The following is a 70,259-nucleotide window of genomic DNA, read 5'->3' as shown; positions in this document are numbered from 1 at the left end:
CCCCAGTGCTGGGTTTAAAGGTGTGTGCCACCACTTCCTGGCTGTGATTTAAGCTGTTTTTGCTTGTTTAGTTTGTGTTTGACTTTTAGCCAATGGGAAACAGAATTATATTTCAAGGGGAGGAGCTTCTTTTTCTTCTCATGTCCCCTCTTAATTTATCCTGCCTTTCAACCCTGTCTCCAATCATATCCAATTTTACTTATTATTCAATTAGATTTTTTTTTCAAGACAGGGTTTTTCTGTAGCTTTGGTGCCTGTCCTGGAACTAGTTCTTGTAGACCAGGCTGGTCTCGAACTCACAGAGATCCGCCTGCCTCTCTCAATTAGATTTTAGAACAGTGGTTCTCCAAGTATGGTCTTGGAGCAATAGCATTATAGGGGCCATGCCAGGAGGGATCTGGAACTAGCTCATGAGTAGCAGGTACTACAGAAAAACCTTCCTTTCTAAAGGTTCAGACAGCTCTGAGTTCTGACTTTCATGTACTTCCAATGGAGTCCATCAGACTCCTAGCAGGAAGACTTGAGAGATGGACAAAACCTTAGGCTTCCAGCCCAGTCCTCCAACCCCATGAATCCGTTTGTTTCAGGTGTCTGTGGGCTCTGGACCCTGGATGGGGTTTACTGGGAGGTGCAGGCTCCCAGCTCTGCTTGGTCATTGGGTCGTTGGCTGAGCAGGACCAGTTTAGAAGATGTAGTTAGCCCTTTGCTGTTGTAGCAGGCAGTGACTTATTAACTAGGGGGTTTATTCTCTGGACACATGCTGAGACAGTCTCTGTGGCTTGGATTGGGTCTCTCTGGCCACTGGCTGGCTGAGGTCCCGTGGGTGGGATGGAAGTGCTAAGACTTGAATTGGCCCAGCCCTGGCCTATTGAGAACTCTTTAACCACAGGGGGAAGGATAGGAGAGTAAATGAGGCATTCAGTAACCATGTGACCACAATAACGCTGCCTGCTATTGGCTCAGCCTCCTGCGTTTACAGCAATGACTAGACTCTCACCTTCCCACGCAGCTGCCATCCCTTAAGCGTCCTCCATTCCCCAGCTCTTAGCCCTGTAGCCAAGTGTATTCATCAGATTTTGGGTGTGACTCTTGTGTGTTTGATACAAAAATAGCCCATTCTTTGAGTAACTAAGAAAAAGAAAAAAGTCCAAGCATTTTTCCACCGTGAGTTTTCTTGGAATGCCCTTCTTTGGTCGGTCAGCTGATTATTATTCTCCGAGGACACTAATAACAACCCAGAAGCAGTGTCTGCAGAACCCACATTAAGGCAGCTTGCGTGGCAAACCTGCTCTTCCGGTGATGAGTGCAGTCTGCTGGAAAAACAAGCTGGGTCTTGCTAGGGGCTGCCGCCACCTGGATGTTTGGGAAGGGTGTGAGGTGTGGGGCCAGCCGTGGCAGCTGACGTGGAGAGCTGGGTGCACAGGTCACAGTCACAGGTCACAGGTGGCCTTCTGCAGCTTTTGTTGAGTGTGGGAGAAAAATTCAAGAGGGCAGAAAGAGCTTTATTGAACAGACACGCTTGCTGTGTCTCTCCCAGCTTGAATCATTTCCTTACCACGATATCGGTAAGGGTAGTGATTATTAGGATCACATTATGACGGTAGGTGACAGGAATCAGGGACCCATTGGTATATTTTAATTTCCTTCTCTGAATTTCAAGATCTTCTTTATTTTGTCTTCCTAGTAGTGCCTGGGTCTGTAGGAGGCATGAGGTAGGTGTGCAGGCTCTTTGTTACAACTGTACCTGTTCCCATGTAAACCGTGTGTGTGTGTGTGTGTGTGTGTGTGTGTGTGGTGTATATGCACCCGTGTATATATCTGTGTGGAAGCCACAGGCCAACCTTGTGTGTCATTTCTCATGCAAAACACGTTTTGTGGGGCTGGAGAGATGGCTCAGTGGTTAAGAGCATTGCCTGCTCTCCCAAAGGTCCTGAGTTCAATTCCCAGCAACCACATGGTGGCTCACAACCATCTGTAATGGGGTCTGGTGCCCTCTTCTGGCCTGCAAACATACACACAGACAGAATATTGTATACATAATAAATAAATTAAAAAAAAACACCTTGTGTGTGTGTGTGTGTGTGTGTGTGTTCAGGTGTGTGGGCACACACATGTATGAGAGTGCACGTGGAAGCCAGAGACCAATGCCCAGTGTCTCTCTCAGCTGCCCTCCACATTATATACTTAAGCAGGGTGTCCCACAAAACCCGGAGCTTGCTGACTCGGGCCAGCTTGTCCCTGAGGTCTCCTGTCTCGGGCTTGTGAGCTCTGAGGTTACAGACAGGTTACGTTGTCTGCTATTTGTTTTTCTTATGTGAGTGCTGCCAGTACACACTCAGGTTTTCACACTTGCTTGGCGAGTTTGAAGAGCCATCTCTTCAGTACTCACCTTGTTTGGTTTGAGGCAGCGTCTCTCCCTGGAACCTGGGACTCACCACCTAGCCCCAGAGATCTTGTCTCTGCCTCCCCAGCACTGTGGTTACAAGCATGATGTTTTACCCAGGAGAATTTTGTAGGGTCTGAAGATTGAGCTCTGGTCTTTAGGATTGCGTGGTAAACCTACCTGTTTACCCCATCGCCAATCTAAAGCGCCTGGAAACAGAGAAAACGGTACCAGCGACAGCTGGGAATGCAGCCAGGCAATCAGACTTCACTTAAAGTGGATTAGGACACCGTTTCATAGTTTTTTTTTTTTTTTTTTTTTTTTTTTTTTTTTTTTTTTTTTTTTTTGTTGAGACAGGGTTTCTCTGTAGCTTTTTTAGAGCCTGTCCTGGAACTAGCTCTGGGATTAAAGGCGTGCGCCACCACCGCCCGGCCTAGTTTTTTGTTTTTTTTTTTTTTTTTAATTTGGTTTTAGGGCTGGAGAGCTGGCTCAGTGGTTAAGAGCACTGGCTGCTTTTTCCGAGGAGCTGGGTTTGATTCCCAGCGCCCACACGGTGGCTCATAATTCCAGTTCTAAGGGATCCGACTCCTTCTTCTGGCTTCTATGGGTACCAGTCATACACATGGTGCACAGACATGCATGCGGACAAAACACCCCCACACATAGTAAAATAATAAAAAGAAACAATAAAAATTAATTTTCAATATTAATTATTAACATTATCTTGTGTATGAAGTATATATGATGTGTGCATATGAGTGTGTATGATGTGTGTGTGAGCATGAGTACATGTCTGTCATGTGAATGTATGGATGAGAACTCTTTTGGAGTGTCTTCTTTCTTTCTTCCATGGGTTCTGGGGTCAAATTCAGGCCATCAGGCTTGCTTGTCAAATGCTTATACTGAATAAACCAACCAGTTTTTTAAGAGTCCTGCTCTCCCCTCCCCCGCCGGAACTTCAGCCAGTTTGGCTATCTGGATAAAGATAGAATTCTGAAAAGAATTCAGGGGGATTCGTGTGAGCAAACAGCCTCCTGGATGTACCCTTTTTAGTGCTCACTGTGTTGGCTGACCCAATAAATGGACAGCCTTGCTCCCCACTAGAGTTAGACTGTGGTGTGGCGTGCATCACACCCCAAGAATGACTGGGACAAGCCAGACCTGTCTTCTGCTCTCTGTGAGACCCTAAGAAACACCCTCTGTCAAGGCCTGCCTTAACCAGGGCTCTAGAAAGTTTAGTTTGGCTTGAGCAAGACTGTGTTAAGGAGATTCTAATGATGCCATCAATCCTGCGGTGCGTCCACCCAGCTCAGTCTAAACTGCAGCTTTTGAAACTGGCTCATAGATGTGGCATTCAGTGGTGGAGACCCGTCAAATGACTGACAGATGGAAATCGTCCATACCCATCACCTTGCTACTCAAAATGTGGTTCCTGGGTCATCCCCCTTAGCATCATCTGGGGCTCTGTTAGAAATGCAGAATCTCATGCCCCACCCAGAGCTAATAGGTCACAATCTGCATTGTAAGAAGCTCTCTGGGTTATAGGTATGTGCATTAGGACTTGAGAAGCACCTGGTTCCCAGGGCTGGTGGCTGGGGGGTGACTTGAAACCAGTGCTCTTTAGCTGCTGGAGACAATAGATGGAACTCTTTGTGATAGGACTCCGAGTAAGATACTTCTGCCCAATGGCTGTTGAAAATGTCTGGTGCAGCCGTGGTCTGCCACGACTGCTTCCTTCTCTTCGTCTTTCTTGGTCCTTGGTGTTCTCTAAGGGTGTGGCAGAGAGGATCCACAGGCTAGGAGTGGTGTGTGGTCTAACCTGGTAGTTTGCCAGCTTTCAGGGAGTAAAATATCTTGTGCAAGTTGATACATTTTTAGGGGCAGTTCCAAGAGAAGAAACCCTGTCTGTAGACAGAGCACTGAATGAATGCTTCAAGTTTTGGGTAATGGGAAGTCCATACAATCCTATCGCTCTCTGGTCCTGATTGTTTGACTCACACATACTGTGCTGGCACCGTGTAAATGAGGTCAGGTCTAATGGTCCCTGAAAAAAAACGTGAGTTTTGCCTTCAAAACTAAAACCTCAGGTTTCTCTCTCCTGGTTTCACACCTTTGACAAAAACATTCAGCACATGTCCATTGCACTGTAACATGCATGTTTAGACTTTCCATAACTCTTTGGCCATTTCTAACTCTTGTGCTTAATGCAGAAACTCATTGGGTACAAATTCTGGAGCCATCATTTTATGACTGTATAGTCACAGGCAAGTCAATGCCCCACTTGAGCCTCAACTTCACAGACTGCAAAATGCAACACAATGAAATCTTGTATGGCTACGGCCAAGTGAAATAAAATCATGGATAAAGGACTCACAGGGTCTTTAAGGGTTGTATATGCACGTGTGTGTGTGTGTGTGTGTGTGTGTGTGTGTACATGTATGGGCACACACCCACATCCATCTGTGTTTGGGCACATGTGCTCACATGTTTATGTATGTACATATGTGTGGATGCCAGGAGACAACAGTGTGTTTTATCCTCTGGACACCATTCATATCCTTTGAGGCAGGGCTTCTCACTGGTCTAGAGCTCACTGGTGAGGCTTAGGTTAGCTAGACACGAAGGCCCTGGGATCCCAGTGTTTCTTCTTCCCTGGTGTTGTGACTAAAGCAGGCGCCACCACACTTGGCATTTTTATATGGGCTCTGAACTCAGGCCCTGTGCTTGCTTGGCAAGCGCTTTACCAAATGAGTCATCCTCCTAGTTTGTAGATAGTAATTTATAAACATTTTTCTAGTATGAATATTTTTATGTCACATGCATGAGTGCTATGTCGTGTACATGCATCTTGAAATCAGCATAGGCATGTAGTCTTCATTAAATGACTCATAATTCCATTGGAGGATTTCTCATTTAAAGTGCTGAGAGAGACTGTGGGGAGCACTGGGCTGATTTGACAGACAGACACACGGACACACAGACACATGCACAGAGATTTTAGAGTGATCTAAGCATAGTTAGCCAGCTTCTTACATCATGTCAGGGGCGTGCTCTTTTCCTTTCTGCGGGATCTCACTGAAAGTCCTGGAAACATTTTCATCCTCCTTAGGAAGATGCGGCGGGTAGTGGTTATCATACATGAGATGGGATGAGTCACACCCAGGGATGAACTCAGACGCACAGTCAAGTCAGAAAACCAACACGGTCAGGAAACATAAGCACTCCAGGGCATATGTTCACATCAAAAATCTTAAAAACATTTACTGATTAAAGACCAGTGGGAGCCACTGATGGTCAAGATCACCTTAGCCTTGGATGGTATTACCCTCCAGGTGAAGGAGGGCCTTGGCGGCCTGTGTTGAAATGGGTCACCCTTACAGCGAAACTCCATCTGGGTGACACTGTGAGCATGAATATTTATAGGGAAATTGTTAATGTACATGGAATGAGGAAGGTAAACACAGCCAAAAGGCATTGAAAGTCAAAGATAAGAATCCACTTGGACATCTCAGCATGCTCCGGGAGGAGCAGGGGTTCTCTCTCCTGCTGAGGCTGGAGTCTACACTGCTGTCCCCTCATGCCACAAGGCAGTGAGGGCATCTGTGAACACACAGAGGAAGTGGCTTTATTCTCTGCAGTCTTTGAGGAAGGCCGATCTTAGCTTCTCTTGGACGCTTGGATGCTTCACCTATGGCTATTGAACCAAGACTTCTGGAAAGGTCCATCCAAGGGTTGAAACAACTAAAGGCTGTTGTCCTCAGTCTGAATGGGATGCAAGTGGCCTTTTTAGCCTTCAATCAGCTATTGTCACGGGGCCAATGATAATTTTGTATTTAAGATACTCTGCTTTGCCCATCCGCTTTGTTATTGCTATAGACGAAACAAATTTTTCTGGCTTGAACCAACTGTTTTATGAGTTCTCAATCTTATTTTGTACTGGGACTGTCTTGCTGTTCTCTGCACCATGATGTCTGGGACCTCAGATGATGACTGAGATCTAGCTGGAATAGGGAGGACCCAGTCATGCCTTGGGAGTTCCCCATGGCTTTTGACTGTTTCCTAAGAGGCCTCTCTGTGAGGCTAGACTTTAGTTTCCTAATCTCTTAAACAGAAAGAAAGTTGTTTTTTTTTTTTTTTGTTTTTTTTTTTTTTTTTTTTTTTAAAAAAACCTGGTCATATGTTTTCCCTTGAGTTTCTAGTTTGCATAGGTTATATTTTACTTAGTTGTGAAAACAAACAAAAAATCAAACAAACAAACATGAACAGAAATGAAAAGGCTGAGGCAACAGCCATGTTTTCTCACAGAAGCTTTTCGCAAGTTCTGCCTACCACCTCGGCCGAATACTTGATCACATAGGTGGGAGTACGTTTGCAGAGTTTGGGAAAACACTTTCTGAAATCGGATGCCATCTCTCTTGCGTGTTTTTCCTCAGCGGTGGCTTCTGGAAGTTCTTCTCCTGAACTTTGTCAATGGAACTCGAACCACAAGCATTTATCTATCTATCTATCTATCTATCTATCTATCTATCTATCTATCTATCTATCTTTCTATCTATTTATTTTTAAATTATTTTTACTGAGTTCTACATTTTTCTCTGCTCCACTCCTTACCACTCCCTTTCCCTTCAACCCTCTCCCAAGGTCCCCATGCTCCCAGTTTACTCAGGAGATCTTGTCTTTTTCTACTTCCCATGTAGATTAGATCTATGTATATATATCTCTCTTAGGGTCCTCATTGTTGTCTAGGTTCTCTGGGATTGTGATTTGTGAGCTGGTTTTCTTTGTTTTATGTTTAAAAACCACTTATAAGTGAGTACATGTGAATATTGTCTTTCTGTGTCTGGGTTATCTGGGTTTTCTAGATCCATCCATTTTTCTGCAAAATTCAAGATGTCATTATTTTTTTTTTATGCTGTGTAGTTCTCCATTGTGTAAATGCACCATAGTTTTCTTATTCCTCTTTGGTCGAAGGGCATTTAGGTTGTTTCTATGTTCTGGCTATGACAAACAATGCTGCTGTGAACATAGTTGAGCACATGCTTTTGTGGCACGATTGAGCATCTTTTGGATATATACCCCAAAGTTGTATTACTGGGTTTGCATTTAAAGGGGATACAGAGGGGGTTTTTACTTTTCTATCATTTGTCGCTAACGTGTGTGGAGCTTATTGAAAATTCATGACATGGGAACCATGCTAGGTCAAACAAAAACACAGTTTCCTGACGTTGCTAAGGCAGCTGGGTTGTGGAAATGTGGACAGGTGCAGAGGCCGGAGTCTACTCATCCCAGATCTTGGCTTAGCTGATGCAGACAGTTCCCCAAGCACTAAGATTTTCAAGTCTCCTCTAGAGAGCGTGAGGAGAGCCACCCCCGAGAGGTCTCAGCAGAAACGAGCTGTCTAGGGATCTTGTATCTAACTCTGGCTTTCATAACCCTACTTCTTTCCCCCTTGACTTTAGGGCAGCTTCCTTCAGAATATGGTTGCTGCTTTCCTGACCAATGAATTTTTATGAAGTACTTTTTAAAGATTTAAAATGGGGTCTTACTATGTAGCCCAGCTGGCCTCACATTTGGGGTCCTCCTGCCTCAGCTTTCTACGTGATGGGATTATGGGCAGTGCCACCACACGCTGCTGATATTTTGTGAAATTTAGATGCCAGTTTTGTACATACTTACTGGTTTGAATAATATCAAATGGATCTGTGTATTCAACCATTTTATGATACTTTAGGTTAACACAAATATTAAATTCCAGAATAATCCTCCCCACATCTCTGGATTAGGCAACGATTGCTTCACTTGGGTTGTGGTAGCAGCGTAATAATCACTATTTATTCCTGGTATTTCTGGAATGAAACAGTGGAATTTATTACCTCCTCCTTCATGTGGGTTGGGTGTGTGTTTGCCCAAACCAAATGTAAATAGAAACCTCTCTAGTTGGCAGCTTACTTCAATACTCAAGAATTAATTGATTTGTAATGGGTGTTTTGCAAGAGCTTTGGGCTGATTTAAATTCGGGATAAAGGTTAGTCTATGTGAGTTAGAGCCCAAACTCATGCAGCTGTGTCTTTATTTAGAAGGTATAATTTTCTTTACTTGCTCTTCGTGAAAGGGTAGCAATCATTCACTGATGCAGTTTGCTTGGAACTGGGAAAACTGGGGTACACGGGCTACTTTAACTGATAGCATTAAAAATGAAGATTTTAGGTCTAAGTATATGAAGATTATTTACAGTTTCCAAATCACCTATAAACTATGATTGTAACTTTAGCGATTGTTTTCTGAGGTTGTTTTTTGTAGGTTTTACTCTGCCTTGGCATGTGCCTTTCTTCCAGGCATTCTTTTTTTCTGTTGGTGCTGGGGATTGAACCCACGGCCTTGTGTGTGGGATGCAGGCACTCTAGCACCGTGTTACACCCTCCACCTCTCTCAGGAACTTTTTGAGGAACATTCAAACTTCATCTTGAGAAGAACGTGTACAGTGGTCCTTTGGCATTTGAAGAGGAGTAGACTGGGGTGATTATTAAAATCTGTGGGTGTTCAAGTTTGTCATACATAATGTCATAGCATTTTAGTATAACCTATACATTACTTACAATACCTATTGCAAAGCAAATTGTTATAAACTACTGTTCAAGGAATTGTGACAAGGAAAAAAGTCTGTACATGCTCAATGCAAATCCAATTAGTTTTCCAAATAATTTTGACATGGGAGTAACTGAATCTGTGGATGCCTGCCCCAGTGGCATGGGTGAGGATGGATAAAAATCTTGTGAACTTTTTTTTTATATTTTAAGGAAGAATGTTGCAGAATGAGTGGGTTTTAAAATAGAAAAGAATATTTTTAGATCTGCTTGGAGATCTGTGCCCTTAACGTTAACATAGATTCTTTGAGTGGAACGAAATGATAAAGTTAACCAATCGTCTCTAATGTGGATTCATTCAAAATCACATCCACTGTGGAATTACCTTTCTGTACACTGTGTGAATATGTGTCCATATGATTGGTTTAATAAACAAGTTGGCCAATAGCTGAACAGGATAAAGTTAGGCGGGAAAGTCAAACTGAGACTGATGGGATGAGGAAGGATGGAGTCAGAGGAATTGCCAACCAGATACAAGACAAGTCGGATACACAAAATGAGATAGAGGTAAAAGACACGAGCCTTGGGTAGCACATAGGTTAATAGAAATGGGTTAAATTGTAAGAGCTAGTTAGTAGCAAGCCTGAGCTGTTGGCTGAGCATTTAAATTTATGTTAAGTCTCCGAGTCATTTTTTTTTTTTTTTTTTTGGAAGCAACTGCTGGTTATTTGGGAGCAGACAGGCCAGGAAACTTCTGTCTACACACATCACTATGGATTAATACAGAACACAGAGGAGTCATTGGAGAGACCTGTGTGTTTGCTATCTTTCAGTCTCTCTGAAACAGTCAAATCATAAAGACAAACTTAAAATTTTGCACCTGGATTCATGGAATTTAATTTAATTTTTTTTTATTCCTAGCGATATGGCTAGCCTATTTTCCTTATTCTGTTTGTTTTCTTTCTAGATCGTTAGATTTTTTTCATTCTTGGGGCATTAAAGGTCAGAAACACTAACTGTTGCATTAAAGGGAAAACAAAATCAGGTTTAATAGATTATCAGTTTAGAAATCATCAACTGAAATCCTTTGAAAGCGACTAGTAAGGGCTTGAGAGATGGCACAGTGGCTAAGATCCCTGGCTGCTTTTTCAGGGAACTGTGTCCATTCCCAGCACCCATATGGTGGCTCACACCTGTCTGTAACTCCAGCTCTTGGAGATCTGATACCCTCTTGTATCCTCAGTCACTGTATGCATGTGATACACAGACATACATGCAGATTTAATAGCCATACACTTTAAAAAAGAGAGTAGGAAAACTAATGAAAGTGAGATGCTGCAAATGGGGCAGAAGATAAAGGCACCCAACCGCATCTACTTTTAGCTTAATGAGTTACTGCTGGAGGGACCACGAGACACAGACCTCTCTCCAGCAGTACTGGCCTAGCGAGCCTTTGGCTAAACACTGTCACCTCTCTGTGCTATTCGTTTGTAAAATGGATGACTTTGCCAATTTTGTGCTTGTCATCTCTTAAGTTGCTGATAGCTCATCGTTCCATGTTTCCACCTTGTGATGATGTCTAAAGCAGACAGGTGAACTTCTAGCTCTTCCCCCCCCCCCCAGCAGAGCCCCTCCAATCCAGACACAGAAGAACGACTTACTCTCCTAGAACCTGAGAATATGGCCTCTTCTCAAGGGGACAAGGGTCATCATACCAGTAGTTTAGCCACCAGGCATAGAGTCCCCAGGAATCTCTGGATCCTGACATTTGCAATTTGGGTCTTAGTGTTCCTGTGTAATGACATTTAGCCCCTCAAATCTCATTTTCTTTCTTAATTTTAGCTTTAATTTTTACACTCAGCTCCTTTCTTACCTGCATTTGGCTACCTCGAGAGATCTTTCAGAGATTCCTTCCTCTAGATCTCCCACCCCCTTTTCTGTTAGCAGCTTCTAGAGGGCCTTAAGAACCACATCTCATCCCTGGGTTGCATAGCTTCAGGGTGACCATCAGACAAGTGCTCAGTTACTGGGGACACGTCTGACATTTGAAGATCTTTCATGGAAGTTCTCCACAAGCATCTCAGTAGAAAGACACTGAGGTCCTGTCTTGTCTGGTGACGTAAGAAGAGACAGGATGCAACCTGTATGGAGGTTTATTGGTTACAAACCGGATGCACATTGATGGGCCCCTGGGAGAGCAGGAGAGTAGAGCCTTAATTTATAAACTTCTTCTTTGACTCAAATATTCCAGCAATATGTTAAGAGCATTATGGGAAGTCAGGTGAGACCATTATGGAGAAAAAAGTTTCTGAATCCGAAAGCTTCAAGGATTCCCAGTGAGACTCACCCATTAGCGTCTAGGCAAGGGTTTTCCATTGGGGAACAAGGCTTTTACAATGGCCAGAGACTTACTGGCCTCACACATGCTTTTGGATCTCATTCACTTGAGAAAGCACTATTCTTCCATTGACACTTTCTTGAGTGATGGCCTTGATCGTTGACATTGCAGATCCTGAGGGAAACAGTACCGAAAAGGTCACTGCCAGGCTCCCCCCACCATGTGAACTGTGTTCATGTTCAATTCCATGCCCCCAGCCCCTGCAGGATTCCTGTGTCTTGCAAAATGCTATATGGTAGACTCTGCTGCAGGGAGAAAGGATCTTAGCATGGAGGAAATCCCCACTTCCTCCAGAAAGCAAAGGCCTCTGAACATTGCCAGTTTCTGGAGATCTGGAGCCTGGTGCAGAAGCTGACCTCCGGCCAGAAGCTCTTGAGAAGTGCTTTCTACTCACGAGGACTCTGCGGCTCTTTACCACAGATAGTCAGTTTACAGAGAACTACATGCCATGCAGGACATCTTGCTTTAAGTTCTAGAAGCATGGCACGGATGGTGAGAAGCCAGAATACTTTACTGTTTCAAAGGCATCATCCCTTATTTGAATAAGCGCTTTGCTGAAACATTAATTAAATAAACTGGTTCTAGGCCATAGGGAAGAATGGAAACTATTAATACAGGTATAAGGGGAAATTAAAAAATCAAATGAAAACTCAAGTCCCTTGCACAGTACACAGTTGATCAAGTACTGGGCTACCCACCCCCAGGTATAGCTAAGGAGAGTTTTGTGACATCTGTCTAATTTTGCAGAAACAAGGCAGTTAGGCCAGCTGCTCTGGAATGGTTAGCTCAACTCAGATTCTCTGAATCTCCAATGCCATAGAATAATTTCATTAAAAACTGAATCAGAAAGTGATGCATAACCTACATGCTAGTGTCCCGAACTTTTCTGTTGTGTATTCATGGTAATCTGAGAAAACATGACTCCTGGGTCAAAAATGTGAGATTATTGAGTTGGGCAAAGTAAAAACTTTGGTTGTTTTTTTCTCTTTCCTGTCCCCTTTCTTCCTTGTGGAAGAGCTTGCTCTGTCTTTAGGACACTGCAAGACAGCACGTCTACTCGAGAGAAGGAAACGTGTGTGTCTCATTTCCCACCTCATCTGGCTTCACACCGCATTGGTCACTCTCTACTCAAATCTCACTGGCAGCCCTGCTTTTTAACAGAGTCAGGTTTGGGAACTGATGCGATGCAATTTCCCAGGAGTCTAATGGACAGACTTCATTATTTAGGAGGGACAGAACGCTCTCAACCATCACTTGAACCTGTATTCTCTTGCAAAGAGCTTGCATATACAAGCTGAGCTTTTCTTATTCAAAATCCCCAAGTCCCAAAATGCTCCAAATTCTCAAGCGTTTGGAGCACTGACATGATGCTATAAGCCTCCTCATATACACTCCATTATACACTCCAAGACTTTACTTCATGCAAAAGTTATTTCATATATTGTTATATATATTATAATGTGGTCTGTATATAGGCTACATATGCATGAAACATAACTGAACTTCATGTTTAGTGTCGGGTTCCATCCTCAAGATATCTCCATGCACATTAAAATATATAGTAAAAAACCCCCATTCAAACCCCTAATTCATTTGTTCCTAAGTTCTTTGAATAAGAGCTACTCAGTTACTGCTCTACTGATAACATAACTGGGGGTCACTTTTCTCTGTGGCACCCAACTTGTTAACTTAGTTGAAGATTTCTTTCTGCTCATCTGGGAGGAAAATAAAACTTGAGCTCAGGACATTTGGGAGCTGAGTAAGGATTCTGGCAAATGTAGGCAATGTTGGACAGTAAAACAGGGGCTCGTTTACCTTTTGTTCCTGACTCCGGTCCATCCATTGTCCTACGGAGGCAAGAGAGAAAGATGGAAAGTCACCTTAGCAACCGTCAGCCCTTCCTTTGCTTGCGTGTTACTTTTCAGCTGGTTAGAGAGGGTAGTTGAGCCTGGTAGATGCAAGATTATGAGTTTGTGGAGGCTAGCCGGGTCCCTCAGAGAAGAGGATCACCTCCTAGACGTTCTGGAGTTAGGGAATTTTCCCAAGTTTTTCTCTCTCTCTTTCCAGGGCCCTGCAGACTTTGCCTCATGGGCCTCAGTCTGGACCCATGAGATACTCAGGCTGCTCATAGTTTCACCCAGTCACATTTTATTTATAAACTTGGACAAAAAAACTTCTGGGCCATTTGTTGGGCCATAGGGCATGTGTGGACCTCTTCATGGCTAGTATTCCCTTGGATGGTCGGAAGCATTAGTTTGAAAATCTTGACCGTCTTAGGATTCTTTCTCTGCTGTTAGTTTAAAATATTTCCTCTGACTTTTGTGTTTTATTTCTGGGCTCAAATTGTATGTCCTCTATTGGAGAAACACAGTAGTCAAATCTTTTTGTCCTTCCGCCATCCCTGCTTGGAGTTAATACTTTATTAACTGTTCTGAGTGCAGGGAGAACCAACCTTTTAGCTCATACTTGATGAGAGACACGATTGAGGAATATTCCAGAAAAAAATTAGCCTTTCTCTTTAGAGCCACTGTGGCCTAGACCCCGGGGAGACATTCATTCCCATGCATAGGAGCGTCATGTCCAGCATGTTCCAGCCACAACTGCCTCACCCTTCAATGTCTCCCTCCAGGAGCTGGCGGTAGGTGGCGATTTCCTTCTCTAGGTGGGTTTTGATGCCCAGCAGCACTTTGTGTTCACTGTTCTGACGCTCCAGGTCTTGGCGTAGCTGCAGCAGCTCCTCCTCATAGTGAGAGATGATCTGCTGCATGTCCTGGAGGCGGCAGGAGTACCGAGTCTGCGTCTCTGTCAGCATGTTTTCTAAAGCAGATTTCTGAAAGAGGCAGGCAGGGCGCATTCACTAGTCCACTGGGGGCCCTGGCAAAACCTGCTTGTTCAGTGTTAACTTCTCCCGACCACTCTGCTAGATGTCTTGAGAAACAAGCTGACTTACAGAGTTGGGACTTAGGGTTGGTGCTGGCTCGTCTGATGCTATGGTTGGGGCATAAAGCCGTTGTGTCAGGGATCTCATGACAATTCCACTGCCTTCTCCTAGCACGGCTGGTTTACTCTACCTACTGGGGATCGAACATAGGTTGCCTGGCTTTGAACCATTCCTAATGTTTCTTTTTTTTATCTCTGGTTGGATGAAAAACTCCAGGAGGGAGAGACTGCATCCTCAGAGAGCAATCTGATACAGGGATGCTATGTGCAGTTGGACTAACGATGAGCAATGATCACTTTTTAGGATAAATATGCCCATACCCATTATCCCCCTATAACACCAAACATTCCTATATACTTAAAAATGACTTAGATGCTGATCTTAAATTCATATGATAACTGAGTGTCCAGTTGTTCGGTGAATCTAGTCTTGGTCTTCAGTGATAATTTCTGAACAGCACTGACAGGCAGCCATTTTTGAGGAAGTTCTGAAACTTCAGAATGAAGCCTCTCAGCTAGGGTTGAGATCAAGTCCTCATGTTGTCTGGATTTACCACCTGCATTTCTGTACCATATTACTTTAAACTGAAGGAGAAAAATCCTAATTGCATTACCTATTTACACTATACTTGCATGATAGATTACACACAACAGGCTCTGGGAGCAGCATTCGTGCACAGCATCTTACCAAACCACGAGGAAGATAGACATGGCTTAGACTCAAGAACAGATGGAGGATAGTGGGTGATCTGTCATTCCAATGAAGTCAGCGAGGGCTAAATTTGCCACCTATCATGCTAGTGCCGGAATGTCTTTCTATTGGAGTTTGGGGAACACACTGGTTGTAAGTGGAGTGAGAACTGGTAGACAATATGGGTGGGGGTGAAGGTGTGCAGCATCCACCATCCCTGAAATCACACAGCTTCACCACCAACTGCTCACTAGTTGTGTGACCTTTGTCAAATTCATTAACTGTCTGGAGCTTTGGTTTCCTTATCTTTAGAATGAAAGGTCTAAGACCTACCCAGAAAGGTCAATATAATGTGATTAACAACATTGGGCATAACGAGCCACTCACCACTCACTCAGAGTCTAGCTGTGTTTTCACACTCTGCACACATTTCTCATCACGAACAACTGGGATGGAAAGCAGTGAATGAGAGAAGTCCCAAGGAGCCTGGGGACCTGGGGCTCAACTCACCCTGCTGTGCTGTGCCCGCAGGTCAATCTCTAGGGCCTGGAATGTTCGCCTCAGCTCATGGATGTCACTTTGGTTGCCCTGTACGGGTGCCAGGCTGGCTGTCTCCTGGGACATGGCTGCTGACTGTGAACCAAGCATAAGCAGATGCATTGGTGTGGTGACATGTGGCAGTGGAAGACTTGGGAGGTCAGGTCACTTTCCTTTACCTGCTCTCTAAACCAGGTGTCCAGCTCTTGGTGTTTCTTCTTTATTATTAGCTCATATTCCTGCCTCATGTCTTCCAAGACCTTGATGAGATCTTCCCCTGGAGTGGTGTCCACCTTCACGTTGACCTTGAAGTCACTTGGCAGATGATTCTCCTCCATTTCCTGTTTAATAACAGAAAGACAGTGAAGTGGCCCATAGCCACCAGAAGGCTGGATGGTTGTGTTGATTGGCACTGGTACATTGTTCTATTTATATGGCGGCCACTCTCACTGGTGTGGCAGCTTCATAGTTATTACGAATTGATTAACCATTGTGGGCAAATTCTCTAAAACTTTATGAAATAAAGACTAATATAACACATGTTCTATGGTTTGGGGATTAAAGTGTCTCCCCTGCAAAGGGCAGTGAGCTGAGGGCTTCATTCTCAGCCAATAGCATTTTCTTGGTTGGCTTGGGAAGCTTCAGGAGGTGGAACTTTGCTGGTGGGTCCCTGTGGGTGAGTCTATGGAGAGAGCTTATCCCTGGCCCCATCCTGTCTGCTATTTCTTGTTAGCTATGAAGTGAAGAACGTCTTTTGTCCCGTGCTCTTGCTGTTGTGTCACACTGCCCAAGTGCGTGGGCCCAGTAGCCATGGATTGAGCCTCTGAAACTGAGCAAAACTCCGTTTCCCAATCCTTAAGGTGTTCCCATAGAGACATAGGGATGAGAAATACCACACTCAGAAAACACCTGGGAACTTGTAGGGGGGCTTCCTCACCTCATGAAGGGCAGAAAGGAGCAAGACAGAGAAGCAGAGAGAGAGGAGAAATAGAGGGATAAGGGGGAGGGGGAGGGAAAAGAGAGAGGAGGAGAGGGAGAGGGGTGGGGAAAGAGAGAGAAAAAAGAGAGGAGAGAGGGAGAGACAGAGAGAGAGACAGACAGACAGAGAGAGAGACAGAGAGAGAGAGAGAGAGGGAGGGAGGGAGGGAGGGAGAGAACAAGAGCGAGCGTGAGAGAGCGTTCACCTGTTGTGCAGGAACAAATACCCACAAGGATCTGCCCCTTGTAATCTACTTCCTCCAGATGTATTCCACCTCCCAAAGTCCCATGAGAGGGAACAGAGCATTCAAAGCCCAAGCCAGCAGAGGACAATTTGTGTTCAAACTATGACAACACATAGGCAGATGGTTTCTTTGACTTAATACCTTGGTTGAGAACATTCCAGAAACAATTACATGTCTGAAGCAAATAGACTCCTTTATAGCAAATATTCTTTGCTAATGTGTCTATGTATTTAAGTGGCCAACATTTTCAGGTCTAGGCCAAAGCTTTGGGGAAGCAGTTAGTTCAGGAACCAAAAGTCAGACGTTAGAGAGGTTTTAAAAATGCCGTGCCTTATGCTTCATGGAAACCAAGTGGCCACAGGAAAGGTGTAGCTAGCGATCACTGTTTAGACAGCTATTCAGAAACCCAGCTCTGATGTTTAGAAGCAACTGGGTTTGCCCAACACGTTTTTTATGCCCTTTTGTTAGTCTCAGGGACTTAATATGAATGACAGGTATTTCTGCAATTCAGTCACATGCTTCTGTAGCTGAGGATTCTTGAGTTTTGCATTTTAGCATCCTCTTTCTACCATTGTTCTTGCTTTCTGCACATTACCAATGAGGGAAGCTTGGTCGCACATTTACTCTCTGTCTTTGCCTCTGTTTCAATGTATGTGTTCATACATGTTTGTAAATACATGTACCCATGTGCAAATGCATTTAGAGGCCAGAGGTTGCCCTCCACCTCATTTTTGGGTCTCTCAATGAACATAAAACTCTACAATCTGGCAATACAGGATGACTAGTCAACTCCAGGCATCCCCCTGTCTCTGTTTTTTTTCTAGTGCTGGGGTGACAGGCACATGCCACCACACCAGGATTTTTTATGTGTGTGCTAGGGGTTTGAATTCACGTCCTTAGCTTCTGCAGCAAGCATTGTACTGACTGAGCTTTCTTCCCAGTCCCACTTGATTATTATAGTTTTGCATCTTAAGTGTATCCTGTGCACACATGTGTGTAAGCATGTTTGCAGGTATATGTGCACATTCATGTTCATATGTATGGTACCTCAATGCTGATGCTATCAGTCTTCCTTCACTGTTGATGTGGGAGACCCCTCTGTGTGCCTTGATTACCATTAATGAATAAAGAAACTGCCTTGGCCTGTTGATAGGGCAGAACTTAGGTAGGCAGGAAAACTGGACTGAATGCTGGGAGGAAGAAGGTGGAGTTGGAGAGATGCCATGGATCCCCGGAGACAGATGCTGGGAATTTTACCCGGTAAGCCACTGCCACTGGCGATACACAGATTAATAGAAATGGGTTAAATTAAGATGTAAGAATTAGCCAGTAAGAAACTAGAGCTAATAGGCCAAGCAGTGATTTAATTAATACAGTTTCTGTGTGGTTATTTCAGGGCTAAGCTAGCCAGTGGTCTGGTAGAACAAGCAGGCCTTCCCCACAACACACTGTTATCCACTTTTTTATTTTATTGAGTCAGGGTCTCTTGCTGAACCCAGTGCTCATTCATTTGGTTAGTGTTACCCAGCCAGGCTTTCCTGTGGATCCAATCTTTGGCCCCCAGTTTTGGGATTACAGGAAGTACCACATCTGCCTAGGGGGCTTTGGGGATCCAAACTGTGATCTTTATGTTTAAACAGCAAACACTATACCCACTGAGACATCTTCCCAGTCCTGATTCTTACAGTATTATACTAATGAGTCAGGGAAGCCAGTGTGTGATAACAAATTGCTACTAATATTGTTGTTGTTGCCAGTTCCTGTTCATTATCACTGTACTAGGTTACATTTAACATCTAAGAAGATAACCGTGAAATTAGAAAAACCTCGATGTTTCTATGGTTCCGTGTGAAGGACACTGGAACTGGCACTCAGGTGGTGGCCTCTTCTGTTACTATGGGGTCACCCTGGGTGGTGAAGTTAGGGGCAGAGCTGGTTCCCAGGATCCCAGGGCAGTCCCACCTGCTCATGGCGCTTCTTCATGAGGATGAGTTCCTTTCTCATTCCCTCCACCTCCTGTTCCAGGTCTGTCGTGACAATGGTCAGATCATCCAAGGTCTTTCGGAGGCTCTCGACTTCAGTTTCCAACTCTTTCTTTAAGGAGTGTTCCTTTTCAAACCTTTGGTGAGAGAGGTGGGGTTAGAACACAGCTGATGTTGGAAGGCCATGGGCTTGGCCGGAGTCCACATGGGGTGAGAAGGGGCTTTCTTACTTTCCAGGTGGAAGTAAGAGGCATGCAGGGCATCATCAGCTTTTGATACATTGAAACAGGACATATACAGGGATACAGAACATTTGTTCCATGCTGTGCTTGTCTGTGTTGGTGACTCAGTGCCTCCTTTTAAATTCAGTATAGAAGAGAATTCACACAGACCTGGACCTGCCACCTAGCTGTGTTACCCACCAGTGTCTCGCGTATTTGCTTCATTTAGATTCATTGCTGAAAATTTTTTTTTTGTGGTAGCTGGTAGTTTATTTTTGAGATAAGGTCTTGCTATGTAGCTCAGGATGCTCTTGAACTCAATATATATCCCAGGTTGCTCTCCAATGCACCACCCTGCTGCCTCTGCCTTCCAAGAGCTGAGATTGCAAGCGTGCACCAATATACGTGACTCATGGCTGAAAATGTTCAAAGCAAATTATGGACATTATGGCATTTGAGCCCTAAGTGCAGCAGCATGCATCTAATAAAAAAAGAGATTTTTTTTTCTGTATAAGTACAACAAAATTACCATCCCTAAAATGAAACATTTTTAATAGAGCCTAATTCTTAATTCATATTTGAATCTTCACATACTTTCATGTGCACTTTATACCTGGCTTATTTAAATTGCACAAGACGCTCGCTGTGCCCTTTTAAGTATAACCCAGGAAGATTTTGGCAGCCGGTTGCAGCAGGTCGAGCTTCCCTTTTGTGGAACTCTGTGAAGAAGGGACTTACTTGGTGTTGAAGTCATCCACTGCCATCTTGGCGTTGTCAATGAGCACAACAATTTGAGCATTGGTCATCTTACTTTCCACTATCTGTAAAATGGGTACAGTACGAGTTAGTCCAGGGGACAGATCCACCCATGACAGCTGCGCGTCTAAGCTTCAGTTTCCTCTGCCAGAAGCTTGCAGCACAGACAACAACCTTTTCCTTCTTGAAAAATTCTATTTATTTATTTATTTAGCAGAATGGTGAGAATCAGGCCACATGTGCCAGGTGAAAAACACAGAAAGAATAGGTCTGCTGTTGGTTTCCATGTCTTTTTAATGTGCTCATCTTTCTCCCTTCTTTTCTCTATTGTTATTGCTATTATTATTTAACCCACTAAGCCCAATGAGTGCTATCCAATCCGGCCCCCAAAGAAAAATAACTCTCTCTCTTCAAGTAGTCTCTGACTGCCGGTAGCTCCTCAGCTAGGGGCGGGGCCTCATGATCCCCTCTTTCACCTGTGCTGGAAGTTTTAACTGGCTTGGTCTCGTGCGGGTCTCGTGAAGGTACCACGGCTGCTGTGAGCTCCTGTGTGCTGAAGCGGTGGCCATGCTTCTCAAATGCAGAGCATTTCCCAACTCTCCTCCCTATCCTCTGCCTTTTGCATTCTCTCTGCCCTCTCTTTCAGTGTTCCCTGTGCCTCGGGGAGCAGGGCAGACAGAAATAGATGCCCTGTCTCTATCTGGGCACCCACAGTTGTTGACAGTTAGGAGTCTCTGCCAGCTGCTATCCATTGCGATAAGAAGCTTCTCTTGCCAAGACTGAGAAGAGCACAAGTTTATGTAGCACTTTGACAGGCTGGGGTTGATGTGACCCCTGGAGGAGTGAAGTGGGGTAAGGTAGGGAACACGACTTAGTGCTTTGTTTACAATCTGAAAATGTTAGAGTTTGGGTGATGAGATTTTTTTTTTTGTTTCAAAATAAAGTGGTGTGTGTGTGTGTGCATGCATGTGTGTGTGCATGCATGTGTGTGAGTGTGTTTGTGTGCGTGTGTGTAGTGTGTATGTGCATGCGTGTGTGTTTGTGTGCGTGTGCATGCGTGTGCGTGTGCATGTGTGTGTGTGCATGCGTGTGGGCATGCATGTGCGTGAGCGTGTGTGTGGTGTGGTGTGTTTGCATGCACATGCCCATGCATGGGCTGCAGAAGGACAGAGGAGGACCTCAAGTGTCCTGCTCTGGCACTTCTTTCCTTATTCCTTTGAGCCAGGGTTTCTTATTGAACCTGGAGTTCGGGTGGTGACCAGCACCCTCAGCAATGTCTCCCACTTCTCCCGACTAGTGCTGGGGCTTCAGGTATGCATAGTTATTCCTGCCTTTGGACATGAAGGTTGAGGATCCAAACCCAGGTCTTCACGCTTGCACAGTAGTTGCCCTCGTCCACTGAGCCATCCCCCAGCTTCTGAGATTTTTTTTCTGGTTGTGACTATAGGGTAAGATTTCCTAAAGTACAGGTGTTAACTTCGATGTGTGTGTTTCTTACACTTGACATAGTCACCCTTCCTCCATGATTGCTAATCTGAAGTATACTTCAGATAGTCGTCATATAAAACAATCGTTATTATTTTGCCCAAAGTGACGAGATCCACATATGTAAACGTCAGGAAGATGTATGTATTTGTAATACATTTGTGACGAGGTTGCCTCCATGGAAGCGGTTACAGCAAGGACTGAGTGAATTATCTACCATCGAATGGTGCTACTTAAGAAGTTACCACAGGCCGGGCGGTGGTGGCGCACGCCTTTAATCCCAGCACTCGGGAGGCAGAGGCAGGCGGATCTCTGTGAGTTCGAGGCCAGCCTGGTCTACAAGAGCTAGGTCCAGGACAGGCTCTAAAAAAAAAAAAAAAAAAAAAAAAAAAAGAAGTTACCACAGTATTAAAACCTCCAGCTGAAACTGGTCACTAGATATTCCCATAAGTTTTATTTACATTAAAATAAAACACCCATTGGAGCTGTTTGTCTGAGAAATTGGGTATACAGGACATTATGAATGGAAAAAGGGCCCACATTTGATGTGGGGAAACAGGGTCCAATTTCTCATTGTCTGAAAGTTTCTATCTTTTTGTACGAAGCATTGTGACAGAGTAGAAACTGTAGCATTTCTTTGGCCTGACTTCCTTCCCCATCAGGCTACATCCTACCCTTGTGCTTCAGTCCCATCATTTGTTCAATAAGGTGCTTGTATCAATTATAAACAGGAGATCCTTGCTTTAAGCTTTTGCAATGTAGCTGGAGTCATAGAACCCTGTGGCATTCCCATTGTATTTGTACAGCTAATTCCTTTATTTAGAGAGAATTTTTCTTAGGGCAAAGCTCTTCCTTAACACAAAGGTGCCTTTTAAAACGCTGCTCCTATTTAAAGCTTCACCAAGGACTTGGAATTTGGTCCTGTGAATGCACAATGCAGCCTTCACAAGTCGGGGGAACGCTGGGCTTGGTGCTCTGAGAGCAGGCCTGGGGTCCTGTCTTACTCATTAGCTGGCTGAGCCCATCAGAGTCTCAGTTTCTGCATCCGTAAAATGGTGAGAACAGTAATAATGGCCGCTCACCCATGCATTGTGAGGGCTAGGAGATGGTAAATGAGATAATATTGCACACATACTTGTTATACTACAGGGATTCTGGAAGGTTCATTGAATTTTGCCCTGAAAGTGAAAACTGCAGGTCCATCCTGGCTTATTGCCCACAGTGCTGCTTTATGGCATTTTTTTTTTTACCAGAATTCTCCCTTCTAGGCTTCTTATTCCTGATATTATTTACTCACACAAAGTAAAAGTAGCTCCATCCCCAAAGCTCAGCACCCTGAGCACCTTCTTCCTCGTGCACTGAGTGACCGTAGTCATCCACACTACTGGGCTTGTTGACACTCCCCTCATTAGCAGCCCCACAGTGCACACATCAAAACCAGAGAAGTTAAAAATACCCTGTGAACTTATTTGACTTTTCCAAGTTAAAGTGATCACTTGTCCATTGAGAAGCCAACATCAGGTATGTAATTCCTCCGCAGCCAGCATTCTTGTGGTCCATGTGAGTGAGGCCTTGGAGTGTACGTGGCATAAAGTACACAGAGGGTAGATGACATAGCTCAGTTTGCAGAGTGCTTGCCTAGCATGGGTTCAATACCCGGAACTGCATAAATATAACATGATGGCACATTCTTGAAATCCCAGTACAGGAGAGGTGAAGGCAGGAGGATCAAGAGTTCAAGATCATCCTCGGTCACATAGTGAGTTCAAGGCCAATCTGGGCTACATGGAACCCTTATCTCTCTCTTATCTATCTATCTATCTATCTATCTATCTATCTATCTATCTATCTATCTATCTATCATCTATTGACATTTGTGTATTTATGTGCATGTGGCTGAGTGTATATATGTGTGCACACAGAAGCCTAAAGAGAACAGAGAGGCTATTGGATGCCCTGGAACTGTGGTTACAGGTGGTTGTGAGCCATCTTGTGAGGTCTGGGAACTAAACTTAGGTCCTCTGCAAGAACTGTAAATCCTCTTAACCACGGAGCCATCTCTCCAGCACCCACATCTCATATTTGAAACTTCTCACTGTTTGGGTTTACTTAATATGGTATTATAATGCAGCCGTTATTTCTGAGACTTCCTTCATAGTCATAAATGGATTGGGATGGATTGAGAAATAGTATATGAGGCATAGATTTTTAAACTGTATGTTGTAATAATTGTCTAGATTCTCCCCAAGGCCCTAAGTTCATTCTTTGAAAAAAATCTAGTTAGTGTGTTAGCATAGTATCATTGCCCCAAGGCATGTAATCTCCTACTCAGTAGAGGCAAGTAGACAATTTGACCAAGCTCCCAAATGTCACACGCTGAGAATCACCAGGGAGTTTTATGAATGATATTCCTATGGCTATGTCCAATTCTGTGTTTTGAAAGGTATGGAATCACTTTTGAACTGCATTTCTCCCAGACTTTTGGAGTAGCACTTAACATTACAAAATGAGGGCAAAATGTTGTATTTACTCAGAATATTTCAGCAGGACCCAGGGAGAGCAAGCCCCAGGGGACTGAGGCACCTTTTAGGACCTCAGTTGCAAATAGGGGAAGTCAGGAATGACAGACAACCTCGACCTTCAAGAGCGACACTCTTCCAAACCAGAGAAAGTGAAACATCCAAAGGACTGTCTAGAAAAACTTGAACCTTGACCTGTTTGGCTTCAGAATCCAGAGTTCTGGCCTGGCAGAGAGTGGGCTGGCTGCCCATCCTCACAGCTGAATCCCCTCATTTCCCCTCTCATTTCTGTTCTAAAGGATTTAGAAAAGCAAGCCGAAAGGAAGTATCCAGTTTCAGTCTCCTGGTGTGAAAGCTGGGGATAAAAATATTTGCTCCGCAGAGTTAGGAGAACTGAATGGTACGTTCTGAACTATGTGTGGCATGAATAGTTCTGCCAACACGCTGCCACATTCTTGAGAACAATACACACATTTCATCTTTGTACCAGGCTGGCGAGTTGGCACCATGCTGAAGTGGAGGCTGGATCATTCAAGAGAGACCCAAGTGAAAGTCCCACCTCTGCCTTTTGCTAGTGCCTTTGGGGGTTATTTCACATTTTTTTTGAACTTGAATTTCCTAATAGTTGGTGTGAGAATTAAGTCAGGTAATATAGATCAGTCCCACCATTGCAGAAAGCCCTTCTCACCAACATGCACATTTGAACCCTCCCTTCCCACTGCTTGGCATACAGGAAGTGCCCAATATTGGTTTCCTTTTCCTTCCTCCCTCTCTCTACTTGTCTCTGCTTTTGGGATCCATGCTGTTGGGTCAGGTGTAGCCTGGTATTTCTTTGGGATCCACGCTCCTGGCTGACCATTGGCAAGCATCATCGTTTCCCTCCGTTCTAATGCCAAAGCACCTTCATTAAACGAAAAGCACTGTGTGGATGTTGAGTCACCTTGTTTTCTTCACGAAGACAGCCGTGCACTCTGTAGTTAACGCAATTACACACTCGGTTATTAGGCTGATTATTCAATAATTAGGGGTCATTACAAGGACAGATTTATGTTATCTTGATTGGTCCTTCCTACATTCAAGCAAAGATGGCTGAGTGTTGTGAAATAATATGGTATTAATATTGGAAGCCTGCGATGGCCTCTCCAGGGTAGGCTACATCAAGAGTCCACAGGGGTTTTCCTGGAACTCCTTCATACAAAGGGGAGGTGCGTAACTGTGAGATGCCTCCCTCTACTTGCGTCCTGACACCCCAGAAGGTGGGACCTTAGCTTTTTAGATGCTTGGTTGGGAAGCATGCTATTTCTTGAGGCATATCTCCGTAGCCTATTCCACGTTTTAAATTGGCTCTCATTTTATCCTACCCCCCCCCTCCGCTGCAGCAATATGCCATTCTCAGAAATGTGAGCAACTTTAACTTCTAGCAACTTCTAGAAAAATAGCCAAGGATGCCACAGTGGCATACCTGCTGGTGGAGTGTGACAGCTTTTTGGGCACTCAGTCTTTCGTGGCTAGAGAGGCACACTGTCGCCAGGACGCTGAGGTGGAGTAGAATGGATGTCGTGAGAAAGTAAATTCTCTCCTGTGCCTTGTGTACCGAGGGTGCACCCTGCATGCCAGCCCTTATCATCTCCCTGACGTTGCTGGATCTAAAGTGATACTGCACGGTGCCTGGCTGCCTGGCATTTCTAAGGCTTAGATACTTTTTTTTTTTATGTTTCAAAGCATGCAGAAAACCAGGCAGTTTTGCTTTTTAAAAGATACTCGATAATAATTCTGAAATGTTTGCTGTCTTTACTTTCCATATTATTTGTAGAGAGGAAAACTAATTTTACAAACAAGTTTCCCCAAGTCCATGGTTAAGATATGACAGTAGGATTTACATGAGCAATACTTGAGACTTGAATTCTTTTGCTCTTTTCCCCTGGAACTGTCACGTGAGCTGTTTTTTCCCCCTCCCCCTATCCTCCATGGTCAGCTTCAGAGTCTCTCAGTGTCTTACCTGCTCCTGAAGGTGGCTGATGTTTTCTTCATATTGGGAATAATCTTTTCTGTTGCCAGGTTCTCTCTCCTGATGCCATTGTAGGATACGACTTTCCAGCTTTGAATTGGCCTCCTCCAGAGCCCGTACCTTCTCCAGGTAGGTGGCCAGGCGATTGTTGAGGTTTTGCATGGTGGCCTTGCCATTTCCACCTAGCAGGGGACTGCCTCGTTCAGACCCCCATGATCCTCCAGGAGGCAGGCAGCCTGGCGTAGTGAAGGAAAGGGAGATGCGGACACCCCCTGCGCCTCCATGGACGCTAGGTGTCCTGTGGAAGCTCCCAGACTGACCCCAGCTGCTTCCACGGCTGTGGACAGAGGCCGAGTAGGTCTGGCTAAAGCCGTGGCTGGAGTTCATGGTTCCATCTGTGTATAGAGCAGGGCTAGACTCTCTGACACCACAGGACTGAGCTGCCCCAGACTGCCTGGGATGGTTTTATGCCCTTTGCTGTGGGAGTTTCCTCCTCTGACAACTGTACTGACAAGATCCTATCATTGTGCAACGTGTGTTTCCTCTTGGTCAATCCCGAGGTGCCCCTGGGCCAACACACTTTGCTGTTGTTGTTTAGAACCACATGAATATGCAGGTTACCTCCTCCCTCCCCGTGGTAACCCGGAGGCGGGGCCCACGACATCAGGTGGGTAGCATGCCATCTCAGGTGTCTTTCTAATCTTGCAGTGGCATTTTTCCAATATACACTCACTTAAAAAAGGTCAGATTAAAGTCCACAGTTAAGACTATCTTGTGTAGTACAGACTTACTTTCCTTTTAAAAACTAAACATTAATCAAGTGTGTGTGTGTGTGTGTGTGTGTGTGTGTGCACGCACGCACGCACGCACACACACACACACACACACACACACACACTCCAGATAAACTCTCTACAGCCAGAGTAAGAAAGACTTATAAGGGCAGAGCCAGAACAAACCAGAATCTCAGGTCCTAGAAGAAGCTGCTCCTGTGCAGGAGGAAATAGAGAGGGCACAGAATATCTGATCCCTTTGTGGCTCTTGCTGTTTGAGGGAAAGTAATTTCAAAGGAATCGCTCTTCAGAACAAACCCTCAATTACAGTCGTAATTAATGAAGGAATGACTGGCCTTCCGCTTCCAGGATGCCTTTCATCCCAGCACACCTCAAACAAAACCAAACAACCCAGCCTGTCCCTAGAATGTCCCTGGGCTCCAAGGAGGAATACAGCTTTGCTTTGCTAATTGCTCAGCAGTCCTCTCTCTCTCTCTCTCTCTCTCTCTCTCTCTCTCTCTCTCTCTCTCTCTCTCTCTCGCGTTGAGTCCGCAGACCATTGGCTTGTATGTGACCTACAGCACAGACTGTGGAAACAGGAAGCCTGCCATGATTGTTGGATATGGTGGTTGCATCTTTCTGCCAAGGTAAAAGTTGGGAATGAAAAGGGGCACAGGCTGTGTGCTGGTTATTGGTGACCTGATTTAAAGAAGACTTAGAAACAAAATGTCAGGGCCTATGGAGATGGTTCGGTGGATAAGGGCCCTTTCTGTGACAGCATGAGGACCAGAGTTCAAATCCCTAGAACCTACGTGAAAAGCCAGGTGGGATATTGTAGTTGTGACCTCACCATTGTTGGAGTGGGAAGAGAGACAGGAAGATCTCTGGGGCTTGGTGGCCACCAGTCCATCTTTAGGCTCAGCAGAGACTGTCTCAGTGGAATAAGGCGGAGTGACAGAGTAAGACACCCAGTGTCCTTGGCTATATTTTGGTGTGCTCAACCTCCCACCACGCACAAAATCATGCACCATATGCCACACATACACACAAAACAAAAAATGAAGTATCAATTATCGGAAGAGAATTTAGTGTTACTATGCAATGCTACTAATTGTACAGATAAGGGAAAAGGAGGCCCAAAGGGAACGTGGGAAGGATGAACTTGGAGTTAGTGAAGCTACAGCAGGATTCTTCCTGCCACAGAGCGCTGTTGTTAGTCACGAACAGGTCCTGTACGGGTCTTCCCCCATAATGGTAGTGGGCCTGCTTAGCCTCACAGACCTTGTTAATACTTATTGTTAGGAATTTTTCCTAACACGAGCTCTCTGCCAACACAAAATCCCAATCAAGCCAAATCAAAACAAGCCAAATTAAAAAATATCCAGGTTTAATGGGATTCCTGCGCTCTTGGGTGGCCCCGAGAGGGAACCGGGAAGTCATGAACGCGACCACCAGGAGGAAGGAAAAGGGACCTCGTGTTCATCTTTTGGGAGTTCACTTAAATACCCTGTGGAAGTGGTCCTGACCCCCCCCCACCCCAGGGAGGGGTCAGGACCTGGCATGCTGGGATTTGGAATCCAGACCAATACAACTCTCAGGCCTGGGGGCTGGGGGCTGGGGGCTGGGGGCTGAAGGCTGGGGGCTATGCTCCCAACTTAACATTTATAACAGCAACTGATTGTTTTCAGGGAATGGTTATAATTTGTTATCATTGTGTGTGTGTGTGTGTGTGTGTGTGTGTGTGTGTGTGTGTGTGTGTAGGGGCTGTGGGTACTGAGTATGGACCCCAGGACCAGTGGTAGACAAATGCTTTACTACTGACCTCTATTCCCAGTCCAATGCCCAGGTCTAACATACTTTGTGGACAAAAGATGTTTGTAGAGGTGAGTGACTCAGAGTTATATGCAGGTACAGAGTAATTGAGTGCATGACTTTGGCTTTTCCTTGGAAAGGTGGGTTCAAGGGTTACTTCCTTTCTTCATCATTTTCTGAATTCCTGAAATGAATTTGAGCTCTGCTCGGAGGGAATGACCTCATCTAGATCCAGGGTCTTCCAGTAGAATGGGCCACTCCGTACCCTGCTCTTCTGCGGATGTAGGAAGCACCCACAGGTGCACCAGCTGTTTCCTGAGGTTAGCGAAGTTCATTCTTAACTCTTTCCATACTTGAAGCAGAGCCTAGTGTAGCTAAAGCTGACCTTAAACTTGCTATGTGGCTGAGGAGGGCCTTGAACCTCTACTTCTGAGTCTCCTGTTACCACCTCGTGAGTGCTGGCATTACAGTCATGTGGGCCCTGCTACTCTCTTTATATGGATGGTGCTGGGAATCACTCTCAGAGCTTCTTAGGCAGTAGACAAACACTGCGCCAGCCACGCCGGTCCCCAGCCCTCTCACTACTGACTTCACTGGCTACAAACTGGCCACATGTCTCTAAGACGGCAGCCTTCTGGAAAGTAGGGTTAGGTCTTCTGCCTTCTAAGTACCACAGCCTGGTCGGAGCACTGAAACACTGAAGGGTTTCGTAAACGGTGCCTTCTCATAAGGTCAGTCCTGAAGCTTTCTAGAGTAAGAATTTTAGCTCAGGCCCTCCCATGCCGTTATCTCCTATCGCTTTGGGGATAAGCCACGTAACCCGTAACCCAAGTACCTGAGTTTCAATTATAAATAAAATCATTGAAAGACATCAGCTCTGCTCCTTCTGCCCCTGCGTCAAAAACAGAGTCAAGAATGTTCGCTGGATTCTCCTTATTTGACCATAGACATACTGGAAAGCTGGAATTGTGACTGAAGAAAGCTCGATGGTCCCTAGAAGGAGAACTTGGGACCACTTAGGTGTCCAATGAGAAGAAAGAACCAAGGCGGTGCTTTTGCTTCCAATGTCCCCTTCAAAACACACACTGGGATTTGATCTGTACTGTGAAGTAGGGGCAGGCGGGACCAGGCGAGCCATCTAAGAGATGGTTAGATAGTGACCATTCTGCCTTCATGGATGGATTAATCTCTGCATATTAATGGGTTGGTTGGTTAGCAGGCTCTCTTAAAAGTGAATCTGTTGTAAAACACAGTCTGCCTCCATCTGTGGTACGGGCTCCCCTCATCACACGAGATAACCCATCCTGCATCAGGACTCTGCAGGCAGGCCCCACAGGCAAAGAGACCCTCACCAAATGTGGACCCTCAAGCTTTGAACTTCAGGCCTTGAGAATTGTAAGAAATGACCCTCGCAGCTATTCTGCTACACCGATAGAACAAAGACTAAGAGAGAGACAGACAGACAATTAAAATAGAGGAAGTGGTTTTGTTTGAACTTGAAAGGTCCCTGAAAGGCTCAAGGTCTGACTATTCCCAACAGGTGGTGCTGCTCTGGACGGCTGGGAGATCTTCAGGAGGAGGGAAAAGCTGATGGAAGGCCGACGCTGTGAGAAAGCATTTGAGAGGTAACCTCGCCCCCAGTTTGGTCGCGCCTTCTCCACTTCTTGATCTACCACGGAGTCTGTGCCGTAAGCTCCTAACGCGACGAACCCTATTACACCTTTCTCACCTTGATGGACTGGACTGTCTGATACCATGAGCCAAAGGAGATCTTTCTTTCCACATGTTGGTTTTGTGACGTCCTCGGTCGTGAACTCCAGAGATTGTGTGCTCTGGTGGATACAGCAAGTTTTTGGTCACTGGCTTTGACTCAGGTTTGTGGTTACATATGAGTTCTGTTGACGTGGAGCCAGCCTCTGGAAGGAGAAAAAAAAAGAACAACCCTGCCTCCTGTGAGTACAAGGTCCAGGCTGCACCCCGAAATTCTTTCACAAGAATCTGCGTGGAATTGATCCCATCCTCAGTAATTCCAGGCGTGTCCGAGAAGCCATGACTTAACCCATATATCTGGCTCCTGTCTCATTTTACATCAGTATGTGTGGGTTTTGATTTATAAGAATTAACCTTGAACAAAACAAAATTTTTTTTTTTTTTTTTTTTTTGTATTGCGTAGCCAGAACAGGGTGGGGAAACATGATGGGGTAATTTGAAAGGCCTGAGGAGAGGCAGGCAGTCTTTTGTCATTTACCATGCAGCAAATTTCCTTATAACTTCCACAGAGACTCTATTGAGTTTGAAAAGAAACGATGGCTTTGGTATTGGGTGTGTAAAAATGTTATGTGCTCATTACAAAAATCTAGTTAGCGTATGAAAGTACAAGACAGACGATTGGAAACACTCTAATTTCACTACACAGAGGCAACCCTTGGTAAATCCCGACCAGCCACTCAGACACCCTCTAGCTGTATCATTTGGGAACCATGGATGACTAGAATAATTTTGGAAAAATGACATATAATGATCCAAAATGAACGTCTTCCTGCCTTTCCAGCAGATGTCCAGTATTTTTGTTCAGGGGACAAACCTGCACCTGCAATATGATTTCAAGGTTTTCTGTGTCGTCCTAGTTGTTCGTGACTTTATCACCTTGGCGTGACTTTGTTTTGTCTGATGGACTAAGACACCGTCATGTAAAGGCACAGAGTGTTTTGCTGGAGAGGCTGGGTGGCGAGGGAATGGGAGGGGGTTGCATGTGGGCATCTCAGAGCCAGCAGGGAGCTGCCCTGACCCAGAGCACAGCTTGTCTGTGCTTCTTAAAGACAATCATTCCATCTACCAAGCATTTCAGGACACTCTTCTCCTTATAGTGGCAGAATGGCCACAGTAATCATCAAACATATTTTTACTGTGCGTGATATTTCAGGACAAATGACAGTAGAACTCCAGACAACACTTCTATGCCATTATCCTCTGCTTGAAAGGGCGACATTAAAGAAAAATAGGTACAGAGTAAGCATAGTAACCATGGTGATGGTGAGAACAGACCAGACATTGCGATTCTTAAACTAGGGCCAAGTGAAACTGATCCCCGTCGACTTCTGTTTGTCTGGTCGAAGGAGACAATAGGCAGAAGTGAAGCATTCAGGATGCCTATGTCAGGCTTGGGCGGACAGCGTTGGCTCAGAGTTGCTTCCGAATTGTTTCGGTGTGTAGTAGTGAGTGGACGAGAGCAAACAAACAAAACAAAAGAAAAAAATCCCCAACCGTGCATGAGCAAAAGGGTTTTAAGATCACAGAAGGAAGTTTTATAAAGTGGCGAGAATGAAATAAGCCTGCTGGGAGCTAGCCTTAATTTGATTTTTATGTATGTACGTGTGTATATATGCGTGTGCATATGAAGACCAGAGGTTGACATCAGATGCCTTTTTTGACCATTTTCCCCCTTATATATTGAGGCAGATTCTTCAATTAATCCCCAGATCTCTGATGTGGCTTCTCTACCTAGCCTAGGCTTTCCCTAGAGAGCTCCTGTCTTTGCCTTTTGAGTGCTGGGATCAGAGACAGGCTTCCCCTCTTGCCATTTACATGGGTGCTGGGGATTAAACTTAGGTCCTCGTGCTTGTGTGGAAAGGGCTTCACCCAATGAACCATCGCCCTAGCCCCTCAATTTTATCTTCAAAAGCAAGAAATAACTTGAAGCTTACTTATAGGATATTGATACTCATAGATTACCGAGTGGGCAGGGCCCTTACAAGTAACCACCAACAAATAGTATCTGGGCTCTTAAGAGGAACGATAAGAATCTGGGAGAGGTAAAGCTACCAGAATCCAGGAAGAGAACGTAAACCTTAATGCAGTGGGGTGGTAGGCGCAGCATCCAGACTAGAAACGGTAAGTCCCGCGCATGTGTTCTAGGCGATTTGGACACAGGAAAACATGACTGAAAGGCATGTCTGCTGCACATGCCGCACGGCAAACCACTGCCTAGTTATCCCACCACTTAGCAAGGCACTGTCTGACTCATCTTTAATTCCCCAATATCTCCAGCCTGTGGCAGGAAGGATTGCTGAGGCTGGCGCTGAGAAGGATCTAGAGGTGCTAGAGAGTGTGGAGAAGTGGAGAAGTCTTTGTGAGAGGAAACGGCAGAAAAGGAGGCCAACTGTGGGCAGGCGCGGTTACAAGGGGACACGCTGCCCTCTGGCTTGCTGACAGTAGGTAGGCCTGATACTGAGATCCGCTCGGGAAGGAGTGGCAAGCTCTGTTTAGCATCTAGAAAGAATAACTGGAAACTCGAATCCTGCGGAATCTCCCCAAATTTTGGATTCATTTAAAAAAGCACGATCACCAGACCCTTGTGATTCTGTAAGCTGGCAAATAGATTGAGTAGTCTTAGTAGATTTAGGTTTGGCTTCTTTTGGCAAGCATACCTCACTGAGAGTGTTGTGCACTTCCTGTTGTTCACAGGGGAACAAAACACCCATGTCACATTCATATGACACATATGAAACTGTACGTAACTTTTTCTTCCCTTGTTCTTATTCTCTTCCCCCACCTCACCTCGGAGGGGCTGGAGTATTCCCTGACAGCTGCCTTTTGTCTTTATTTATTAAACGGGCTCTAACTGCGTAACCCAGGCTGTCCTTGAACCCAGGGGTCCTCCTTCCACAGCCTCCCAGGGGCTGGGATCACAGCATGGTCCACCATGACTTTGACTCCCCAAAAGAAAAGATGCCACGGAGAAGTTAGAATCCGTCGGTGCAAAGCTTTTGGGGTTCTCTCCCCGACATTGTCCTTTAGTTACCAACTGAATACTAAGGAGTTTTAGGAATCTCCTGTTTTATAGGCCTATACCGCTGGATCACATGCTCATGTTTTATGTTCTTCAAATTATGTGATCCAAAGGAACGGTAACGAGAGGAGAGGGAGGACCACTGGTGGGACAGGTTCGTAGCCGGGCAATGGCTCTTGCTTTTAAGTCACAATTGGAGTCGTCATTTCTCCAGCTATCTGACCTGTCATATAAGGTCCTGTACCAGTACCACCTTACCCCTTTACGTGTCTAGTTCAGAATTTGCCAGTTCTCATGGAGACACAGAAACTCATTGTCATCACCCTACATAAAAAGCCACCCTCTTCCTGGCTGCCAAGGCCTTTTTCACCTTGTGGCGACTTTGTCACCATCTTCTGGGCAACATATCTGCCACTCTATACCTGGGTCTATGCCAAGGAGGAGTGGTCTGGCCTATCAGATGTTACTGTGCGTCCTTTGTCCTTTTCACCCCATAAAAGAAGGTCTATACCGTCCTGCTGACACCGGACCTTTCAGAGAAGGCAGCAGAAGTTGCAGCCGTGTAAGTTTTTGGAGAGGAGTGGCCAGACGCCATGCCATAAGCCTGGCTTTAGAAACGCAGAGTCCCTTTGCACCACTTTGACATGGCGCCAGGCCTGCTGAGGTGGTTGTGTTCATTGGAGGTGAAGTAAGACCGGCAGATGCCCACCGGTGGGTGGGGTGTGCCGTTGCAAGATCAGAGTGGTTTCAGTCCTCTCTTTTCCTCCCTCTTTTCTCCTTAATCCAGCAGGCACGGCAGCTAATCACACAAATCTCTTCTACAAAGGCTGCTGTCATGAATAATCCCTGGGCTAGCCAGCACGTTAGCGTCGATGCTCCTTGGGTATTACTTTCCTTTTCTGTTGCCACATCCTCATGTGACGTCCTGAGCATCCCCGGTGTTGGTTGGCTGAGGCATTACCTCATGAAATCTGCCTAAACTCCTATTCGCATAGGTTTTACCTTTAGCCCAGAGGTTCTTGTTGTATCAGGGCCAGTGGGACCTGGGGAAGAGTTCCTGCTTTACTCTTTGTACCAGAATCCATCCCTACTTGATATTTTGGGACCTGAAATGCAGACATTTATCTGGTTGACTCTGTAAAACTTTGCTTCTTAAAAAATGGGCGTGGCTTCATTACTTTGTTTTCCCATTCATTCATTTATTCATTCATTCCACAAATGTCACCCAGACACCTGTGCTGAGTTACTAGAGCAGAGAGAACAGAGAAGAAAGCAGAGCTGGACGAAACCAGGGATGCCTCAAGATGCTGTTTTGGCATACTTCCTCCTGTGGCTCCTGTATTCATAGGAAGTAACAAGAGAACAACAGACACCTATGTGGGGGGCGGTGATTCCAGGCTCTTCCAGCTCTGTGGTGTGTTTTGTTCTTCAGCGTCAGAGTCACGGGAAATCACAGAAAGCTCTCAGGAAGCAGGGCTGAGCCGTGGTCATGGCTAGTTCCTGTGCCATGTGGAAAGTGACCGAGAGCAGGAAGAAGCATATGGGGGCAGTAAGAAGGGCACTTGGTGATTGACTTGTGACCTTTGGCAGCAGAATGACTTAGTGAAATTGGCAGAGATGGTAGACTAGAATCCTTAACCTCAACCACGTTCCTGCTATGACAAGACGTTAAAATAAGTTTCAATTTACCAGAACATTCTGTGTGTTATCTTGTGTTACAACAACTAGGGATTAGGATAGGGTGGTGCATAATAAACCTGTCTTACAGCTTTTCCTTGGAAACTTAGATTTTCCATACATCTTTTGAGCAAGTGACAGCCATTCCGACATGCTTTTGTTAGATCATTGCTCCCCCTCTAGTCTCCCGTCTTTGTCAGCCCTAAATGATCTTGACCTTTTCTTTCCTTTCTCCCCCAGAATTATGAGAGGTCAGGGAAAAAAGCCAAAAATGATCACAAGAGAGACTCAGATCAGCAATTCAGACCTTTGCTTTTGCCCCAAGATTACAAAGTCTATTAGAGAATCAATTATTTTGAAATATATATTGTGACCTAAAAGGAAGAGTGTTTTTGCACAGTGCTTGGAAGTGCAAAGCCTGGAGTCACAGAGTCCTAGGGTTGAATCTTAGCTCTGCCACTGTCCCAATGACTCCGATGAGTTATGAGCCTCTACTGCCTCATGCTCTTTGTCTGTAAAATGAGTAGTTGTTAGAAAAAGCACACAGAGAGCACTTAACCTTTTGACACACCGTAAATGCTCCATAAACGTTAATTGTTATTGTTGTTGCCATAACAAGGTGCCCTCTGAAGGTTATGGAATATGTTTACACCTGCAAACTATTAGTTACGATATATCCTTAAACATGTTTTATCCTTGTATTGGCTGTGTTCCCCGAGGCTTGAAGGACTGCATGGAAACTTGATTGGCCAGAGGATTTAAGCATACATATCTCATCACTGTATATATACTATCCAGTTTAGGTGTTGGTTTTGAGAGATAACAATGGGGTCTCAGTTCCCTTCCCTTCCCTTCCCTTCCCTTCCCTTCCCTTCCCTTCCCTTCCCTTCCCTTCCCTTCCCTTCCCTTCCCTTCCCTTTCCTTCCTTCCTTTTCCTTTCCTTCCCTTCTTTGCACATCCCTTCCCTTTCCTTCCTTCCCTTCCCTTCCTTCCTTTTTCTTTCCTTCCCTTCCCTTCCCTTCCCTTTCCTTCCTTCCTTTTCCTTTCCTTCCCTTCTTTTCCCATCCCTTCCCTTCCTGACCTTCCCCTCTCTGTGCTTCTCCCCTCCTTTTGTCTACTCTCTTCCTCCTCCCCTTCCCCTCATTTGGTTTATGATTAGCAAGTGTAAGTGCAGGAGGCAGACTATGACCATTCACAGATGTCCACATCCTAGCCCAGATCCTGCCAACAGACTGTGTTATGTGGCAAAGGATAATCAGAGTTGTAGATAGAATTCAAGTTCTTAATCAACCGGCCTTAGAGTCAGGAGATTGTCTTCAGTCATCTGGGAGAACCCTGTGTCATCTCTAACGCTGAAGGGAGAAAGAATCGCCACTCGGTGTTGGAGAAGGAGAAGAGAGGAAGGTGGTGTTCAGAGTGATGTACTCTTCCACCTTGACAGCAGAAGATCACAAGCCAAGGATAGTTCCCAGCACCTAGGAGGTGGAAAAGGTAAGGGACCCAATTCTCATTGGGGTCCTTCAAGACGGAACATAGCTCTGCCGACATCTTGGTCTTAGAGCCAGGAGGCCCATGCTGGGCTCAAATCAGACAGCTGTAAGATAAAAAGTCAGTGTGGGTTTGAATCACTAAGTCTGTGGTAACTTGTTTTAGCCTCAGTACAGAATATAAAGTGTGTGTGTGTGCGTGCATGTGTGTACATGCGTATAAAAGGAACTCCAGTGATTATTTTTTCGAGAAGTCAACTAAAGTGATTAGAATTGTCTTTTTTATTAAAATAAAAATTTCAACACATGTGTCTAGTATGAATCTTTATTGATGTAACAGCACAGATGCCCATAGTGGCTTTACTTCCCAAATCCTGAGTTACCCAAACTATAGGCATTTAAAAAACTAGAACATGCACTTCTATAAGACATCACACCGATGTGGAATTTCCATTTCCGTTTAATTCATTCTTATAGGAAAGGTTGGAATTACACAGAGTCGTGGCTGTTTCTGAATATCCCGGACAGCCCAGGCACCGCAATTAGGACTTGAGTGAACATATTATCTTTTCTTTATGACCAAAGCCCATTCCCTCCCAGTCTCGTCCTCGGTTCACAGCACTCAAAATCCTTTACGGACCTTCCTCTCAGACAGGGCCACGTGGGCCCTGCGTTTCTTCATCACTAATTGCTGTTTACTACACAGGCTTAACATTAATATGAAGAGATGGTGCTGTCATTGGAACAGTGGCCATTGTGTCTGTGACCTGGAGCTGCTGCCCTGACTGGGTGAGCCCCAGGTGACTTCTCGGCTTTCCTTACCCAGTGGCCATAGGGCATGCAGTTTTGCCTTTCCTCATTGCTGTCACCTGTCCCTGTCATCCAATTTGTGTCTTTCTTAAGAGATCCTGGGCCTGTCCATCCTATTACTCCGTGTCCTGTTAATTGTGAGATAAGACCGAACCGGCAAGTCCTCTCCAGATCTGAAAAGCCACATCGCTGGTGAAACCACACGTGGTGTGTTGGAAACGTGGGTGTCTGGAAGCTACTCTTTTAATCCTGCACTTGTCATGAAGGAACTTGGAGATGAATCTTCCCTTTTCTTCTTGTTTTTCCAGTGAAGAGCTCTCAGCTTTGTAGCTAGTAGAGGAGAGAGCCAGTATTCAAGCAATAAACTACCTAAGTCCCACAACCCGACTTCTACATTGAGAACGAGGTGGAATGGATTCTGTCTAGTGCAGGCTTCTGGTCTCCCAGGGCATAGCCCATTGTTTGGATTACAGAGCACTCTTTGCATCAGTGTCCAAGAACCAAAGGGATTCCCAGAAGCCGACTCACAAGAATGCCTTTCGAATGCCCCATGAGCTAGAATGCAAGATCAATACCACCCGGAGCCAAAGCATCTGTGCCTATTAATTTTCACCTGAGGTTCGAAGCACCCTTTTCATCACAACTGAGAATAGATTCATTAATTAATTGGCAAAGATGGAGCCATAAGAGAGATCCCAGATCTTAAGGCACGAGGTCTGAGGTGCTGTCCCAACTCTTAAGTTTCAATGTTCTTTGCTCTGCCGTCTTCCTTCCTGGAGTGAACCACATGCTGGCACGTGTGGAGGGCTCACTTTCTTAGATTTTAATGGAAGACATTTCTGGAACCTTCATGCCTTTGATTAATTGACAAATATTGCAGTAGCAAGCTTGAATAATCATGGGAACCATTTGGTGCTGTGGCCTCCACACTGTGGGATTGACCTGATTAGGGCAAGGGGGGAATGAGGAAAGACACACATATGAAAGGCTGGGATCAGGTGGGTTGCTCGTTCTGATGGAGGTACACGCTGCGCACATTTAATATATACAGCTGAACGGGAGGAGAGTCAGCTAATCTCTATAGGGTGGGGGGGTCATCTTTGTAGGGGAGCATCAAGGAGGAGGAAGCTAGTTGATACTTTTTGCACAGACTGTCAGCATTCTTCCCTGAACTAAGTACTTGTCATTCCCATGGGTCTGAGACACCTGGGGTCCTTGACATGGCTGTGCCCCTGTCAATAATAGACATCCACCCAGGACTTCATCTATTTCCCACAACTGGACATATGAAGTATAGAAGATGTGGATTTGTTTAAATCTTGGTTTTACAATGCCCTAGTTACAAGACATTGAGAAGTTGACTTCTCTAAGTCCTGATTCAGCTGTTAGTAGTGCAAATAATGATAGCATTGCACAGTAATCACGAGAATTAAGTGTGAAAACACATCCAAAGTACTTAGAACAATGTCTGAGGTATACATTTCAATCAAGTTATAATTGCCCTGCTCTTTCTATTTTTGGCTTTAAGAGGCACTGTGGCTTTTGCACACAGGTAATGATTTTAGCTATTGGTTGGTTGTCCTTTGTTAACTCTGAAGTTTTCATAGAATTCTTCCTACTGATTTCCCTATAACCATATAACCTGGTTTCAGGGAACACTGAGACCACGACGAACAAGGACACTAGGCACTGTGCTAGGGGAAGGGGTCATATGACAGACTCAGATGAACTGTCCTTCTGCTTCTCACTTCCACAACACTGATCTTGTAAATACAGGGTTGACTTCATGCTTGTCTCCCTCTTTTATTTCTGACCAAGGGGCATCTTCTTACTGTTGATTGACAGGAAATATGAGGGTTAGTTATTATAGAGATAGACCTTTCTAATTTAATTCTGTGCATTCTGAAAGAGTTGGACCTACGCTCCATTTTTACTATGGGCCACTCCATGGTTCCACTTTCTATTGAGAGGAGGTGGTTGGGATGGCTTTGGACAGCTGTTCTATTGTTCATTTGCCTAAGTGAGATAACTTGTTAGTATTAGTGTGGCTGTTTTACCAACTGAATGTAAGTTCCTCAAAACATCATAAGGACAGCTTACCCACAATGTTATGGGGTGTCTAAGAGGCTCCAAGTGTTTTGCATGCACTAATTAATGTCATCATCTCAACGCTATGAAGTCCATGCCATTACTAACCCCATTATACAGCCCAGGAAGTGGCACGAGAGAAGGTAAATAGCTCCTGTGGGATCTCACAGCTGGGTAATCAGATCCAGCTTGTCTAGATTCAAGTATTTGGTCTCTGTTTCCTTGTCATTTGGTGTTTGAGGCAGAGTCTCCCTGTGTAGGCCAGGATGGTCTTGAACTTAGAGATCTGCTGCCTTGGCCTCCTGAGCGGTGGGTTCAAAGGCTTGTGCCACCATGACTGGCTAGTATTTGTTCTTAATCAGCACACGAGTTTGCTTCTTGACCAGACATGCCCAAGTTCTCTACTAGCGTTTGCTAATGCCTCACTTCTGGATTTTTCTAGAGCACTTGTTATGGATCTTTGTCTTAGTCTCCTTTGCTTCTTCAGGTTACAGATTCCTCTAGGATAGGCTATAGTTCTATTTGTCTATAGACTTCCCTCTTCAACCAAGGTCACGCTGGAATGTAGGGCAGGTTTTTCTTGGGTGGTGACAGTAAAGGGGGAGGACATAGTCATGTTGTTTTTAGTGGGTCAGTGGAAACATAGGCCAATTGACAGTCCTCACTGATGGGCAGCTAGGAGTCTTGTATGCTTACCTACTGTTGGGGTAGATAGTTCTCTATGACCAAGGACACACCCTCTGAGAAATGCAGTTTCTTCCCAAATTTCCTGGGTCAGTATGTTAAGTGGCTTCTCCAAAGGCCTTAGATACCAAATGTAGAATAGCATTCTCCAGGGTGACTCCCAAGGCACCTGCTGGTCCCATTAGGCCGCCATACAGAGCTATGATATCAGACTTTTGCTTCTGATTTAGAAGGAAGGTCCTCTTGACTTTTTTTTTTCTTCTGAGAAGGACATAGGGAGAGGAACCCCAGATCTGCTTTCACCCTAGAAATATCAGAACTTGCAACCTTTGAGAGTTTCTTCAGGCAATACCGGCATATCTGCCTCCATTGCTTCATGGTGTCAGACAGAAAAGGAGGAGAAGATTAGGGAGTGGAAAAGATGGAGAGGGAAAAGGAAAGGGAACGGACTCTGAGAAGTGACAATAAGGAAAACTTGTTCAGAAACTTTGCTTCTGTGACATCTTATTGAGATATTTAGAAAATTGGCCTTTTCTATGTTATCCTTATATCCCTGGACATGGTAACCTACAGCTTAAAGGCATTGCCTAAGCAAAACCCTCCAAGCATGATGCTCAACATGAAAGGATCTTTCCAATTAAAACAAGCCTTTCCAATGTTGCCAAACAGGGTTGCTCCCATTTGGCTGGGTGCGTGGGTAGTTCCCATGAAGCTGTGAATCCTGCATGAACACATTGACCAGGTATTTCTAGCCAGCCAAATAGGCGAAGGATTCATTTCCTATAAAAGACACTTGATTACAGTGTTAAAACAACACACACATTCTAGGCTTGCCTGTGATGATGCTAACCCAGGGCTCTGCGTTGTAGATGCTGATTGACTCAGTCTATGAATTCTTCCTAAAATGAGTGTGTGTGTGTGTGTGGTGTGTGTGTGTGTGTGTGTGTGACACACTTTCCTTTGTTTCTGAACTTTGTTCTCCTCATTCCCTCTTAAAGTTTGCTTTTAAAATGCCTTTTCGTTATACAAACTTTGTTTTTAAATAAAATGAGTAGATAAGGATAAACATAGCCAAAAAATGGCTCATTTCTGCCCAGAGTAAGATTCGGTTCTCATTGTTTGCTACACGGGAATCATGGGAGTTCCTAGTAAGATGCTACAGTAGCTAGTTGCTAGAAATCATCTAGTGAGCACTGATATCATTTATATCCTTCAAAAGATACTTGGAGGAGGGGTTTGAGGATGTTATTTCTGGCGTCACATCCTGTTTATAGATAAATGACTAGACACAACAGGGCGAGTCACATTACAGCAACATGTGACTGTGATATTTTGTGAGAGAAACCAAGCAAGGACATTAGATTTGAAGAACCTATGACGAGCACTCAAGAATAAATAGAGAGAAGGCAAATTGCACCTTTGGGGCTGAACCAGAGCTCAGTGTCTTGGAGTAGGTTCATGGTTGGTTCCTTTAGATCTCCTGTTTGGGTTTTACTGCTGTCCGGAGCAGATGCGTTAGGATGTGAAGTAGAAGGAAGAGTTGGTTTTCTCATTGACCAACTGTCTTTTCATCTGGTCCCTAGACTCTCTCTATCTGTGATATGAAAAAGGCAACCAGCTGCTAACAAAATACCTTCCTAATGTTAAAGATCACCCAGCCCAGGAGCTTGGATAAAGAGAATGGTTGGTTCTGATGACACGAGGCTGCTAAATGGTTTCTCATTAGAGGCAGCAAGTATTAGGAACGGAACGCTGAAGAACTGAAGTGGCATCAATGCTATGGTGTATTTCTGCTAGATGAGATTACATAATATATAATTCATTAAGGGAATTTAAAGTACTTCGAACTAAGTCTCATCATTGTGTGGCATTGAGCGCTAACTTCTGTAACCGGTGGTTTCTTCAGGGGTTAAATGAGATTATCATTACTAGCTACTTTGTGGTGGTTGTGTGATCATCACTTGAGTTCAAGCACTTGATAATGTGTTGACTCTTATTGGTTAACCTTGGCTTAGAGTCAAGTAGACAGACATGTGGAGGAGGTCTGCGAATGTGGTCATCTATCAGTCAAATGTCAGAGTCTAAAAGAGAGGGTTAAAAAAAAAGAAGAAGAAAAAAGGGTGGGTGGAGATGCCCAGTGCATACTGTTTGCATATGTGGAGAGATCACATGGAGATGATCGGTGCATGTTTTCTGCGTATGTGGAAGGATCACATGAATATAGATGTTCAGTACATGCTGTCTGTGTATGTGGAGAGATCACATGGACATGTTCAGTACATGCTGTCTGTGTATGTGGAGAGATCAGATGGAGATGATTAGTCTGATTAGATGATGTCTGCGCATATAGAAAGATCACAGTGGATCCTCATTACTGCACAATTATCGTGCTAACTTAAAAAGACGGGGAAAGGCATGCATGTGTGTGTGTGCGTTCTTGCATATGCATGAGTGCATGGGAAGAGCAATGGTTGATGTCAAGTGTCTTCTTTTATCTCTCTCTATTTCAGTTTTTTAGAAGTCTCACTGGACCTGTAGCTCACCGATTGGCTAGGCTGGCTAGCCACAAGCGCCAGCGATCCTCCTGTCTTTGCCTTTCGAGCACTGGAATTACAGGTGCAGATAGCAGCGCCTGGCTTTGTATGTTGGTTCCGTGGATCCCAACTCAGGTTCTCATACTGCTGATCTATTACTGAAGTATGTAAAAAAAAAACCAAACAACAGACACACAAAGAGTTCTTTACTCCCCCACCCCCTTGACTGTATATAGGGTACTTATTTAGTTTTCTCAAAAAAATCTGGACTTTGTACTGCCTTTTTTTGTCATAGGTATACAAAATCCTGAAGATTTTTTTTACATGATTTTATACTAAGGAGGCAACTAAAAATTATAGGCCTTTGAGGTGCCAGATTCTCTATTATGCAGGTTATAATATTTTATTTTTAGCATGGGTGGCATGGACGGTATTTTGGTTGGAGTAGGAGAAAGTTGTTGTCTTTTTTTTTTTTTTGGGCATAAACAGAGAATGTCATTACCTCATCAGCTCAAGGTTAGTGCTTCCTAAGCTCTGGGTTTGAATAGAATCAAATTCCCAGAGTAAGGTGAGTAGCTCTCTCTCACCTCTTGCCAAATGGTTTTCCAGTTAGTGTTGATGGTGTATACCAGACAGGATCTACCTGGCCCAGCACTGAGTTAACCAAAAGGAAAGCACCATGGATGGAAACGACACATGTCTAGGGTCTAACTTAGGGACTGCGAACTCATTTCTGCCTAGCACTACACACCATTACAGAGCCTGGTCACCATCATTAGCCCACTGAATGCTTCCATTATATGCCAGGTAAGGCCAGTGTGGTTAAATCACTTTTACTCAAGGTCGTACACGGACTGGGTGGAGGCTGCTCCTGGTCTCTGAGCTCCAGTTCTTTACTCTTTCCAGATTTCCATCTTGCAGGCTGAGCGACTATGCAGGGAGGTGCTGACAGCAGCTGCTCTGCGTATTTCAATGAGAAAATCACAGCAGAAGAGATCTTCCTGGGACTTCTGCATTCCGCCTGCTTTGTGTAAGCTGTCGCTCGTCTGGAGGAAGCGCATGGCTGAACCATGAGCTCAACAAGGCAAGCGTCTTTGGTGTGAGCATCAACTGGTATCCGATACACACTCTTAAGAATTCAAATGCTTTATTAATATAATTGTGGGAATAATCACAGGAAATGGTCTCTTTTTTTTGTCTTCCCTTCCCCCAACACTGAACATTGTGAAAATGTCCAAATCATGACGGGATAACTAAAGTTACAGAGAAAGAATTTTAAAATGAAACAATTTTAAATTGACAAAAGAAACTCGGGTCTAGGCTGTAGCTAAGGGCGAACACACACAATGAGCATGCACAGAGGGGGTTCCATGTGGTCTTCACAACAGCCCTGTGAAGTAGGCATGGTTCTCATTGAACAAACAAGGGAGTCAATTTGATGAAGGCTGAAGGCTGAATGCTCTGTGCAGGGTCACGATAGGAAATGGGTAGATTTAGGACGTCGGGTCTTTGGACTCAACACTTTGTGTTTGATTTAGATTTTTTTTTTTAACTAATACCTCTGAAAAGCTTCAATAATCTTTTTCAAAGAGTATCTTCCCGACTCTGTGGTCATGTTCTAGAAGTTGTGAGACTGGCTGGTGTAGAATTACTTCCATCTTTCTCTGATAGATAGACAGATTGAAGCAGGGACTTAAGCTACTTTGCCATTGCTACCCATCAGGCCTTATGTCTTGAGACATCCAGCTCTACACCCCTTGTCAAACAAGCGGCTCAAACCTCCCATACCCTATGGGATAGAAAGAGAAATAGCCAACATTTAATGAAAGGACCCAGGCTATTGCTTCAAAATGACTCCATAGAGAGAGCTCTAGATTCATCCCATACAACCAGTCTTGATTCTTAAAGCTATTTAGAGAAAAGCCTTGTGGCTCCCACAGCTTCAGAGACTATAGGTAATTGCCACACGTGAAGGCATAGACCCGTAATTCCAAGTATGCCGGAGGCAGAGGCAGGGAGATGGCACGTTTAAATCCCACCTGGGATAAAACATGAAAGTAAGGGTGGGGGAAGTGTATAGAGCATGCAGGAAAGCCCCCGGTACCCCCAAAGTTACTTTTGGTGAAGGGAATATGCACTAGTATAGATAAACAATGGTTGAGGTAGCAAAGGTCAGCAGGGTCCAGGCTTGGCATTGCATCATTCCCGGAAACAAGACTTCTTGAGTCTTCCTTATTTATTCTGCTCCTGTGTTGGCTTCATGCTATATCCAAAGAAGGAATCTAGAAGGCAAGGCTGTGGCTTTTTACCTTCACGTGCCAATTGCCAAAACCAATCCCAGAACTTGTCTGACTGGCTCTACAGAGGCACAGAGATAAACAAGGCTTGAGTAAACAAAAGAAAAACCTGCCCGTCCATCACCTGGCTAGGCAAGCAAGGTAGGACTTCTTTGTGGGCACTCGCTAAATCAGTTCCTATCCCAGCGATAATGCAAAATATCCTTCCAGAGAAGTGTGCCTTATTATCATGTTGTTAGCAGTGACTCAGGGAAGGAGAAGAATAAAAGATGGGGACCCACTGTAGTAGTAAGAAACTAAGTACCTTAAGGGACTGGGGGTTTCTCAAACCTTTCGGACAGGAGCATACACTGGCCTCTCTTTCATGTATGTGGGTCACTCTCATCACCTTGGGATGTTAGACTTTGGCGAGTCTGGTGATATAACAAGGCTGCACATGCTCGTGAGAAGAAATGACCTTCCCGTCTTTGATCTCCTTGGTGAGGGTGCATATCTTAACCAGGATCCGGGATGGGGGTCCAGAGGCATTGCAGGGTTTGTGAATCCCAGGGAGTGAAGATGATGTATAAGCTGGGCCGAAACACTCCATAGCTCTGGCCTGATGGGATGGCTCGCATTTGGTGGCACATGGGTTACAGGGAAGCCTAAGTAGAAACAGCAACAGCAACAACAACAACAACAACAACAGAATTTCAGCAATGATTAGGGAAGGGCAATATGGAGAAGATGGGAGTGGCTAAGTTTTTGATACTTGTCACTCAAAATAAACACTGCTAAATGCCTATTCATTCATCTTGTGCTGTGGTTAGTAGAAGAACCAGAACTGGAGCAGATCTCTTGGAAGACAGCCTCCTGGCTTGAGAAGCATTACCTGGGATAAGCTTATACGCTAGCCCCATGGCAACCGCACCACATCTGCAGTCAAAGGCCGGGACAGGGCTCTGCTCTCTTGTTTGCTAGTGGGCAATGTTGGGTGAACCAGTCAGCCCTCCTGAACTTTAGTTTTGTGTGGGCAGTGTGGACATAATGGGAACTAAACTCTCAGATCAACATGGGCACGCAGCAAGTGGAGAGGCTTGCTATCTGGAAAATGGAGAGGAGCTAGATAATTTTCTCGGGTGGGGAAATTTTTCATACAGTTAGTGGTGATCTGAATCCCACTTATGGGGGAGTCTTGAGCACATCACCAGAAAGTGTCAGAGTACCCATTGAATGTCTCTAAGTTGTTGTTATTTGTTTGTTTTTTTTAGAAAATTGGAGTAGCCAGCAGTTTGCAGTACACTCTTACAATATGTGATTTTTATTGGACAACTGGTGGCCTTTTGGCATACTGTAGTTCCTTAAAGGAAAAGCATCAGTTAGCATTGCATTTGTGTGGTGTGCGCATGCCCATAAAGAGAGCACAGTGGGCAGAGGTGACTGGTTCTTTTGGGGTTTTCATATCCTTTGCAATTTTAATGAAGCTTTTGTGGGGTTCGTTTGGCCTGTATTACTTCAAAGAACTCAGGGCTAGCTGAGTTCTTTATGGGTTGGTAGGTTGGCTTATTTATCATTAAAACAAAACAAAAAGTTTATTTGTAAAAGAAAGGATCCTGAAACATACATGTTAGCATGCTCCTGTTGGGGTGAAGGCCAACATCTAGACAGAGTTGGGGGTTTCAGCCTGAGCTCTGTGGTCTCCTATGGGACCAGGGTTGTCCTTTCTCATTTCAGCAAAGAACCATGTTCATCTTTGACTAATAGTTCTAACCTTCCTAGTGTCATGACCCTTTAATGCAATCCTCCTGTTGTGGTGACCCCCAACCATAAAATTAGTTTAATTGCTGTTTCATACCTGTAATTTTGTTACTGTTATGAATCGTATTGTAAATATTTGACATTTCTGAGTTATTGGGAGATCCCTGTGAAAAGGTTGTTTGGCCCCCAAGAGATCACGGCCCACCCAGAGGTTAAGAATTGCTGTCTTAGCAGGAGGATGCAACCTGTAAGGAACTAATTCGGTATGTTGCTCTTCAAACCAGTTTAGTTCCATCTGCATCTCAAACTGGGACTAGGTTACAACTGTAGGTCTTTAGAGAATATTTGATAATCACCTTCCAGATTTTCTCATCATTGACAAGGAGATCAAAGCATTGTTCTCTAATGCCCTGCCCCCATCCCCCTCCTGTGTGCGTGTGTGCATGCTTGTGAGTGTACGCGCACGTGTGCATGCGTGTGTGTGTGTGTCTTGCTCATGTATGTTGTTTTAATTTTACATACCTGCCATCAAAGCTCTCCAGAAGGCTTCGGTAGGTGGCAATCTCACACTCCAGCCGGGACTTGGTGTCCAGCAGAACTTCATATTCCTGGTTCTGTCTTTCCAGGGCACCCCGGATATCTGCCACCTGGGCTTCCAGGTTATGGATCAGACCCTGGATCTGGGCCAGCAGGGTTGTGTAGCGTGCCTCTGTCTCAGTGAGGATACACTCCTGGGAATCTCTCTATGGAAGGGGAGGAAGACTAATTCAAAAGATGACTCTCTTCAAATTCCCTTAAGGTCACTGTCAAGGCCATTTAAACAATAGTTTCTTTGTGACCATGTTAATGGCTCTCTGAGTCCTTTATCACTTCCTAGCCAAAAACCTCCAAGATAAAAATGATAATATTGCTTTTCTTTATCCCCTCTCATTTTTATCTCTCTGGTTAACCCCTCCCCCCACTTTGCCACTTAATCTCTTACTCTCTGGCGAGAGAGGAAAAAAAAATCTGCCTCACTTTACTGAAGCTCAGGCATTAAAATCACACCAGGAGGCGTCATTCAGTCAGTATTTGAGTCTCTCAAAGGAAGTGAGCAATTTTTACTACAGGCATTTCCCTCAGTGGGTCAATTCCTTTATAAGTAAAACATGAATGTTGGAATTCCAATGTGTCAAGTTCTTTCTTGTAAGATAATGGTACGATATTAGGTTTTAATAACCCTGGTTATTCATATAATTGTCTGAGTTTTTATAGATGAGAAAAATGATGTTCAATGGGTTGGCCAACATCACCGACTAACAGGTGATGAAACCTGGGGCAAGGTTTTCTTAATGCCCCTCCTAGAGGACATTTGAGCACTATCTTATTTCAGAGACGCAGTCTCAGGAAGCAGAGGTGGTGCTGGCTCTAGGATCTGCTCTGAACTCAATTTTTTTTGGTGACTTTGAGAAGGTCACTCACTGCTTTTAGATCTCAGCGTCTCTATCCGTGAACTAGGTGTGGATCTGGCTTGGGAAAGTCCCCCACGTTCTTGGAACCTCATCAATAAAGCTGGCTAATGATTTACACCATCTCTTTCAGAACTTTGTTTCAGAATTCCAGCATGATACTTTATAGTAATAAAAGCCTTGGGGTAAAATAAATTCTGTGCTCTCTTGGTGTTTCCAAAAGGGTTCTCCGTGGGTCATGATCACTAGGACACACTCCTGGGGGAGAAAGAGCTTCCACAGTTAAATAAGTTCTGGGATGCCGAGTGCTGCTTATCTCCTTGGAGATCCACGATGTGAGCCACCTTGCAGGCTAGCTTGTGGAGAGGCTAACCTTTGTTTCACCCAACATTTCCAAGACTGACTTGACCATCCATCTCTTTTCTAGCCACAGACCCTTTAACCGACAAGGACACAGCCTGGGAAACAGTGGGACACTCAGACATCGGGGACTGTTGCCACCAGTGTAAGGTTAGACTTGGTAAAACCTCCTGGGTACCATTCGGTGCTGGGCCTGCAGTTCAACCTCGAGGGCACTCATGGTACGTCTCAGTTCTATGATGTCCTTCTGGCAGCATTGCTGTTGTTGAGAGCTGGTCACTACTTGTTGGTTCAGTTCCTCCATCTGAAACACAAAGATTCCAGGCTTGCAGAAGGACTCCTAGAAATGTCAGCGTATTGTTTTTGACTTGTTTGCTCTCCCCTTACCTGTGCATTGAACCACTGTTCTACGTCTTTACGGTTTGTCTCCACAATGGACTCGTACCGACATCTCATTTCTTGTAGAATTTGATTTAGGTCAACGGCAGGGGCAGCTGTTACTTCAATGTTGACTCTGTCCCCAAGCTGGCACTGTAAGGAATTGATTTCCTATGGAGAGAGAAAGAATATGAAGTTGTTTAGTGAATTGATGACCCTTCCACATCGTGTTCGTGTTTCAGTCTGACAGAAATAATTTAGTTTAATTGGGTCCGGAAAACAGCCCACAACAAAAGGGTACATGATTTATAGGTGTTATTGAGGTACCCTACGATGATTTCAGGTATGACTCTGTGCACAAATATGCACAGAAAAAGATCTTGTGACTAACAAGATCAGAGTTTCGCAAATTTTTAAGATCATTGCTTGGGATGAAAAATGGGGGCGGTAACATGGAGGTGGGTTTTGTATGGAAAGACCCCCATCTCCATGGTGCCCTTATGAACTTTGCCAGAACTGGCTTGTGCCAGAATTGTCTTTTTCTAATAGGAGGTGGCAGAAGTCTGTTCAATGATTTCTACAAAAGCTAGTGAAGATGAGAAAATTGGGACGATGGAGAATATTCTACCCACATGGCATTAGATGTAGTATATTAAGCTGATGGCATGGGTGGTAGCAGTATAATCATGGCTAAGAAATGGAGACGTGTCTAGTGGGGATATACTTTGTTATATACAACTCAAAAAAACTGATGTTAAACGTAGGGGTTAACCTGTGCTGACTCTTGGCCTTTTCTCACCTCTTCATGGTTGGTTTTGAGGCACAGAAGTTCCTCTGTCAGAGACTGGACTCGCGCCTCCAGGTCAGCCTTGCTCAGAGTCAGCACATCCAAGATCTGCTTCAGGCTCTTGGCATCGGCTTCCACAAGCTGGCGGATGGATAACTCAGATTCGTAGCTTTAAAGGCCAGAAAGACAAAAAAGGCATTAGAAAGCAGACATACAAGGCAAGCTCAACAGGATTTCCGGCTTCATTCTCCTCTGGGACGCTCACTGAATGTGTCTCTATGGGAGACTTTGTTCCTTTTAGAAGTGAAACCATTTGATTCATATCATGACTTAGTCTGCCAGAGCGGTGCCACCTTGCTGCCTTTTGAGACAGAGGGAGTTTATTTTCCTTCCTTTGCTCCCAAAGGCGACACACTGTAAGAAAACCATTGGGTTTGGGTTCACGAAGCTTGGTTTGTATCTTTGGCTTTGTCTCATATTGCAAACTTTTGTGTAAGTTCCTTCCTCATTATACCAAGGTTTTCTTGCCTGGAACAAGGTTGCGAGCTATTGGCCCTACCTGTCTTCCTGAGGGCAATCCTATGGGTCTGTATGCCATCCCTGCAGGTGCTGTGTGCAGTGTGAGGGCTGTTAATCTCAATCAGTTGAATCTGAAGGTCTTTTCTGGGTTGGTGCTGATAGGCTATGGCTTAGTGGATGCAGGGACAGCCTCACGGGGAATGTTTAAGTCAGACTCGGGGTGAACCCTATCACCGGCGACAGTGCTGGGCAGGCTTACTTGGCTCTCAAGTCATCTGCGGCCAGTTTGGTGTTGTCAATTTGTGAGACCAGTCTGGAATTCTCAGCCTTGGTACACAAGATCTAGAATTAAGAGATTGAACACACAAATGAGACGAACACCAAGGTCCCCTACTTTAAGAACGGTGTGTTCCAGTTAGCAGAAGACTAGTTAGAATTCTCCTGAATCTTCTGAGAGATGCTTAAGAGATGTGAAAAATACTGTGTATGTATGAAAATATTGCCTCTTTTCTAATTTTTCCCCATTACTATAACATACTAAAGAGCAAAGAGTCGAGGCATATTTTCTCAGAGTCTAGAATGGTGGCTGGAAACATTTTGTTGGTGTTTCAGTAAACATTGGTTGAAAAACAAAAAATAAGAATGAGTAAACCCCAGGGTGTGTAGCAGCAAGCACTTGGCAGGAAACTGAGGTCTGGTACAGAGACACACTATTTAACTACTGTGAAGATGACAACGTGGAGATTAAAGGTCCCACTATAGTAGTAACACAGACAAAGAGCTAAAACTATTTGGAGACTTTAAAAAGCAAAATAACTTCTCAGAGCCCTGTTCTCTTATTTTTGTTTAAGATATGGCCATCAAAATCTTATTAGCTCTCAATCCTGAGTTATAAAAATGACAGAACATGCAATAAAAAGTTATAGAACACATATGTATTATCTCAAGATGAAGGCAACTGAAGGAATCGAGTAGGGAAAGAATACGAAAGAAAGGAAGAAAAGAAAGCCAAGAAAGACAGAAACAGAAAGGCCGAAAGGGCGGAGTCATGTCTCTCTCTCTCTCTCTCTCTCTCTCTCTCTCTCTCTCTCTCTCTCTCCCTCCCTTCCTCCTTCTTTCCTTATTTATTTTGTTTTTTTCAGACAGGGGTTCCCTGTGAAGCTCTGACTGTCCTGGAACTCACTCTTTAGACCAGGTTGACTTCGAAATCAGAGAACCACCTGCCTCTGCCTCTGCCTCTCAAGGGCTGTGATTAAAGGCATGTACCACAACAGCTAACCCCTTTTTTTCCATTCTTAAAAACATATCAGCATAGAAGTTTCTAGAAAGACTAAAATCTAGCAGATAACCATGGTTTAGAGACCATTAACTCATAGTTTGACTCAGCACTCTGCCGAGTTCTTACCTTCTGCTGCAGGCCCTCGATGGTGGCGTAGTAGGACAGGTAGTCGGGGCACAGGACAGGGAGGGCCTTGCCACACTCCTTCTGGATCTTATCTTCTAGTTCCGAGTTCTCTCCTTCCAGCATCCTCACCTTTTCCAGGTAGCTAGCGAGGCGTTCGTTCAGAATCTGCATGGTCTCTTTCTCGTGGCTGTTAATGCCGTCCCTGCACCAGCCGCTGCAGTCTTCCAGACAGGGATGGAAGTCGTAGACTCTTATCAAGTAGTTAGGGGTGCGATAAAGGCAAGGGGTGCGTCGACAGCCCTGGCCCTGGGGAGTTCTTTGAGCGTGGCCAGTTGATTGGCCACCATGGCAACAGCTGTTGTCAGAAGAGCTGGTCCGAAAATTTGTATTCCCAGGGCCATTTTGGGGGGCAGCTGAAGGAGAAATCGTGATTGTAGAGCCCGTGGTATCCATGGTGTATGTCCAGCTTCGGGTTGTCTCAGAGTTTGTGGTCACCACCCGAAGCACCCTCAACTGGTCCTAAATGCCAAGCCTGTGGCTTTTCTTCTTTGAAGTGCTTATATAGCCTTCCTTCCAGGTGGTGACACAGGAGGTGGGGTGTTTTCCTTTCTAATGTTTATGTCGAACCCCACAGGAACATCTCATTAATCTGCTTTTTACTCGCCTGGGAAGAGTTACTTGTCTCATAAAAATGTGCGTTTAGGTGGTTACTAAGTTATTACCCATCGCAGCTACTGCTTGTCATTGGGCCCAGAGCTTCACGTTGGGTCTTCAAAAGGAGCTGCCCTCACGCTACTCCCAGCAGCCCTTTGGGAGCAGACGTGAGTGTGTTACCATCTTTAAATCCTTGTTGACCTCTCTAGCTGACATTCAGCTTCACTGGGAATGAGTCCCACCCTCCGTTCCTTTCTTCTTTAGAAAAGGAAAACTATTAATATCTGATAATTATCAGAGAACTCGGAAACCAGCATTTCACTTTGGTTTTGATCTGTCCTATTTCCATCACTCAGACATGGCGGCGAATATGGATTAAAATGTTCAAACAGGGCTCCGCAGGTCTAGTTGCTGGGATTATGTTAGAGCTTTCCTGATAGGCTCTGAGTCTAACAAGGTGCTTCTTAGGAAAGACACTGAGAATTTTTTGATTGCCCACAGCCCGTATTTTATAGCAGTTTTATTGCTCAGTGTTCACATGTTACGTCAATTCTGTTGGGCTTGATTTGATGTTGAAGGCAGGTGTGTTCTTTCTGAGGAAAACGGCATTTCATCATTTCTAAGAAGTTACTTGATTCCGGTGTTTCATGGAGGCTGTAAGAGAGAATGGTTTTCTCACTTTTCCCACCTTCTAGAGGTGACCCACACCTGCTACGCTTGGACTAATGTCACTTAAAGGTCCATATGTCACTGGCTTGGTCAATCAATGTGGCTGCTATGGGGAGATGGTAAATCTTTAGGAGATAGGGAGAAGGTTAGATCAATGAGGGTGTGTCTGTGGAGGAGATCTTGGGCCCTAGCGCCGTCCTTTCTGCCCTAGTTTGCTTCCTATTGCTGTGGTAAACACCACAACCAAAAGCAAAGTTGATGAAGAAACTGTTCATCTTACATATTTTTGTTTCGTTTTTTTGATTTTTTGAGACAGGGTTTCTCTGTAGCTTTGGAGCCTGCCCTGGAACTATCTCTTGTAGATCAGGCTGGCCTCGAACTCACAGACATCTGCCTGCCTCTGCCTCCTGATTAAAGGCGTGCTCCACCATGCCTGTCTTCATCTTATATCTTACAGTCTATCACAAAGGGAAGTCAGGCCAGGAACTCAGGCTAGAGTCTGGAGGCATGAACTGAAAACAGAGGCCGTAGAGGAACACTGCTTACTGGCATGCTCTCTGGGCTCATGGTAAGCTGCCTTTCTTATACCTCTCAGGATCACCTGCCCAGGAGTGGCACTGCCCACAGAAGGATGGACCCTTCCATATCAATCACTAATCAAGAAAATGAGCGCCAGACATGCCTACAGGCCTATCTGACAGAGGCACTTCGGTTGAAGTTCTCTCTTTTTAGATGACAATAGCTGTTTGGGTGTTAAAAACGAACCAGCACACTCCCTTTCCTCCTGGCTGCCATGAATCAGGCAGTTTCCTTCACCAAACACTTCCATTGTGATGTGCTCCACAGCGAGACTACTCAATATGGACTGCAACCTGTATAAGAGTGAGCCAAAACAAACGTTTCCTCCTTCAAGGTGGTTCACATAGGTATTTTTTCTCCCCACAGTGATGGAAATCTGATGAATATAACATCCTTGGTTTGTGGTCCTTTTCCATCTTTAAAACCAAAAGGGACCCCTGAGTTTTGCTAGCATCACAGCATTCTGGCACAGCTTCCGCCTCTCTGACCCATTTAAGGACCTCTGTGATACTGTGGGACCACCCAAATCATCCAGCATAATCAGATAATTAGTAACTTTATGTCCCTTTTGCCTTGTAGCATAATATATAACAGGCTCTGAGGTTAGATCATGGCCACATTTGCAAGAAACCCCATAATTCTGAGTAGTAGCAGCAAACATAAAATTATAGTCATCAGTTTTGTTTCAAAGGTACAATATTTGCATGAACAGCATGTTTAACTTCACCTAAGGACAGAAAACTGGAATAAATAGGAAGGTTTGTAGTGCTCTTGGATGAAAACATCGTTTACATCATTAAATAAAATCTCAGCTGTGTCTGTGTTAATTCAGTTCACATACCAATAATGTATTCAGATCCTCTCAAAAATAAATGTTTTTTTTCTCAACCAGATATGATATTTTGAAATTTATGAGAGAAATCAGTCAGGGAAACAGAAATAGCCCTTTCAAGATATCACAATAAAATGCAACACTTTAATACTTAAAATAGCATGTTGTTGATGTGTGAATAGTCAGACCAACACAATAGACTGAACTGAAAAGAGTCCTAAGCAGATTTGGATTTAGTATGTGATCAACAGAATGTTTAAAACCAATGGGGAAAATACTGAAGTCACTTAGACTGTCAGCCACACTCTGGGAACCATTCTGGATCACCACACAGAGATAATAAGTGCAGGCTCCCTAAGAGCAGACATGAAATACACAGGTACAGATAAAGGAAAATGGCAGAAATCCTCAACGGCAAAACTCAGTGGAGGGACTAGGCAGGAAGAGCATAGAAGATGACAGAGGATCCAGCCTAAGTAGAATGAAGAGGAACTACAGGACAAGGGTGGCTAGGTCAAGGCCTTGCAGGCAACCATTGCCAGGCAACCAAGAACTTGAATTTGTTCCACAGGAATCATTAAAAAGCTCAGCACGTTCAACTGTTGTGTTTGTTGGCTATCTTAAGAGTCCCCCAAATTTTGCTTGTTGACTGTCTCAAGAGTGATAAAGAAACGCATCAAGATAGGTTATGAAGACTAGCCATGGCATAGCCAGAATGCTGAAAATGAACAAAAATGAGTAGGCAGTGGAAAACTGAGAGTGGCAAATCCCCACTGCTCTTTGACAATAAAAAGGGGGCAGCCGGCGCCTCTGTGGAAGAAGAGCTTCAGGACTATGAGGAAGAGGGATTTCATGGGTGGGAAACACACGTGCTTACAGGGAAAGGAAAACTGACCACGTAATAACTAAGATATGGAAGAGTCCAGAGCAGAAGTTAATGGATGGATTGTGGCTTTGCAGGAATCAAAGGGGAATCCTTCCCGATTGCGCAAAATAAGAAAGTGAGTCATGAGAGAATCAGCTTGCAAGGAGAGAAGCAGTAAGATGAAGAGAAGCACTAATTTCCGGACTTTCCTATTTTGGTCCTGAAAGTAGTAAATCAATGTGTGGAATTTATATAAAAGCACACTGAAAGATTGAAGCTCTCGTGCAGATCTACAGATTGCAAAAGGAAGCTACTGTTCGCACTGCCATGTGTTTCCTCTGGACTTTTCACAACTTTGAGATTATGAAATGACTCAAATGTGAAAGTCAAGCTTATCGATATTTTATAGGTTCTTAATTTTGCGTTGCTGTTTCAAAACCCTTCCTTGTTCTTTTTAGCCTGTTTGTGATTTACGTTTCATATCTGAAATTTTGATCTATTTGGAATTTGAATATATGAGAAAAGTAGTGAAGGTTCATGTGTACAGTTGCAACACATTATAGTTTTATAGCCCACAGAGGTTTAAACACACACACACACACACGCACACACACACACACACGCACACACACACACACATACACACTCACACAGTCATCACCCAGATTAAGAGATAAAACAGCAGACACCAGCCTTGTAACTTCCTTTCTGTTTTTTCCAGCTAAATCACCCCCCTCACAGTGGCCCCTACATCAGATACTCAACACTGTAGGCAAGCCTTGTGTGTTCTAGAAGCTTATATAAATATAATCATATTGTTTATACTTCCTTGTCCCTCAGGTCTTCATCTCATCAGGTATCCGAGGTCCATCCATGCTCTGATAACTCATTATTGCTGCTGTGTACTATTCTACTGCCTCAGCTTAGAAATTGCTCTGTGTGAACAGCTGGGCTATTTCTACTTTGCTTCTATTAAGAATATAGCCTTTGTGAGATGTTTTGAACAAGGCTTTTCTGTGTGTGCATATAGTCATTTCTCTTGGGAGCCTAACTAGATGTCCCAGGAAAGGGATTTTGCCAGAAAGATATATGTACAAATTCAAAATACAATTATGTGTTTATATATAATGTTAATATATTAAGTCTCTGTTTCACTTCTAGAGAGAATAGAATTTCATTATAAATAACTAAATGAGACATTCAGAACATATATAAATATGTTTATGTGTTATATATTTAAAATGTAATATATTATACTTTGTATTTAATAAGAAATGAACAAGGAGGGAGTGTTTTCACTCAGTCTATGACTTCTTAATTTTCTTAGCTATTTGTTTTCATCCACAAAATGTTTTAAGGGCAATGGAGTCCAATCTACATTTAACAGTGTTCTCTGTGTGCTGAGCAGTCTTTGCCTATTATTAAAGCTTTGGCTTGTTAACATCACACTTAAATATTCCATTTATCCCAAAGAGCAGCTTAGCTTTTCTCTTCTACGGGGCACAAGGGAAGATGGACGTTCCTATTCTATGACAGTTACATAAAATGTTATCAAATCTTTGACGTTAAAATCACAAGTATTCTGCCTGCATGCATGTCTGTGCAATGTGCATGTGCCTTGGTGCCCACAGAGGACAGAAGAAGGCATTAGATCCCCTGGAATTGGAGTTACAAGTGGTTGTGGGCCACCATGTGGGTGTTGGAAACCAAGCCCCTGTCCTCAGAAAGAGCAACAAGTGCTCTTAACCACTGAGCTATCTATCCAGACCCAAAAGTCAAGATCCTGGTGCAGGGAACACATCTGAGGCGCTGAGGAAGTATGTTCCAAGTTCTGGGCTTTTATGTGTTTTCTCTTCTCTTAGTCTTATAATTTTGGGGTTTTAAAGAAGTGAAGTTTAAGTCCAACTTCTCTCCTGTAAGAGCAAAGCTGGCAGGCATTGTCTTCACAGCTGTGTCCTGTTCAGAGACCTCTGGGTGTGGCGCTGTGCAGAACAGAGGAAGATGGCTTAACAGTCAGCCTGTGATGGGTAGCTGAGGGCTCAGCAGGGCCTCGGTCCTTCTGTAGAGCCAGTAAGGGCTCCTCGAATTGCAAACACAATCATGTCTTCCATAAAAAATATTATCAGTTAGCAATGGACTGTACAGACAAAGATGGGATCATAGTATATTGGAACCAAAAAATTCCCATCACCCCGTGATACCATGGCCACTGTGATGTCCTATGCAGTGTTTGTGCTGCTGCTGGTGCAAGCAGACGGTGCTATCAGCATTATAGCACACTCAATTCTGTGTAGGGCATGATTATAAACTACTCACTGGTTCATTGATTTACTATCCTGTTTCTTTAATGATCGTTTTAGGATACATTCTTTCTATTTATAGAACAGCTTACTATAAAGCCTTATGCTTGCCAGGGATGATGGTGCATGCTTGTAATTCCATTACTTGGGTGGCTAAGTGGGAGGATGGTGAGTCTGACGAGAGCCTGGGCTGCATGGCTCTAACCTGTCTCAAAGGCATAACAACTGTGAAACTCCCATAAAGTACGATGTGTTACATAGCAGCAGCCTCGTTTAGCTTATGTTTCCCACGTTTTTTATTACCTCAAGAGGCCTGACTGGCCAGTCACCTAAGTTTGCATAACTACGCTCTGACATTCACAAAATGAAAAATATTGCCTAGCAACGTATTATTCAACCATAACTCCCGCTGTGAAGTAAGACCTGACTGTCCTAAATACACACTGAGAGGAGCAGGAGCTCCACAAGTCACGAATACTTCTTACAGCTGAGGTTCAAGGCCACTGTTCTTCATTAGAGTCCTTCTGGTGTGCTGCTATGGACCATAGAATGCAAGTGTGTGTGTGTGTGTCAGTGCTTACAGATGAGAGGTTGCCATAATTTTTATGTCACACTAAGTATTAAAATTACAGGCATCTTGTTAAATAAATTACAAATACTATGAAAACATTATATTCTAAACAAAAATGAGGAACCTTCTACATTTTACTGGGTAAATTTTTATTAATTGTCAATTAGTTAATTGACAATCCGGAACACCTACTGCATAATGTGCACGTGCTCAGTGCTGAAATGCGTGTGGAGAAAGGCCCCTCAGCACTGTTGTGAGATGTGAAGGTTCCCAGGACTGACATCCCTGTCCTTTGTGTATAATTTGCTCTTGGTTTATCACCATCATTATCATCATCATCAGTAGCAGCAGCAACATCGTCATCAGCATCAGCATCACTGGCATCAATTAATCTGTTGTAGGGTGTCGGGTGAGCTGGAGCGTGCATAATGATCTAGATTCGTGTCAGTCATAAATATTGGCTTATAATTTTCCAGTATTAAAAAGCGTATTTGAGTTGCTATACAAATGGAATTATACGGCTGTGAGGTAAGATAAAAGAGGTCTTGCTATTTTAGAGATTTTATGTGTTTTTTTTTTTTTTTGGCCTGTCCTGGAACTAGCTCTTGTAGACCAGGCTGGTCTCGAACTCACAGAGATCCGCCTGCCTCTGCCTCCTGAGTGCTGGGATTAAAGGCATGAGCCACCACTGCCTGGCTTACTTTAGAGATTTTAAATCACTGTGGGGAGATAGAAAGGAATGGCCATTCGGCCTGCGCAAATGGGCTATCGCCAAAATAGCTCGACTCTCCAACCTTAATACCATTTGTAAATGGTGAGGTGGGTGGGGCATTAAAAAACAGTTTAGATTTGGGGTTAACCATTAGAATAATGCCAGTTTAATACTACGTAAAGGGCTCTGAGTTCCTAAAGGTAACTGGGTTGGGTCCCCCAAGTGACCACCCATGATAAAGACTTTCCTGCTTTGATTTTACATGCGCCCAGGCTACAGAGAGCCTCTAATTTTCCAAAGACAAACAGATTTTCTGACCATACAATTGTCCTGCATGGTGGGAGCCGTGACTAGCTTTTTGATGGGAAACTCATAACAGTTCTCCAAGAAGTGTTTACAGGTACTGAGAAAAATGTTAAACAAACAAAGAGAAATATACATATATGATAAATAAAAATACATTATATAAGATATATTGAAATTAACCACATATAAATAATACTCTATCTATTATAACCTTACATCTGAAACAAAAGGATGATAAAGACAGAAAACAGGCGGGCGATAGTCAAATAACCTATGAAGATGCTTATCTGCTGAAACATTCCAAATGGCTGTAGTTTGCAATTTTCTAGCATTGCACTTTGTGTTTCTTATCAGTTTTATCATTGGAGCAATACTAGAGTTGGGATGTTAATTTGTCTGAAAAGCATTTTAAGTATTTTCACAACTTTTTATTGTTAGAAGAGCTGTGTTGTCTAAATACGTTTGATATAAAGCTTTAGGTCTGAAATTTGATTTTACTTTAAACCTATGTTAACTGCTATTAGTATATTTTTTATGAGTGTTCAAAAGAGAACTAGAAAAAATGAGGAATTATTCTTTAGCTGTCTGAGTTTTTAAAAAAAATTTTTAGATTTTGAGATAATTAATTTCAAATGCACAGGATGTTAGGAGGAAGACATTCCAAGTACTGGGAGCTCCGCTTCCCCAGTACTTACATCTTATTTAATTAGACTACAGATGCAAAATTAGGAAATTATCATCCAAGCATTGGGCCATCTTAGTTCTGTGCAATCTCCTAAATGCTGTCATTTGCAGGAAAATGGGTGGAGTTAGAGAGCACGTGGTAGCAAAATAAGTCAGACTTGGGGTTGAGGTGGGGGATCGTGTTTCTTTCCTAAGTGTGTGGAATCTAGAAATAGACATGAAAGTCAACAGAGAGCAATCTGGGAAGAGGAAAGGGACCTGGGGGAGGGTGTAAGGGTTAGTAAGGGTGTTGAGTGTGATCAAAATACATTGTCTGTATGTGTGAAAAATGTTACAATGAGACCCACTAATTTGTACACTTAATGTAAATTAATACATACATATATGTATCCATACATATATACACACAGACACACATATATGTTGCTACAACTGGATATACAGGCTGCTTTCATACTTGCTCTGTAATCACAGTAGGTGTGATCTCTGGAGCCTTCCTTTGTCCACTCCCAGAGTGTCAGGATTCTAGGCATGCACCACCAAGTCTAGTGCTGTCATTAAATCCAGAGCCTTGAGCATGCAAGACAAGTTTTCTCTCCACCGTGCTCCATTCCCAGCCTCTAAAGCGGTTATCTTCTGAGTGAATACATAAACACATAAACATAAGAAATACATACATGTTGATAATTTCTTTTCTTTTATGGCCTGGGAAAGATGGAAGTCTGGATTTTTCACTTGGCCTTTCCTGGTGGACATGGTGACAGACAAAATGATCTTCTGTCCCTGTGGCATTTGTTTGGGCTGAGTGGCTAGTCTCTAAAGGTTTTCTATCTTTCTAGGTGGTCCCTTTTCTGGTTCTTTATCCAGAGAGCTCAAGGTCTCCATTGAGACATCATTTTCTGGTTTATACTTCTTTATGTTACTGGGATGTTGACCCCTCCCTCCCAGCTCCTGCTTTGGGATATAAGAGGCAAGAAGGAAATCTGGGGGTCCCACCTCAAAGTCATTTTTGAGCCTCTAATCTTCAGATGGTTTCCCTTCTTCCACTTTTCAGCATATTATAGTCATTTCTTGTAGAATTGCAGGGTTTCACAGGACTTAATGATACAGGTCATAGAGAAATCGTATTGGTAGTGACCAGAAGCTTTACCCCTGCTGGTTAGCTTGCATATCTATTGGCGTTATTTTGCTAAATGAATATGTTATCAGCCTGCCCTCTAAATTCACATCTCTGTGCCCATAGATGAGTGCAGCTATCGACCTCATCAGAGACGTTTCTTTGTGTAGTGCATAGTGGTTAACACAGAAGCTCACAGTTAGTCAAAGTGCAAAGAATATGTGTCAGGGGAATGTTTGGTCACAAATGAGACATCTACAACATGAACTTGCCTCCAAGACTCGGGGGCTACCATGAAAGAGACGGTAGAAAGATTGTAAGAGCCGGAGGTCCAGAAGCCAACAACATCATCTGAGCATGGAAGGATTGCTGCACTTGTGAGCCTGCTTCAGCTGTAGATGCCGGTCAACATTTCCCCATGGAGTGTGGAGAGACCCACAATTCCTCACCCCTAGCCAACGAGGGTGATGCCCTAGCCAATGATGGCTTCTTCAGGAGGGAGAGTCAGTTTTCTTTAAGGGTGTGGTCCTTGGTAGGCAGACTATGCTCCAGTAGATGGCCTCACACTCGTGAATATACAGACAGCAGCAACTGGACTAAGTGGGTTAAAAAAATAGAGGACACTAAGGTGGGAAAGGTCTGTGTGGAGTAAGGGGTGGGGATGTATATGATCAAACTCATATATGAAATTCTCCAAGACTTAATAAAACATTACATTAAAAGAATCCTGGGGATTTCTCTTAGGAGGAAGAATAAAGAAATGAACATGTATTTAATCTTTCTGGAATTTCCTTCTCTCCCTCCCTTCCTTCCTTCCTTCCTTCCTTCCTTCCTTCCTTCCTTCCTTCCTTCCTTCCTTCCTTCCTTCCTTCCTTCTTTCTTTCGTTCTGCACAGCCTTTTTCTATAGTCTCGAAGCCCATTACGTATTCTTTGCTCTACAGCCTTGAAGCTCACTATGGACACCAGATTTAGGTTCATACTACACAAACCTGGTCTTGAATGGAAACAATCTTGCTGATGCTGCTTTTCCCCCTCTGATTGCTAAGATTGCAAATGTGAATTGCAGTAGCTCACACCTGGCTCTACTTTGCTTTTAAAATGTATTACAATAATTGTTTTATACCTAGGTATAACATTTTATATATTAAGCAACCCAACCACTAAAATGATGAACACAAAAAATGTTTTATTTTAAGTTAGGATGAAAATGCTTAGATAACATAAGGAGAAAATTACATAACTGTGTGAACTGTTAAGTATAATTGCCCCTATGTGGAAAAGCCTATTATAAGAAGAAAACTGGAAGTCCTGACTAAATAGTGACCATTCATGGGATGGAATTGTGAATATTTTTTCTTTAATATTCAAAAGTTAAAATAGGAGAACCTTGCACATTTAGAATTAAAAGTAAAATAAATGTTATTTTATTTGCAAGAAAGATACGTACAAATATCTTTTTTAGATATGCAACATTTCTCATGGATTATCTAATCTAACTGAGGACCGAAGATATTTTCAGTTTGAATTTATGAAAATTTATGCAAATTTAAACTAGAGTCATGGGTTTAGACAAATTCTCTTCTGTTAAAAGGCCATTATGACCAATGGCAATTAGTCACTAAACTATACTTAACCATCCTAAAGAAATGAAACAAGTTTTATTTGGAGAGTAACAAGAATGCTTTATGGGCTTTCAGAATACCACACTCCTGCTTAAGGTAGAAAACATCATCAACAGACCCAGAGGCTCAGGGCTGATTTTCAGGCACTGTAAGCTGGGCGGATCCCTGTTTCTGCACTGGGTGCGCCAGGCTGAGGTTTTGACTCCCAGGAGGATCCGTGTATCCCAATTGAGCGCGGCCTGGTTGAGGTTGGACTTCTTTCTTGAGCACCGGCACCAAATCTCCACCCACCTTGCTGGAGAGGGAATATTCACACACAGCAGTTTTCAACTGTGCAAATCACATAGGCTGAACACGGCTCACACTCACACGTGCTGCTTGTTGTAGGCGCTGTAGAACATGGATTGCAGGGGAGCCTGGGGAAGACCAATTCATACTAAGTTTAGCAAGAGGATCTTGGCAGCATGCTGTCTCAGGAACGCAACTTGCCTTACAAATGGTGCTCGAGAGAGGCCTGGGATTTGTCTCTGGCCTGTGCTCTCTTTGGACCCAGGACAGTCATTACTTCCACCTCCAGTCCTGCTACACGTTCACTGCAGTAGGGATTGCCGTGCAACCCTTTGTCTGTAGTTTGTCAAATGTTACATCACATGATTTCCTCTTGTGGGAATGTCATCTATGAAAATTATTCTGTTTCAGAACTTGAGGATATTTTCGGACTTTTCCACTATAATAGACTCAGCCTCAGCCTTTTTCTTTTTAGACTTACAGAGAGAGAGAGAGAGAGAGAGAGAGAGAGAGAGAGAGAGAGAGAGAGAGAGAGAGAGAGAGAGAGAGAGAGAGAGAACGTGTGTGTATGCATGTATAACAGCCATAGAGTCAGTCAGTTAGTTCTCCTCTTCCATCACGTAGGTTTCAGGGATCGACCACCGACCACCAGTTATCAAGGCTCGGCAGTAAGTACCTTTACCCACTGTGGTAGTTTGAATGAGAAATGCCCCCTATAGGTTCGGATATTTAAAAAGGTGGTTACTGATTGGCGTGGCTTGCTGGTGGTGGTGGGGAGATGGTTGCAGCTTACTGGAGGAAGTACGTCACTGGGGGTGGGCTTTGAGAGTTTATAGCCTTGCACCACTTCCGGTTCTTGCCCCCTGCTTTGCATTTGCAGTTGAATAAACAGTTGAATATATGATCTCTAAACTTCCTTCTCCTGCTGTCTGGCCTGATGCTTGCTGCCATCCTGCCCTGCCATGACAGACTCTTGCCCACTGGTAACTGTTAGCCAAAATCAACTCTCGTCCTTAAGCTGTATTTGGTCACAGAAACAGAGAAGTAACTAAAACACGCACCGAGCCACCTAGCCAGGCATTTTCTTCACTTTTTTCTTTTTCTTTTCTTTTCTTTCTTTCTTTCTTTCTTTCTTTTTTTTTTTTTTTAAAGAAAACCTCCCTAATCCTATTAGTGGGGGTTGACTGTGGTCAGACTCGAGGAAAGAGGATTCTCCTTTAGGACTCTGGGGACTGCAGAACTATGGAACTTGCCTGCAATCCTCGCTCTCCAGCAGGCCCCTGTACGTGTTGATCTCACACTCCAACCGGGCCCGGACATCCAGCAGCACCTGGTACTCCTGGTTCTGCCGCTCCAGGTCACAGCGGATCTCAGCCAGCTGGTGCTCCACGCTGTCAATCAGACACTGCATCTGGGCCAGCTGTGTGCTGTACTGGGCTTCGGTCTCTGCCACAGTACATTCCAGAGATTCTGTCTGCGGAGAGGAAGACCTTCTCAGAAGGACCCTATGTCAGACCTTTGCTGTACCCCTTTCCAGCTCTGAGAAGTTACTTAGCTTCTCTGAGACTCGGTTTTATTCTACAGCCATGGAGAATGCAAAGCACCTATCTGGGAGGGTGAAATGAGTTGACACTTACTGTGCCTGAAACTATTCAAGGCCTTTAAATGTGTCACCTCTGTCTTTATGGCTGCTCTCCCCTAGGGCTTATTTGTGTAGCTTATTTGTGTAGGAGGGTTGACAGCATCTGGGAAGCCACTCTGGGTCTGAGCACCTGGCAGGGACGAGCAGCACAGTGTCATTGCAATGACAGCAGATTGGGGGTTCAACCACCTGGATTCCGTTTCCACTGAGAACTGCAGAACATTCTGGAACTCACTTCTCTTGACCCTAGCTTTTCCCCACCTGTTCAATGAGGCTAGTGAAGGTGTCTGCCATAGATTAACCCGTGCCTCTCCTAGATGAATGCTCAGGTGTGGCTCATCTACGTATACTCCTTGGACCCAACCCAGTGAACGCCTGATGGGACCCGGTGTATGTGACTTTCACTGCATGGTGCGTTTTTGTTGCTTGGGTGGGGAGAGGTGTGGTAATGTGTAGATCTCAGCTGTAGTATGAACACTGGGAAAATGATTTTGTGTGTGTGTGTGTTTTAGACACGACGATGAAACTGGAAAATTGCCCACTGATAAAAGGGAATCAAAAATCTGTTAAGTGCCTTTCGCTCAGCTCTCCGTATTCACTGTGTTCTGAGACTCTTTTTATTTCTAGTGGGTGGTATTGGGGACATACTTAGACCTGGGGCACCAGCAAGACACCCTGGGGAGACCAAGAAAGCTGTTGATCTGTCGCTCTGCTTCCAATATGCACTATCAGTGTATGTGGAGAAAGGCAGGGAACTGCCACCCTGGCTAGCTGGACACTCAGAGCTGCTGTGTGAACTGGGAGCATCTCCCTGTACTTTTCTGGGCATGCTGCTGACACGGGATGACATTTTTGTCCCACACACCAGGTTTTGCTGCGCCTGGAGCTCAATTTCCAGAGTGTTGGCCGTGCGCTTCAGCTCCAGCACCTCAGTCTGGCATCCCTGTAGCTGCTCGGCGCTGGACATCTGCTGCTGGTTCAGCTCTTCGGTCTGAAACACAGCAGGGTTAGGGTGCTCGGGCAGAGCTCCTTACCGGAAGCCGGCCGTTCCTTTCCGGAAGCCCGCCCTTTCCGGTGAGCACTGACCTGAGCCGCGAACCACTCCTCCGCATCCTTGCGGTTGTTGGCCAGCACGGTCTCATACTGACATCGCATCTCATCCAAGACCTTGTTGAGGTCCACGGTGGGGGCAGTGTCCAGCTCCACGCTGAGCCGATCTCCAAGCTGCTCACGAAGCACGTTGACCTCCTGAGAGTGGAAATGGGGTAAAGATTGTCAGAGTGGGGTGTGTGTGTGTGTGTGTGTGTGTGTGTGTATTTAATAAAAAAATAGCAATCCTATTTTGATTTTTTGGCACAGGGGGTAAGAGTCCGGGGTTTTGGTTCAGATTCTCTTGGTTGAATCTCTTTTTATTCTGTTTAAGGGAGAGTTTTAAACTTTACATGTCTATGTCTGTTGCCACATGGAGCCGGAGTTGGGGACAGTTATGAGTGCTGGGTACTAATCTTGGGTCCTCTGGAAAAGCAAGAAGCAGTCTTAACTGCTGGGCCATTTCTCTATCCCCCCCTCCCTGCTAGTTTCAAGTGTCTCAGTTTCTTCGTCTGAAAAATGACTATAATATTATTCCCTTTCCCACAGAGTTATTGTGAGACAGGGAAGAGTTAAACAATAAATTTATAAAATTCCTGATGCATGCTAAGGTATGCATCTGTAATTTCTAGTTATTATTACCACCGAAATATTCAAAGTATAAATTTTTGTTTTACTTTGCTACATAACGCTGCTTTTCATTCTTAGTTTATAATAGAAACAAGATTACAAATGTACAATATTTAAAAATGCTACTCCTTATATCGCATGACAATTTATCTCTTCTTTGGCAGGGGGCACACAGCCTGTTCATCAGCTCAATTTTCTTGTTGTACAGTTGAACTAAGGAGATAGACATTAGGGAGTTAGTTCTCCACCAAGCAAGGGCTGGCGAGAGACTGGCCCCATCCTCTGCCCCTGCTGAGGGTGATGCTACCTAAGGATACACACTGTCTGTCACATCTACCTTGAGATACACTGGGGGATCAGGCTGCACAATAGGCGTGCCTCTGGTTTCCTTCCAGCTTAGTCAGTGTCTGCCACAGTTCAATTTACCCTTGAAATCTCTCAGTAGAACGTTTCCTGTTGTCCTTGTCCCAGCAGCCACTTGGCTTACCTCTTCATGGTCTTTCTTAAGACAAAGGAGATCACTCTTCAGCGACTCCACATGGGCCTCCAGGTCTGATTTGCAGAGGTTCAGCTCACCCAGGATCCCACGAAGGCCACTGATGTCATTCTCCACCAGCTGACGAAGAGACAGTTCGCTCTCATACCTTTCCCAGCAAGAGAAAGAGAGGGGAGGGGCTGACTTGGCTAAACACTGACCAGAGTGCTGGGGTACAGGGTGAGTGACCTGTGACCTCCGGGGAGCCGTATGCCACAATTTCCCGTGCATCCCAAATGATGGTGAGGTCAAGTTTCTCAGTTTAAAAATATATCTCGTGCAGGGATTATTTTCTCTCGCACTGGAGCCATTATTATTTTCAAATTAGATTAAAAACTTAACATGCAAAACGTACATCTAAAATACAGTGTGGTTGAAAAGATAAATATAAGTTGACTTACTTTGACCTGAAGTCATCAGCAGCCAATTTGCAGTTGTCCACCTGAACGGCAAGTCTAGAATTCTCTGCCTTCGTGCACAGTATCTAAGAGGTAAGTCAGCATGGAATCAACAGCTCTTTGGGAGAAACCCACATGTCCATTTTAACAGCCTCGCCATTAATTAGCTTATGGAGGTCTTTGCCAGTTAGCATACCATTGCTTTCAACCTGTGTTTCCTGTTAACTATCCCAGGAAGAAAAAAAACCAAACCAAACCATGCAGTGCCAATTCAGAAACAAAATACAGAAATAAAGGAGGTTCTCTTTCTAAAAAAAAAATAAAAAAATAAATAAAAATTTATCCTTTTTTCCAATTATGTGTGTGCATGATTGTGTGTATGTGTGTGACTGTGGGTCTGTGTGTGATTGTGTGTGCAGACTTGTGCATTGCCTTAGGCAGTCAGAAGAGGGTGTTAGGTCCTCGGGAGATGAAATCATGGGTGGTTGTGAGCTGCTGTATATGGGTACTGGGAACTGAACTCCAATGCTGCTGTTCACTGCCCAGCCCTCTCTGTGGCTCAAGGTTTCCTTTGTAAGTGACTCAAGACAAACGCTTTACAATCATCATTGCCCCCCCCCCCAGCTTTGTTGGTTTCCAATGCTGCGAGTATTTACTAGAGCTGCATCTCTGTCTGTGGCCTTAGAAATTCATCCATTGGACAAGGAGAGATGGCTCTGCCAGTAGAGCCTTTACAATGCAAGTGGAGGATGTGGGTGCACTCCCGCAGAACTCATGTGAAAAAAACCTAAGTCTAGCAGCGTGTGCCTGTTGCCCCTTGTCCTGGGGGCAGGGGTGGGGTGGGGTGGAGAGAGTAGCAACCTTGGGACTCTGGCTATCCAGTCAGGTCAGTGAACTCCAACTCCCTTGAGAGACTGTCTCAAAAAAACAAGACGGGGAGCAAAAGCCACTTGTCCTTGACCTCAGGCCTCCTCACACATACATACATTCCCTCCACACATGCACATACTTCCCCCACCAACCCCACATGTATGTACATGAAAAGAAAATGATTACCAGGTGAACTAATAGAGGTGGTATTCAATATCTTTTTGATATACACAGAAGAGATTTTAGATATCATAGTCCAGTTTCTCCCTGTCTGTGGATCATGAACTCTGCAGAGAGATGGCATTTCTATAGTCACTCAATAGTTAGTGCTGATATGGAGACATTCCTTGTCATCTATGGCCCCCTTTTTCTGGCGGCATATTAGCTCCTGGAATCCCTGTGTTTTCCATCCATCAAGCAACCTGCTCCAGTAAAACTATGAGAGAAATCGGGAATGGCAAACAGAGAGCATTAGGGACACACAACCTTTTGCTGGAGTTCTTCAATGGTGTCGAAGTAACGCTGGTAATCTGGGCACACCAGTGGGGCATCAGGCTCGCACTGCTCTCGGATCCTGCATTCCAGCTCGGCGTTGTTCTCCTCCAGGCTCCTCACCCTTTCCAGGTAGCTGGCCAGGCGGTCATTCAGGAACTGCATCGTCTCCTTCTCGTTGCTGTTGAACGCCCCTTCCTCACACCAGGCACAGCTCCCCACCAGGCAGGGACTGCTACAGCTGCTGGCGAAGTAGCAGGGTGACAGGCGACCGGCCGAGAGGTGAGCCCTGCAGAGGAAGCTCGGGGTCTGACATCTGGATGTGGCGCACGTGCTGGGAAGGCAAGTCGTGTCGGTGGGGCAGGGCGAGGCAGCTGCACAGGGCTCCGAAGAGCAGCACGCAGGGGCACCGTCGGAAGCCATCTTCTGAGAAGGAACGAACAGACTGGATGCAGTATTGCCGATGACTCCAAACGTTTCCTTCCCTCCTGAGACCTTTATATCCCCCTTCAAATGGGTGTTTACAGGACACACCGATGTTTTCTCTAGCACCACGGGTGCCGGTTTTCCTACAAACATCTCATTAGTGCTGCTTATTTACCGAGGAAGTTTTATGCCTTGTAAAAGGAGGATAACTTCAGGTTACTAAGTCAGGACTAACGCCATTTCCACATACTGCTTGGATACAATCCTTATTTTAGCAAATGGCCATCGGAAACATTATCCTTTTGAAAGAATTAGGAACCAAAGGGAAAAATCGAGCCATCAGTGATTTTAGGGAGAGCTCATGAGAGTTACAGAAAATAATATTTCCATAGGTTTTTGATTTTGAAAACTGCTCTTGTCTACTTTAAAAATAGACACCACAGCTCATTAAATTGCATGCATTTGTTTGTGCTACCAGCCACCATACTGCATCCAGTCTGTTCATGAAAATGGTCATGGTGGCTAGCAACCTTGACGTGCTTGTGTGTGTGTGTGTGTGTGTGTGTGTGTGTGTGTTTGTATGCTTGAAGCATGTCCTTACGTGGTAAAGAAAAAGGTATATACTGAGTGTGAAGCATGTGTGTTCATTTTCTAGGGCAATGAGTTTAAGGGTGCCCTGTGATCAAAGCAGAAGCTGGCTGTCAAGATCTGAATTGTGATCTTTGGTTATCTCAAATGTTCATTCTCTAGCCAGGCACTAATCATGCCCGACCTGCTTAGTTCTCGAGATTGGATATGCTCAGGGAGGATGGTCATACACGCAAGCTTTGCCTTCCCATATTTCCATTTTAGATTCCTTATGCTATTTTTAAAAAGCTGTTACACTTATGTTGGTGTTGGGGCTCAAACATGAGACATTGTTCAGGCTACGTATATCATATACCACAAACTACAGCCACAGTCCTTACCTGTGTTTCTAAGGACAGTGGAGACAGAAATTATGATGAAGATTTGGGAAACCTCACTGATTGTACTTCGGCAGAGAGCTGAGGAAGCCACAAAAATCTAACTTCCCGTTACACGGAATCTGTTTATTTATGAAAGTCTCAATTTTGTGAATGTTAAGACTGTTGGAATTAGGGAACATATGATTATGTAATGTCTCTTTCAAACAGCAGTTCCAGTGAGTAAAATCCTGGTATGGAACCAGGTGGATGCAGATTTGAGGCAAAAATTCTTTGCATGTGTTTTAGGAATCTATTTTAGATACACTTTCGTGTTGTTTTTGCCTTAATTGTGGTTTTTATTTCACTTCCAAAAGTACACAGAGAAAATTGCTTCCAGAGTCAATAAGACCCCACTCCCTGTATGTGTGTGTCTGTGCATGTCTGTGCATGTGTGTGCATGCATGTGTGCTTGTGTCTATGTGGAAGCCACAGGTTAATTTTGGGTGTCTTAAATTGCTCTTTCTTTACCTTACTATTATTCTTTTTGAGACAGGGTCTCACTATGTAGCTCTAGCTGACCTGGAACTCACTGTGTTATATAAACCAGGCAGGCCTCAGACTCATTGATCTACCTGAATCTGTCTCCCGAATGATACGGGTAAAGGCATGTGTCACTCAACTTCTGAGACAAGGTCTCTCACTGGACCTGGAGCTCACC

General features: G+C 44.3%; 3 protein-coding genes across 3 annotated transcripts; all 3 read right to left on the bottom strand.

The window, feature by feature from the left end:
- Positions 1–11,104: 11,104 nt before the first annotated feature.
- On the bottom strand, positions 11,105–26,262 carry Krt23 (keratin 23). The gene is made up of 8 exons (XM_038327574.1): positions 25,719–26,262; positions 19,698–19,780; positions 18,719–18,875; positions 15,713–15,874; positions 15,507–15,629; positions 13,975–14,195; positions 13,181–13,212; positions 11,105–11,479 (listed from the first exon to the last, which is right to left on the bottom strand). The coding sequence occupies exons 1-8, from the start codon at positions 26,112–26,114 to the stop codon at positions 11,385–11,387; spliced, it is 1,269 nt and encodes a 422-aa protein (XP_038183502.1). The 5' UTR covers positions 26,115–26,262; the 3' UTR covers positions 11,105–11,384.
- An 18,813-nt stretch (positions 26,263–45,075) lies between these two features.
- On the bottom strand, positions 45,076–51,765 carry Krt39 (keratin 39). Its single transcript, XM_038327551.1, has 7 exons — positions 51,313–51,765; positions 50,167–50,249; positions 49,401–49,557; positions 48,611–48,772; positions 48,402–48,527; positions 46,938–47,158; positions 45,076–45,322 (listed from the first exon to the last, which is right to left on the bottom strand). Exons 1-7 carry the CDS (start codon positions 51,763–51,765, stop codon positions 45,076–45,078), a joined length of 1,449 nt encoding a protein of 482 aa, XP_038183479.1.
- Positions 51,766–62,534: 10,769 nt separating this feature from the next.
- On the bottom strand, positions 62,535–68,591 carry Krt40 (keratin 40). The gene is made up of 7 exons (XM_038327515.1): positions 68,163–68,591; positions 66,810–66,892; positions 66,361–66,517; positions 65,241–65,402; positions 65,020–65,145; positions 63,766–63,986; positions 62,535–62,640 (listed from the first exon to the last, which is right to left on the bottom strand). The coding sequence occupies exons 1-7, from the start codon at positions 68,589–68,591 to the stop codon at positions 62,535–62,537; spliced, it is 1,284 nt and encodes a 427-aa protein (XP_038183443.1).
- Between the last annotated feature and the right edge of the window lie 1,668 nt (positions 68,592–70,259).

Source organism: Arvicola amphibius, chromosome 4 (genome assembly GCF_903992535.2).
Source record: "Arvicola amphibius chromosome 4, mArvAmp1.2, whole genome shotgun sequence".
NCBI classification, from domain to species: Eukaryota; Metazoa; Chordata; class Mammalia; order Rodentia; family Cricetidae; genus Arvicola; species Arvicola amphibius.
Note: the sequence above shows the minus strand (reverse complement) of the source record. Positions and strands in the feature narration are given on the sequence as shown.

Excerpts from the sequence above, each read along its gene's own strand:
- Krt23 (XM_038327574.1), bottom strand. The coding sequence starts at position 26,114 with ATGAACTCCAGCCACGGCTTTAGCCAGACCTACTCGGCCTCTGTCCAC. Across the intron at positions 13,213-13,974 it reads CTGGAGGGAGACATTGAAGG|GACAATGGATGGACCGGAGT; the intron begins GTGAGGCAGTTG and ends TTGCCTCCGTAG. Across the intron at positions 11,480-13,180 it reads ACCGGAGTCAGGAACAAAAG|GATCTGCAATGTCAACGATC; the intron begins GTAAACGAGCCC and ends TGTTTCCCTCAG.
- Krt39 (XM_038327551.1), bottom strand. The coding sequence starts at position 51,765 with ATGGATACCACGGGCTCTACAATCACGATTTCTCCTTCAGCTGCCCCC. Across the intron at positions 48,773-49,400 it reads TCAAAACCAACCATGAAGAG|GAAATCAATTCCTTACAGTG; the intron begins GTGAGAAAAGGC and ends CTCTCTCCATAG. Across the intron at positions 48,528-48,610 it reads AACAGTGGTTCAATGCACAG|ATGGAGGAACTGAACCAACA; the intron begins GTAAGGGGAGAG and ends TTTGTGTTTCAG.
- Krt40 (XM_038327515.1), bottom strand. The coding sequence starts at position 68,591 with ATGGCTTCCGACGGTGCCCCTGCGTGCTGCTCTTCGGAGCCCTGTGCA. Across the intron at positions 66,893-68,162 it reads TTGAAGAACTCCAGCAAAAG|ATACTGTGCACGAAGGCAGA; the intron begins GTTGTGTGTCCC and ends CTTACCTCTTAG. Across the intron at positions 66,518-66,809 it reads GCTGATGACTTCAGGTCAAA|GTATGAGAGCGAACTGTCTC; the intron begins GTAAGTCAACTT and ends TTGCTGGGAAAG.